The 72,089-nt window shown below is 38.5% G+C and overlaps 1 protein-coding gene across 1 annotated transcript; it reads left to right on the top strand.

Moving 5' to 3' along the window:
• Positions 1–12,513: 12,513 nt before the first annotated feature.
• Positions 12,514–47,060, top strand: LOC104227832 (actin-related protein 4-like). The gene is made up of 20 exons (XM_070160669.1): positions 12,514–12,555; positions 12,683–12,774; positions 27,389–27,533; positions 27,615–27,690; positions 29,550–29,630; positions 30,953–31,013; positions 31,199–31,248; positions 40,729–40,783; positions 41,720–41,813; positions 41,907–41,959; positions 42,137–42,190; positions 42,265–42,325; positions 43,280–43,331; positions 43,864–43,930; positions 44,674–44,736; positions 44,856–44,918; positions 45,384–45,446; positions 45,582–45,646; positions 46,103–46,171; positions 46,326–47,060. Exons 1-20 carry the CDS (start codon positions 12,543–12,545, stop codon positions 46,369–46,371), a joined length of 1,323 nt encoding a protein of 440 aa, XP_070016770.1. The 5' UTR covers positions 12,514–12,542; the 3' UTR covers positions 46,372–47,060.
• The last annotated feature ends 25,029 nt before the right edge of the window (positions 47,061–72,089 follow it).

Raw genomic sequence — 72,089 nt, 5'->3', positions numbered from 1 at the left:
TTCTCGTCTGGACCCTCTAAAGTAAAATGTTTAGAAGCCTATGCCCACTGGAAGACTTGCAAAGTGGCTGATTTTGCTCATAGAGTTTGACATTATCTATGTGACTCCGACCGCGATGAAAGCCCAAGCATTGGCCGATCATTTGGCTGACAATCCAGTGGATGAAGAGTATGAACCATTAAGAACATATTTTCCTAATGAAGAGGTGATGCATATTAATGAGTTGGATCAGGTTGAAAAACCGGGTTGGAAACTCTTCTTCGATGGAGCCGCTAACATGAAAGGTGTCGGAATAGGGTTCCTGCTTATTTCTGAAACATGACATCACTTCCTTGTTACGGCCCAGCTTCGTTTCTATTGTACCAACAACATGGCTGAGTACGAGGCATGCATTTTGGGATTGAGACTAGCTGTATATATGGGAGTTCTGGAAGTCTTAGTCTTGGGAGACTCGGATCTTTTGGTGCACCAGATTCAAGGAGAATGGGAGACTCGGGATTTAAAGTTCATACCGTATCGGCAATGTTTACATGATCTTTGTCAACGGTTCCAATCAATAGAATTCAGGCATATTCCAAGGATCCATAATGAGGTTGCCGATGCTTTAGCTACCTTGGCATCAATGTTGCACCATCCGGACAAAGCTTATGTTGACCCTCTGCATATACAAGTTCGTGATCAGCATGCCTATTGTAATGTGGTTGAGGAAGAACTTGATGATGAACCTTGGTCCCATGATATCAGGGAATACATCAGGATGGGGGTATATCTGGTACAAGCCACAGGTGATCAAAAGAGAACAATTCGACGTTTGGCTAGTGGATTTTTTTTGAGTATGAGAGTTTTGTACAAAAGAACTCTAGATCTTGGGCAACTGAGGTGCATAGATGCTAAACAAGCCACGACTATCATGACAGAAGTGCATTTCGGGGTTTGCGAGTCACATATGAGTGGTTATGTTCTGGCAAAGAAAGTTCTTCGTATAGGGTATTATTGGCTCACCATGGAACGAGATTACATTATCTTTGTGCGCAAGTGTCATCAATGCCAGGTACACGGAGACTTGATTCATTCTCCGCCATCTGAGTTGCATACAATGTCCGCACAATGGCCCTTTGTTGCTTGGGGCATGGATGTCATTGGACCAATCGAGCCCGTGGCATCAAACTAGCACAGGTTCATTCTGGTGGCCATCGATTATTTCACTAAGTGGGTTGAAGCTAAGACTTTCAAATCTGTAACCAAGAAGGCGATGGTCGATTTTGTTCATTCAAATATCATTTGTCGGTTCGGAATCCCAGAGGTGATCATCACAGATAATGGTGCTAATCTTAACAGTCATCTGATGAAAGAAGTATGCCAACAATTTAAGATTAAACATCAAAATTCTACCCCGTACCGCCCCAAGGCGAACGGAGCAGTCGAGGCAGCCAACAAGAACATAAAGAAGATACTTCGGAAAATGGTGCAAGGTTCCATGCAATGGCATGAAAAGCTGCCTTTTGCTTTGCTGGGTTATCGCACTATTGTTCGCACTTCAGTAGGTGCAACTACTTATTTGTTGGTATATGGCACTGAAGCAGTGATACCCGCGGAAGTTGAAATTCCATCCCTTCGGATTGTTGCTGAAGCCGAAATTGATGATGATGAGTGGGTCAAAACCCGTTTGGAGCAATTGAGTCTGATTGACGAGAAAAGACTGGCAGCAGTGTGCATGACCAGTTGTATCAAAATAGAATGGCAAGAGCATACAACAAGAAGGTGCGTCCCATAAATTTAAAGTGGATCAACAAGTATTGAAATGCATCCTTCCACATTAGGCTGAAGCAAAAGGCAAGTTCGCCCCAAATTGGCAAGGGTCGTTCATCGTGACGAGATGTTGTCCAATGGTGCTTTGTATTTAATAGATATAGAAAGCAAATGTGTAGATATGGCTATCAATTCTGATGCAGTCAAAAGATATTACGTATGATTTCTTTGGTTTAAATTGTGTTGTTTGTACTTGGCATGTTTTGAAGATTGTAATGACGAAGGCATTTTATTCTGCTACTTTATCCTTTGTTACCCCTTTGAGCCTTATTTATTTTCTTTCATACCCCTCTTTTGGAATCAGTAGCAAAGTTCAGAAACACGGACAAAAAAGGTAAATAAAGAAGGAAAAGAGGAAAAGAGGAAAAGATAAGAGGAAAAGATAAGAGAAAAAGAGAAAGAAAAAAATGAAAAGAGTGAAAAGAATGAAAAAAAGGAAAAAAAAGAAAGAAAGAGAAAAGTAACAACAACAAAGCAATTCCTATGACATGAACTACGTTCGACCTGATTCCTTTTAAGGATACGTAGGCAGCCTCACGGTTCGGTCCCATCAAAATAAAAATTCAAAAGTCCCCAGGCAAAGAAATTGGGGCAGAAGTTGTGGTTACGCAAAAGATTTGATTTCAAAAGTTGTAATTGTGAACCCACTCAAGTTGTTTTGAGCCTTTATCCTTTCTTTCTAACTCCATCCAAAAGCCCACATTACAGTCCAAAGAAAGACCTTCCGACCAATATTTGAGGGTGCCAAGTTGAGCGACATAGAGGTATGATTCGCATCAGAGGCAACACTCCGTGCTGCACAAGGGAAAATGAATAAATGAGAGAGTCCTATTGGTGAAAACCTCCACGGGCACCGTAGGGCAATGGAAAGATGAGAGAAATTAAAATGAGAGAGTCTTATAGGTGAAAACCTTCACGGGCACCGTAAGGTGACAATGGGTTTAGAGATGAACAAATGAGAGAGGTTTGTTGGTGAAAACCCTCTAGGGCACCGCAAGCCAAACAAGGTTAGTGACTTGGCAAAGAAATTGGGTTATGGAGATCCCGGGGCACAAAGTATGACAACTGAGAGGTGTTTGGTCGAATAGGTTAGGCTGATTAATCCGAAATGCATGTCATGATCATTGGCACCAGCTGGCCTCACTTAGATAAGTTTCTTTTCCTTTTCTCCCTCTAACAGTCATCTTGTTTCAAGTTTTATTCTTTATTTCTTTACCCTCGAAGTCATTGCATTTCATTTCTTTTGGGTTTATTTCTCTAAGGTTTTTCCAATGTCAACCTTGTTAAGCAAGTAAGAAGGGATTTCAAAGCTTAATACCAACTTCTAAATTGCACAAAGCAAAGTGCGGCCAAAACATACCAGAAATAGCATGATACAAAGTGGAAAATAAGGTGTTAGTAAAAGTTCCATTGGTCGAGTGGTTTGGGAATTTTGTGGAGGATATAGAGGTTCAAGTATGAAGGACAAAAATGTAAAATAGCGGGTTGAGTGTAGAGAACTCGGGTCATTCAAGGTTCTGTGGTTGAAATTCAGTCAGAAAGGCAAACAATTTTTGGCCAGTTCAAGGCAGCCAGTCAGAGCAAAGCACGGCAGTGAAAAGGTCACCTTTAGCAAGAATGCCGCAAACTAACCACCACATTTTTAAAATTGATAAAATTTTCTTTGATTAAAACAGGGGCAGGAAGTTTCGTTTATTGCGGAGAAATCCTCCGTGGGGAAAGCATGCACCAGACAGGTTCAACCGTAAATCTTCAGGACCCTCATAGATAATGAGATTTAGTTTAAAATTTCCAGGACCCTCCTAGATAATGGATGTAGTTTAAAAATTTTCAGGGCCCTCCTGGATAATGGGATTTAATCTAAAAGTTCTCAGGACCTTCCTGGATAATGGGACTTAGTTGAACTCCATGGCCTTCATAGATAACAAGATTTAGCGTAAGTTCTACCTTAAGGAAATGTAGTTTAGCTTTAAAGTTGTCACTCTTAAGATGATATTTAATTTGAAGTTTTCAGGGCCCGCCTGGATATTGAGATTTAACTTTTGAGTTCTTATAGCTCTTTTGATAACAAGATTCGATTAACACTCACAGATGTTCCCAGTACCAAACTAGGGCAGAAAAGTTTATTTTGTTTTGTTTGTTTTGTTGTAATGGCAGACGCCCTCATGGAGAACAAGGGAATACAGTTCAAGTTTTGGCAATCAGGCGCCCACCTGGAGAACAAGGGAATACAGTTCGAGTTTTGGCAATCAGGCGCCCACCTGGAGAACAAGGGAATACAGTTCAAGTTTTGGCAATCAGGCGCCCACCTGGAGAACAAGGGAATAAAGTTCGTGTTTTGGCAATCAGGCGCCCACCTGGAGAACAAGGGAATACAATTCAAGTTTTGGTAATAAGGTGCCCACCTGGAGAACAAGGGGATACAGTTCAAGTTTTGGTAATCAGGCGCCCACCTGGAGAACAAGGGAATACAGTTTAAGTTTTGGCAACCAAGCGCCCACCTGGAGAACAAGGGTATCCAAGTTTTGGCAATCAGGCGCCCACCTGGAGAATAAGGGAATACAATTCGAGTTTTGGCAATCATGCGCCCACCTGGAGAACAAGGGAATATAGTTCAAGTTTTAGCAATCAGGCGCCCACCTGGAGAATAAGGGAATACAGTTCGAGTTTTGGCAATCAGGCGCCCACCTGGAGAGCAAGGGTATACAGCTCAAGTTTTAGCAATCAGGCACCTACCTGGAGAACAAGAGAATACAACTCAAGTTTTGTCAATCAGGCGCCCACCTAGAGAACAAGGGAATACAACTCAAGTTTTGGCAATCAGGCGCCCACCTGGAGAACAAGGGAATACAGTTTCAAGTTTTGGTAATCAGGCGCCCACACGGAGAATAAGGGAATATAATTCAAGTTTTGGTAATCAGGCGCCCACAGAGAGAACAAGGGAATACAACTTCAAGTTTTGGTAATCAGGCGCCCACTTGGAGAACAAGGGAATACAATTCAAGTTTTGGTAATCATGCGCTCACTTGGAGAAAAAGGGAATACAGTTTCAAGTTTTGGTAATTAGGCGCCCACTTGGAGAACAAGAGAATACAATTCAAGTTTTGGTAATCAGGCACCCACCTGGAGAACAAGGGGATACAGTTCAAGTTTTGGCAATCAGGCACCCACCTGGAAAACAAAGGAATACAATTCAAGTTTTGGCAACCAGGCGCCCACCTGGAGAACAAGGGAATACAGTTCAAGTTTCGGCAATCAGGCGCCTCACCTGGAGAATAAGGGAATATAGTTCAAGTTTTTGTAATCAGGCGCCCACCTGGAGAACAAGGGAATATATTCAAGTTTTTAGCAATCAGGCGCCCACCTGGAGAACAAGGGAACTCATTTCAGAATTCAATTCGAGTTAAAAACAACATAAATTCGCCTTGAGAGTGTAGATCAACAGTTCAAGATGCGCAACAGAGCCGCAGAAACTGCAAGATCAAGTTTGAAGATATGTACATAGGATTTTTATAATTCATAGATCATAGTTTAGTCTAGCTTCTTTTATTTTGTCTTGGTGTAATAAGGAGTTTAGCAAGCAGTAGCAGCAGCAGCAGCAGTGAAATCACAGCTTCCCGGTAGTCCCAGCTACCAAAATTTCCCGAACTACACTGACCTGATTCTTTTATATCCAAGGATATGTAGGCAACCTCGGAAGCAAGGTACGGTCAAATCTTTAAAAATTCTTCCCACGGAGTATTCAAACGAGCAAAAAAATCGCTCGTATCCGCTCACTTTATCTTTGCACGAAAACTCTTCATGTTTCCGAGCAAAGAGGGGCAGCTGTCAGCACGTGATTTTTGCCATATGTGAAATACTCCTACAAATTAAAGAAAGAATTCTTTTTTTCAATTATTTGCAATTTTATAGGATATTTGAAGGAATTTGTATTAATTGTTTGTATTTTCTGTGCATATTTACTTTTATTAAAATCATCAAAAATACCATACATTGCATTTAGATTTTATTTTCATGTTGTTAGGATTAATTAATTAATTAATCACTTTATTAAAAAAAATGAAAATCACAAAAAATGGTTCATTTTTGCATTCTTAGCTTTTAATTTTGGATTATTAATTTTTCTTTTTTAATTTAGGATCAATTGAGTTTTTGTAATTTGATAATTAGCTTAATTTCACAATTTAGATTAATGTACGATTTTAATTTAGAATTTTTAATTAAATAAAAAGAAAAGAAAAACAAAAAGGAAACAAAAGAAAAAAAAAATAGAATTGAAAGGAAGCTTTGTCTTGAATATTATTGGGTCAAATAATGCTGGAGCCCAAACATTTTACCCCAAACCTACCCCAAAATCTCCTCCAATCTAAGCCCAAGTCGGAACACCCGGTCCAGCCTTACCTCACACCAAACGACACCGTTTTGGAGCCCTTATCATTACAGTCGTTGATCTTATGTGATCCAACAGTTTCGAACTAGGCACCAGTGTTATATTTAATTGTCCAAACACAATCCCCCCAAACCCTAACTCACAACCCACTTCGTCTCTCTCTCATCTCGTTGAACTCTAGCCGCTCCTAAAACCTCCATCAACCAACCATCGTTCCAACCCCACCAAATGACTTCCAAATCCATTTAAATCCACACCCCATACTATTCACACCCACCTCACTGCCGAGCCACCATTAAACTCCTGAAAAATCAAACCAAGTGCTCTTAATTTCAGATCTAGGGATTCCAGGTTTAGCCCTATTTTTTTCCCTTTTCGATTTTCTTCATAAATCCGATTTGTTTTGACTAAAAACTTACGTTAGTAGATTGCTATCTACAAGAGCAATCGATTGACGGTAGTTGTTAGTCATTTCGAGACTACCGGATTTGGATTAGGCTCGTCAGATTCCGGTCAGAATTCATCATCTGTATTTTCTTGGGGCAGGTTCGGGGTAAGATCTCTCACTGTTCGTCTTTTTATCATCACCTTGGCTTGCATGATTCTGATTTTTAGATTAATTTAAGATTGATTGATTGAAAATCTTCTAACTCCGGATTTGTTCCTTCATGATTTTCGTTAGCTTCCTGGTTAATTTTTCCTTTTCGTATTTGTTTTCTTTATTTAGTTTGCATGTTTAGTGTCTGTATTTATGTTTATTAGATTTCTGTCAGGTCTTTGATCTTAGTAAACAGTTTCAATAAGTTTAAACAATTTTCGTTTGAGACTCATTTTGGTTTTAGGTGAATGTTTCTGTTTTCGTTTCTTTTCTGAGTTGGATTTTGTTAAAATGTATTTAGGGTTAGCTTAAAGGTCCAATGGCTTGATGATTTTGTTCTTTTGATCTATGTTTCGTATTGTTCTTTGCCTGATGTATTAGTCCTGGTTTGGGAATAGCAAAAACTTATGAGGGGTTAATGGAACAATTGGGAAAACTTAAGGGGGTTTGGGAAGGGTATGAAATAAGTTTTAGATAAGGCTAGTATAGGAAGTTTTTAGAACCCGGGGCAGCTATCCCCATTTGGTTAGCACAAAATGCTGAGCAAATAAAGGACAACCAGTTGTCCATATGATTAAAAAAGATGTCTTTTCAAGCTGAGAGAATTATTCCCTAATTCTATTTTCAGCACATGGCCTTAGAGGTCTATAAATAGTGTCTTTCTTTCACTCTAAATTCAGACTTTTCAACATTATTCTCTGCACAAAAATCCTGAAAAATCCATCAGATTGATACCCTAAAAATACAAAAAAGGGTTTTCTGCATCTATCAAGTTGGCTAAAATTGCTTTCTGAGTTGTCTTTTAGAATTGAAAGGTTTTCTTATGAAAAATGGTTGGTTTTCCATGCTGAAAATAGTTGGTCATTGAAGCTGTTTGTTTTTGATTCTCACTGCTGATGTTCATTCTGCTGGTTTAAGTTGCAATTTTGAAGTCCAGGCTGCTCCTGGTTTCCCTGTTGCTATCTTTCTCTACAAGTAGGTGTACTTATCAATCTGGTTAGTCTCTATTTGGTTTATAAATGAAATTAGATTGTTTATGCTATATTCGTGTAATGTTTTATCATCATTTCAACATGCGTTCAATTTGAATATGTTTTGGTTTCATCTTTGTTAATCTGGACAATTGTTGGAGTGTTAAGATTATGTGGATGCTTTGCTGAAGGTCAATAGTTGACTGAACAGTTTTGAGTGCCAGTATGTTCCTTTGTTTTCTTTTGCTTTCTTTCTTTTTTGGAGTATGTGTGAGTTCCCTTAGGTTTACTTCATGGTAAAGTGGTCTGGGAATTTGGTTCATAAAATGGCTTTCGTTTCTGGTTGTGTAATTCTTAAGCTGAAGTTTTTGTAGCAATTCATAGGTTAGCAAAGTTTGATTCAAGTTTGCCTACATGCTTTGTGACTTAACTATGATGTCTTGAATGGTTGTTGGCTATTGATGCTTGTCAATATAGATTCAAGTTCAGTTTCTTTGAAGTAACAATTGAAAGAAGTTTAGAAGGCCTTTTCCTCATGTTTTGAAAGTCATGAAAGGCCGTAATAGTCCTGATTGCTTGTTCTTGTATTTTCAACTGTAACATGTTGGATGCAGATTTGCAAGATAGCTCTGTAGCTATCTGTGTAAATGCAAATGTTGTTCCTTTTATCAAGTTACATAATCTGGAGTCATTACGCCTTTGCAGAAGATGGGAATGCTTTGGAGAAGCTTTCAATGATAGCTAGTTAGACCTTAGGACTGCTGAGTTATTATTAAAATTTCTTGCAAATTCATTTATAATGATCCTATTTGTACAACTTAATTTAATTAATTTTGTTCATAACTAGTCAGAAGTTCATTTCCATGATTTATGTGATTATCATTGAGTACTTTCGTTAAAGTCAGTTGGTTTTAGTAATAACTGGGCCAAATGTGGACCTAAATGAGTGGCCTGGTCAGGAACCACTCCAATGGGTCTGGACCTTCTCCTCATGGGCTGGGTTCGACTTCAGGGTTCAAATAATGCCAGCGTATTTTTGTTTTTTTTTGTTTTTGATAAATGCGATCAATTGGGTTCTTGATCTTTCTGCCTAATTTCTGGAACCAAAAGCATGTTGTATGAAGTTGGGCCTGTTATTGGCCTAGTCAAAGTTGTTGGACCGCCTGCTCTTTGCAATCTCATATGGGCTCCATTTCGAGCCCAGGTTCTATTTTTTCCTAAAAAATGTTTTTCTTTATATAACAATTTGGGTCTGTCGTTGGCCAATCTCTTTTTAAACAGTTAAATGCTTAGTATATTATTCAATGCCTACTTACAAGTTGCAACTAGTAATTTTAGAATTGAGCTTTAAATAGATTAAGCTGGTAAATCCATAGTTCACTTTAATTAAATATAGTGAGGTGAGTCATCCTAATTAAATTACTTATGGCCCTCACTAATGTCATAACTTAGGTGCTAAAGAATGAATTTCGTAGTTGCTTTAGGCACGTTAATTAATTAATTATCATGGCTACGGGTATGGTTCCCATGACGTAGTTGTGAGTTGTAATTACTAAAATCCGGGTGTACATTTCATGTGACCCGATTCTAATCTCCAACAAGGTTAAGTAGAACGTGTCGTGAATTATGAGTGCATTTACGATGTGTTTTAAATAACCTTGAATTTTCCTAAAAACATTAAAAATGGTTAGGAAGTTTAAAATGCACGTAGGTTTTAAAATGTGTAATTAATCAGATAATTAGGCCAATATTATTAGTTAAGCGACCGTGCTAAAACCACGGAACCTGGGAATGTCTAACACCTTCTCCCGGGTTAACAAAATTCCTTACCCGGATTTCTGTGTTCACAGACCATAAATAAGTATCAATTTCCTCGATTCGGAATTTTAAACCGGTAACTTGGGACACCATAAATTATCCCAAGTGGCGACTTTGATTTAATATAAATAATCTCGTTTCGATTGTCACTTAAATTGATAAAAACTCCCTTATATCCTTTTCGAGGGTAGAAAAAGGAGGTGTGACAGGTATTGTATAATAGTTTTTATCTATCTAAATGTTATGTTAAAATATTTTTAAACAAGTATTTTTCATAATTAGTTAGTTTTGGTATATTGAATGAAGACTACTCTTTATAGGGCATGGGGAAATTACCTTGTATTTCTTATTTGAAAGTCTTTTTGATTCTTAGGTAAGCATTTCATTTGTGATTTTAATCTCTTGGCCCTTGATTTGATTTCTAATTGTTGAATTTTAATTAATATGCCTAAGTTTGCTTTTAGGCGAATTAATTGTAGCTTTTATTAGATTCTAGTATTTCTTTTTTTAATTTTTCAATATCTTATTTTATATTTAAAATTTGGTTTTATTGTTTGATTTTTATTTTTGCGGTGGTATCAAATTGGTATCAATCTAGAGGGAAGAAGCATAATGTGAAACGCTGATAAAGATAAGAAATTTAAAATAAAACATTTGGTGATCCTTAACCAATTACCAATTAGAAAAATGTGCACTTGCTAACTATCTCAGTTCTCAAAGTCAACAAAAGAAATAAGTTAGTGGGAGTAATTAATAAGATATTCAACAATCTAATCTTACTAACTATTTGAGTAGCAGATGGACATAATTCACTAGAAAATGGTAAAACCCTAATCTCATAAATGCTAAAGACTCAGTGCAACAAAAAATAATAATTAGAAATACTAAATTTTTTTATCAATTCATTCTTTAAAAGTTTGAAACTACAATTTTGAACAGCAGAATGAAAATAAAATATTCATAATAGTAAAACTTACCCTAAGGAGTAAGGAATAAAGATGAAAGTGAGGACCAAAATAATTAAGAGAATGAGGGAATGAAGCCACAAGATAGCTTTATATACCTAAAGGTAAATTATACTTTTGATAAAGCTTATGGGTTTTACGGTCAAAATCGTTAGTAAAATTGGACAAAATGAGATCCGAATTGATAACCTAATAGTCAAATAACATTAAATTATTATAGAACCATTAACCCAATAATCCGATATCAATAACTCAATAATATGTTTTTGATTCAAATTATTGATTTTAGCCGATATAGCGCAACCCTAGACGAAGGGTAAAAGCTCTCTTAAACAAAATCCATAATTTGTTTACTTATAATTTTTTTAGCTATTCGATAATTGCATTGTCACCCTTATTTTTATAATCTTCTTTGCAAATTTGAAAGCATAATTACATAAATGACGTGGCCGCCTTTATTTACTGTAGGTCCACACAAAGGTCACCCATTTGAATGAGCTTGTTTTAAGTGACTTTTAAGCCAAAAGCCATAAGTTAAAAATTTTAATTTTTGATTTTTGGCTTATTTTTGTCATTTTAGCTTAAAAATAAGTCTTGAAATACTTACACAAATATTCCAAATAAGTCTCAACTTATCAACTTCTAGCCATTAGTCATAGACTTACCAAAACTAGCCAAACACTTATAAAGATTGAAAAAAAAACAAATAAATAGGATTCGTTCTCTCAAAGAATCATATGCACAAATCTCCTTCCATATTTTTAATCGTGATTAGCAACATTAGATGCAAGACGGAAAATAAACTTCATGGATGAGGTAGCAAATAAGGTGATGAAATACAAAAAAAAATACAATATTCCAAAAATCTAAGCAAAAAAGGAACTTTTTCAATGGGTATAGTTAAAATTTACAGAAAACATATAGATAAGTCAATATACAAAATTTGAGAAAGATTGGAGGTGATTTGGACTGGTTTTGTATCAAAATTCATAATTAAATTGAGTTTAAAATATTCTTATGTGGCACATGTATCAAACATGTATCACACATGGATCAAACATGTATCACATGTATCTCATGCACAAGTATACATGGATATACATGTGATACACAATTGATACAAATATGATACATATGTGATACACAAATGATACATAGTGTGATTTACATATTGTTTTTTCAAGTTCAGTTTTTAATTCACACCACCTCAAAACTTTACCAAATCATTCCAAAACTGAGATTCAAGCTCCTTAAGATGTACCTAATCTACTCTAATAACATCCACTTAAAAAAAAGCAAAAATTTAATATTTTTTTTTAAAATAGCTAATTGGCTAATAATAATAGTATTTAGCTAATATTAGTAATATTTTGTGAATTGACCAATTTTTGTAATGAGCTACTTATAAATGTACATAGCTGGTAGTTTCTCATAAGTGCTTAAAAGTACTTTTTGACTTTATCCAAACACTACAAAATGACTTACAAAAATGTTGGCTTAAAAGCACTTAAAATAAGCCAATCCAAAGGGACTCAAACTCAAACTACGAGCCCGTTTGGACATAAAAAAAGTTTACTTTTTTTCGAAAAATTTTCACTTTTTTCGAAATCAGTGTTTGACCATAAAATTTCCAATTTTCACTTGAAGATGGATTTTAAAATTTTTCAAAAATTTGAAAAACTCCAAAAAGTTATTTTTCAAAATTTTCACTCACAAAACTTTAAAAACAACCCAAAATAATATTTATATCCAAACACAACTCTAATTTTCAAAGACCATTTTCACTTGGAATTTCTTTTCGCTTTTTTTTTTTGGAATTTTACAATTCCTATGTCCAAACGCCCACTACAATTGTATAGGGCCAAATTAACAATTTGACCCGACACACAACCCGGTTTCCCGTCAAAAGCCCAGCTAAAGCCCTCGCGACTTGTATAGAGAATTTCACTGAAGCAGCAAACAATCAATGTCCGAATTCGAATCACTGAATCATGTACGGCGGTGGCGAGTACCAGTTACTTCCTTTCTCGAGTGTTAAATACTTCTATTTACGGCTTTAACATTTTTCTTAGTATAGGCACAAGAATTCAGCGCGTTTTTTTGTTTGCATTTTTATTTTTTGGGTCTACAGATGAAGTATCAGCAATTGTGATAGATTTGGGTAGCCATACTTGCAAAGCTGGTTACGCTGGTGAAGATGCTCCCAAAGCCGTTTTCCCTTCTGTAAGTTATAAAGTTTTTGTCCTTTTTAGGTTGCAAATTAATAATGCAGCTTTCAGTAAGATGTTCCAAATCGTTCTTTCGGTCCAAAGTTCAAATTTTTTGAAAGCATAATTACAAAACAGTAGCTTTTTATAGTTACGTGTACCAGCATTTTAAACGTTATATACATTATCAGGTTATTTAATAGACAATTACAGGTAACTTTCACCTGTCTATAGCAAGTTTGAGGTGGTAACCTCGAAAAGAAAGTACATAGCTTGTTACAACTGGTGAAATTGTGGAAATAATGTAAAAGAATTTTACACTGATAGAGTGATAGTTTAAATCCATGGAATTTTGGGAAATGCAAGCCTGAACACCAGATTTGACTGCTAAAGATGAAGCTTCTAAAGTTTAGAACTTTGGTCATAGGCAGCAACTTTGAACTTTCATGGCATTTAAGATGCAATTGAGGTGTATAGGGTAGTAGTAAATATGGATTGACATGGCTTTAGCACGCTACTATTTGCCTGGCATTCAATTTTTATTATTATTTTGGGGATTAATGATTTTAATATAGATCATGAACTTTTTTTAATTATTTTTTTATTTTTCTTGAAGAAATTAGAATATTTAGAAATGAAACTCATTAACTAGAATACCAAAAGACTGAAATTGGGAGATTCCACCAACTTTCCCTTCAGCATTTATAAAATTTATCAGGTATAATTTGAGAAAATAGGAAACTTTACATTGTTTTCTCATCTACATGGTGGAGAAACTTGAGGACTATTAGACTCAAAGGCTAGAGAATCCCATAGCCCATGTGATGTTTTTTCCCCTGGAGTGCATCAACGCGTGGATTATTTGTTATCAAATAAATTCTTACGGTAGCTGTATGCTCTTTGTCAGGTCCTCAAGAACAATCCCTTCAAACAAATTTATACCTTCTTTTAGGTTGAATAGTTGTTGAATATGATTTGGGAATGTGATACTTGTAATGGATTTACATGGGAACTTTTACCACATTTAAATGCCAACTCTATGTTATTACCATGAGACCGCTATTATAGATTATCCTGCAAGGTGTTGTAGCTCTAACATCTAAGTAGCTTCTATGCTTGGGGATTTAATACAAGACTTACACATCTCAATCCGTTATGTTTTTTTTTTGGGTCATGGGGAAGCAATCTTGTAATTTGTAAATGCTTGCCCTTAATCTATGTCAAGTGTTTCCTTGGGATAAAAGTCAAGCTGCTACCAGAAGGTTTTGGTTCCTTGACTTGAAATATTTGGCTATCCATTGAAAGAGAGGAATCCATTTGCCATCTATAGCTATTTAATTGCGGCATGTGGTTGATATGAATGTTATGGCCACTTGTGCTGCTATTGTCATATTTTTCCAGCTAAGCGGCTACTAGTAATATTGCAATGTGTTCTATTTACAACAAATGACTTATTATTCTTTTACTAAAAATGGATCTCAGTGTTCTACGTTTTGCTGTATGCATCCCATGTCAAGGTTTCTTTCTTTATTCCAAAGCCTGCTAATGGCTTTCTTCTTTTCAACTCATACACGAACAAATATCAAAGGAACCAAGTACAGGTTGTCCATTCTCTATCAATCTTATTATAAAGAAATGATGCAGTTCATCACATAGTTAATGGAGGTAAAATTAGTTAAGAAAACTAATGGTGCAGTAGATGAATACTGAGAAATACTTTTTTTTTGTTTTTTTGATGAAGTAAGGTGTTCCATTAAAAAAGCATCAAGAAGATGCATAGTTACAGGAGGCCTAGTTACAAAGGCAAAAACAAAAAGGAGAAGTTAGGCCCTATACAAAGTGTCAATCTAGGACAAGAGTACTAACAAAGTCCAAAAAATGAGTAGTACTAATTACAGGGGACAATTTTGTCCAGCAAAAAAGTTCAAATAGGCATTTTGCCTTGAGAGAGTGATTTGAAGTTGAGATGCCATCAAAACATCTTCTATTTCTCTTTGTCCAAAAATAGCTGCAGGAATTATCAACAAGATTTTCTTGATGGCCTTATCAACTTTTCACAAACTCCAACTAATGTGTGCATGTCTCATATTTTGAGGCATAACCCAGCTCAGACCAAAAATACTGTAGAACATATTCCATATATCAGTGGCAACTGGGCAGTGCAGGAACAAATGACTGACAGTTTCCTGATTCCTCCTACAAAGGTAGCATCCGTTGACCAGCTGGAATCCTCTCCTGTTAAGGTTGTAGGTTGTCTTATGTTAAACAAGTTTCATATAATGCAATCCAATTGAAGCATATAACCTTAATAGGTAATTTGGTCCTTTATATCAATTTCCATGGCCAGGCATCAAGCATCTGATTTTGAGTGCAGTTTGCTTGTAACACTCTTTGACTGTGAAGATACCCTTGCTGCCCCAACACATAGTGTTTGAAAGATCTTCATCAATGTTGTAGCTTTCCACTCTTGCTAGCATTTCCATCAAACTTTCCATTTCCCAATCTTGAACAGACCTTCTCAGATGCACATTCCAGTTGTTGTTGCTCCTGTTCTGAGCAATTGAGGAGTTCTTGTCAATGGCAATTTGGAAAATGCTAGGATAATCATCCATAAGGGCCGTGTTATTCAGCCAAATGTCCTTCCAAAATCTGATGTGCTCTCCATTACCCGGTTTGAAGTGGATCTTCTGGAAAAAATCATTGTTCAATTTGCTAATAAACTTCCAGGGACCAACACCATAAGGGGCATTTGCAATTTTAGTGCTCCAGTTGTCTCTTTTCCCATGTTTTGCATAAATCACCTTCTTCCAGAGACTTGGCTCACTTGTACCATACCTCCATAGCCACTTCATCAGCATACTTTTGTTGTGGATTGCTAAATCTTTGACCCCCAGTCCTCCATTGCTTTTCGGTTGTATGACTTTATCCTATTTTATCAAATGAAATTTGTGAGAGCTGTTATTCCCTTCCCAAAGGAAATCTCTTCTGATTTTATCCAATTGCTTTAATACCTTTTTAGGGATAGGGAACAAAGACATATAATAGATAGGTATGCTGTCAAGCACACTGCTGATAAGAGTTAATCTACCTCCCATAGATATATATTACATTTGCCAAGTGGCCAACCTCTTTTCAAATTTTTCTACAACACCATTCCAAATTTCACAATTCTTGAATTTGGCTCTCAATGGGAGGCCCAGGTAGGTGGAAGGAAGTGCCCCAATGTTGCAACCCATCGTTCCTGCCAACTCTACTATGTTGTTCACATTGTTGACCGGATAGATAATGCTTTTCAGCTTGTTGATATGTAATCCTGACAAGGCTTCAAAGAGTAGGAGGTGTGAGATTCAGGTATAGGAGCTGTGCTTTTTCTGCCTCACAAAAAATCAGAGTATCATCAGCATACAGTAAATGAGATATAGTAATTGTATTCCCAGCATTGGTGCCAACTCTGAAGCCTTGAATCCACTACATTTGTCTGGCCTTTTCCAACATCTTACTTAGACCTTCCATAGCTAATACGAACAAAAATGGGGAGAGTGGATCACCTTGTCTGATCCCTTTTTGGGGGGAGAAGAAACCCACAGGGGATCTGTTAATTAAAATTGAATATTTAACCGTAGAGATGCAATACCTTATCCATTTTAACCACTTTTCACCAAAGCCCATCTTCCTCAAGATAGATATTAGGTATGGCCAATTCAATTTATCAAAAGCCTTCTCTATATCCAGCTTGCACATAACTCCAGGTTCTCCAGTTTTAATCCTCCAATCCAAAACCTCATTAGCTATGAGAGCTGCATCAGTTATCTGCCTTTGTTTGATGAAGGCATTTTGATAGCTAGAGACTAGCTTCCCAACAACCAACTTCAATCTCTCTGCTAGAACCTTGGCAACTATCTTGTAAACACTTCCAATAAGGCTAATTAGCCTGAAATCCTTGAGTTCAACAGCACCCTTCTTTTTAGGTACTAAAGCAATGAAAGATGCACTGCAAGACCTCACCATGTAGCAATGCTGGTGGAAGTAGTTGAGGGCCCCCATGACCTCTGCCTTAATGAAACCCCAAGATTTTTGGAAGAATGCCATCGTAAAACCATCTGGCCCTGGGGCCTTATCAGGAGCACATGATTGAATGACGCTAAGCACTTCATCTTCTTCAAACCCTTTTTCTAGCAACTCCCTGTCTGCCTTTGTGAGTTTGGCTACTTCCTCAAAGCTGGCAGTAGGCCTCCACTCTTCACTTTCTTTGTAGAGATTCTGGTAGTAATTCAAGATCTCCTCATTGATCACTTCCTTGTCTTCTGTGATCTTATTATCAATTTTGAGCTTGTCAATTGAGTTGTATCTTCTATGAGAGTTGGCCTTTGTTTGGAGGTATCTTGTATTCCTGTCCCCTTATTTTAGCCATAGACATCTTGATTTTTGTCTCCATGAAGTTTCTTCAGCTTTAGCAATTTCCATTAGCTCCAATTTCATATTAAGTAAACTTTGTTTTTCAGGCTGAGTAGGAGTTCTGTTCTCTGTTGCCTGTTCTAAAGCTAAAAGCTCCTCTAGAACTCTGCTTCTTCTTGTCTCTAGCTTTCCATAGACTACCTTGTTCCATTTAGAGATGTCTTTCTTCAGGTTTCTCAGCTTCTGAACAAGTATAAAATCCGGGCTGTCACTAATCAATAACCTTGCCACCACTCCTTCACCATGTCCATAAACCCCGCTTGCTGGAGCCACATATTTTCAAACTTGAAGTAGGATGGAGCTAAAGACCAGTCACCACTTTCTAGCATTAGAGGCTTGTGATCTGAAATAGGTCTTGTCATTGCCAACTGTTTGATAGACTTAAAGCTCTCATTCCATTCTATAGAGATAAGGAACCTATCAATTCTTGAGGCCTGTGAATTGTTTTCCCCCTTGACCATGTGTATTGTGCCCCGTGTAAAGGTAGGTCGATTAGCTGAAGATCTGAGATTATTTCAGAGAAGTTTCTCATAGCTTTGGTTCTTCTGTTGCAATTGTATCTCTCAGCCTAAAATCTGCACACATTGAAATCCCCTCCTATAACCCATTGATCATTCCAGATACCCCTTAGTGCTCCCAACTCTTGCCAGAAGTCATTCCTGTTTGTGTTGTTGTGTGGGCTGTAAACTCCTGTAAAACCCCACCTGAAATCCTCTTGCAGACTCTCAAGGATGCATGTAATTGAAAAACAACCTTGGTGAGAGTCAATAGACCTCCACAATCTCTTGTCCCATAAGATAATAATACCTCAACTCTTGCCGTTTGCCCCCAACTCTACCCAATCAGCCCACCTATTCCCCCATATCTGAAAAATCATACTTGATGGTATGCCATCCATTTTGGTTTCTTGTAAACATAAGATATCAGCTTTCCACCTTCTGACTAGTGAAGCTAGAGTGCTTCTTTTATTCTTATCATTTAGCCCCCGAATGTTCCAACTGAGAATTTTGACCTTCATCTGGACAGTATCTTGCAATGCCGGCCCCGATCACTTTTCTTCCTCCCATCATAGTTGATGCCGCAAATTAGATTCTGAACTTCAGTTTCCCCTTTCTTTCTCCCCTTTCCTTTCTTACTGGAAGTAGAAGGAGATCCTATTTTTTGTAATTGAACATGTCTCTTCTGGTCCATTCTTAGAATTAAGTCTAGAATTTCATGTTTAAAGCCGGCTATATTGATCCCAAAATCCTTGCATGCCTTTCCCATAACTAGTTTTGTCCATTTAGAAGTCTCTATTGTTGTTGGTTGCTGAATTACTTGGTGAATTTCTTGTAGCTCCAATGCCTCGCCGTCATGCCAAGAGAGGGGAAGAGATTCACTGTGAGAATCAGTGTCAGAATATACCAGAGCAGTAGACGCATATTCTGACCAATTCAACCTCAGTGAAAGACCTTTGAGATTGTTGATGAAAGTTTCAGCTTCATCAGCATCATCATCGGCTTCTGAGAGGGGGATAACTGTTGAGACCTGCGTAGTTGATTCCATAATGACTGGGTTGACATGGGTCTGCTGAAGATCACCAGATGAGAGAGGCACATCGTTACTGTGAAGAAGACGGGGGTCTGGTAAAATTCTGATGGCACGCCAAGACTGTGAGCTAATGGGTTTATTTGTCTTTGACTTAAAATAGGCCTTCTTGTGTGGGCCTTTTAAATAAAAGTTTATATTTTGCTGGTACTCTACTAATGTCTGAGTTGTTGGCTTCATTGGGCCTGATTATAAAATTCCCTTGCTTGGCCCGTGAATTAATGAGACCGGGTAGAGGGCCCGATATTTTTGAATTAAAGTGCCCTATGTCCAGCTGTCTGTCTAATGCAGCTTTTGAATTAATGTGCCCTTCCACGTGCTGTGATTTGACCAGACTGTCGACACCATTACCCAAATTCACCGTTGCTTTGATTGATGAAATCCCCAACCCTTCTTCTCCGGCCTTTCGAACTGGTTTTGGTGTTGCTGCCACATCCTTCAAAATTGAGATTTCATATCTCCAATAGTCCACTTCGAGCTCTATCTTATCTGGGCATTTAGCACCACTGTTGCTAACACAAATTCTTGCCCAAAGATAGTGGCTCCGATGCTTCGTGCCCTCATAAATACCTATGAAACCACCGCAAAGATCTCCAATGATTCTGAATGTATCAAGTTTCCATGCGTGGACGGGGATTCCAAAAGCTTTAATCCATTTTTGGTCAGATTTCTGGCAAGCAATTTCAGTGCAAGCCACCGCCGACCACCACTGTAAAGAGAGACGCCGTCCATTCCAGAACCAATCCCCTGCATGGACTCTCACAACTTCTTGCCTTGAAGGAAGTTCGAACAGGAACTGATTATGAGACATCGGAGTCACTCTCATACCAGCACAGATCCTCCATCTATTCACAAACCATTTCTGGATAACTTCTTGATTTGGACTGTAATTGAACGGATCATTGAAGGTACCCACCAAGCACCTAGCAAGAAAATGATGACTCTCACCACCCGAGTCAACTGAAGTAGCATTGTCCACCTCCCTCGTTGTAGCCTTTGTTAACACCGTCCACTGAGCAATCTTAGCCGTGTCAACATATGACTTTGTCTGTTGAGTATAAGTTGGTCTATATCTGTTTGTGGACTGCTTTCCCAGAAAGTGGATGATTTTATCGGCTATATCTCCCCAACCCATGTTGAAAACAGCTTTAAGGATGATTACAAATTTCTTATTGTCCCCCAACCATGTTTCAATGTGAATGAACCGCCCATAGTAGTTGAAATTAACAAAAACTCTGTAATAGTATGTTGTGATTTCCACCCCCATCGTCTGTAATAATTCCCTGCCCTTTTAGATGCTTGCTTGAGTGCTTCACATACCCTCCGGAGGTTCTCCTCATCTATTCTGATTTTGCATGAAAATATTTTGCCCCTTTCGATCCAATCAAACCACCCCTCGCCCGAGTTGATAAGCTCAAAAGATTTAACGCCTGAAATAAAAAAGATCTTGTCCTCCGTGATGAAAAAGTAAAGAAGCTTGAAAAAAGTGAGAAAGATCTTGTTCTCATTACTGAGAAATACTTCTCTTACGTACTTATTGAAAAAAGAAGAAGAAAAACTTCTCTTACACATCTCAGAACTGGAAAGTATAAATGAAGCTGGCCCGCATATATGTGCTACCATTTCCACTTTTAACCTTAAGAAAAGAGAGAAAACATAGATGCCCCCAAGGATAAGTTCAAGTGACAAATGTTGTAGGACTCGTTGCTTAAGTCAAAGGTTCAAGTTGTTTACTCAATATTTAGAGTTGAAAAACAGAAACCCTAAGATGCTCTCAGGCACTACTCCCGAGGCATCTCTGTACCATGAATCCTAGGATTCTATCACCACCCACAGATAGCCACCCCCATCACGACCAAATCCCAGAAAAATCTCCGACAGACATCCTCCCACGCGCGGCCCACTTCCGGCGACCTTTATGCCATGCGCCGGTGCGTGAGGCAATTTCCGGCCAGATCTCGTCTGGTCGCCTTCGGACAGCCTCCTCACGAGGCTATTCCGAGCCTACCCATCTAAGTTTCTCCAAAATCCGACGACTTTCACTATTTTCCGGTGACGGGGGAGGTTTTTTCCACCAGATTTCAAATTTTCTTCTTCATTCAGCCTTCTAGAAATGATGGACTCTACAGAGAGAAACTCCTACTTCTCTCTAGAATCTAGAAAACTAGAAAAAATGTCTTTTATCAAAGCTTCCTCTTGGCCAACTCTAGAACTTGAGGGAAGATGTCATCGAAAGCTTGACGTAGGGCAGGAACCGCACTTCTCGCTGTTTGAGGAGCACACTCTTAGGCGCAAGGGTTTCTTGAAATCTTGGCTGATTGGATCTTTCTCCAAATGGGTTGGTTCTCCAGAGGCTGTTAGGAATTGAGCAGCAGATGCATGAAACGTCAATGACAGGCTGAAAATAACGCAACTGGGGGATACACAATATCTTTTTCGATTTCTCGACGAGTCTCAAGCTTCAGAAATTCTTGATAGAGGAAACATATGGTTTGATGGAACTTTTTACATCTAGACAGATGGGTGGAGCACGATGGGTGTCTTGACCATCATTTTACCGGCGAAACATTGGTGGTCAACATGGTCGATCTCCCGGTGCATCTTTGGTAGATTGGGAAAATCTGTGGGGGCTTTATTGATGTCACTTGCAACCTACATGATCTATCGCGAGTGAGGATTGTGGTAAGGAAAGGGGGCAGAATCCCTATCTCCACTGTGGTGGAAGATGGCTACTTGAGTTATAGGGTGTGGTTGAGCCCTGAATTTCGCCCTATCTTTATACTTGTGATAGTGGCGGAAGAAAAGGGAAGGTCAAATAGAAGGGTGGGGAGGGGTAATCAGTCTCTGAGGGGAGGGGATGGCTCACCTGATCAGTGGTCTAAGCCAAAATCAGATGTTAGATCGAGAAGAGGCGAGAGGTTTGAATTTGGGAAAAGAAGACAAAACTTCAACAGGAGGGAAAGACATGAATGAGTTAGTGATGCGGGCTGGAAAGGTAGAATGGGCCGGTCATCTTCTAATTATCCTAGGGCCAGACAAGTTTTCAGCAAGTATAGGCCTAGACCTCCTTACATGGGCCCAACAACTTTTCCCAATTCTATTAGAATTGATCCTAAGGGGCCCAAATTATTTCAAGCTGCTTCTGTTAAGGCTCCTAAGCATATGGGAACAATCGTTCTTCCTTCTTCTACCAATGGTGCTACACACAGTGGCATTTCTGCACCAAGCTCTAGTGACCTTCGCCCTTCTTCGATGGCCGCTGCTTCAAGGGCGACACCGGCTATAGATGGTGCTGTTATTCCACGACCTCCCGCCTCTGATGGACCCAGCTCCATCGCCCCCTCATATGCTCTAGGGCTTAGTTGTGTTGAGGCTACACTTCAAGCTTCTTCTACTTCGGGGGAAGATCGTTGAGCATGCCCCATCGGGGGAAGAGCATACTCTCCTCTTTCCTGCTACCCTACTGGTGTTCTTGGTCATTCATGTAGCAGCAGGGTGCTAATTTCAAAGATTGATACCCCTCAAGGAAATGGCGAGATCCTTTCGGCACCTAAAGTTCCTATTGCTAGCAATGCTATGGTTTTGTATTCCTCCAGTAGGGGCAAGGAAAGGGTTCATATAGCAGATGCCTGTCCAATTTCATCACGGATTGGAGGAGGGGATACGTCTTTCTGGATGGAGGATAAACTATTAAACTTTGGGAAGTTCCTTGGTGTTTCTTTTGAAGGGAAGGAAGATAGGGTGTTAGAACTGTTGAGGGAGATTAAGCAACAATCTTGTTATGATAGTGCAAGGAGGAAGTTGGGTCAAGGTGTTAAGCAAAATAATTTAGAGGATGTAGTGGTATACCAGAGAAGGGGTTGGGTGTGTGACAGGGAGGAAGGGAGCTCGGTTAGAGGGGGTGGGGAGAAGGGGGATATCATTTTTTATGGAAGTTAAGATTCTTTTATGGAATGTGAGGGGGATGAATGACCCAAACAAAAGGGCCATCATCAAAGTGGGAGTTAGAGAGTGGGGTACTAACCTAGTTTACTTTCAGGAGACAAAAATGGAAGATTTGTCGGATGTGATTGTGAGGAGTGTCTGGGGAGGTAGTTGGGTAAAATATGACTGGGTTCCAGCAGTGGGAAGTGCCGCGGGCATTCTTCTAATATGGGATGATAGAAGCTTGGAGGTAAAGGAGATTAAGAAGAGAGTTTTTTTTAGCAGCTCTTGTCAAAGATAGAGTGAGTGGGGTGGAATGGGGATTTTGGGGATTGTACGGACTGGTAGGAGAAGGGTCCAAGGTGTTTTTTTGGGAGGAACTGGCCAATATGATGGGGAATGGGATATTCCATGGGTTCTGGGGGAGACTTTAACACTATTAGATTCTCGGAGGAGAGATTAGGGTGTAGTATGATTTCGAGGGTCATGGAGGAGTTTTTTGACTTCATCAATGATCACTTTCTCATTGATCTTCCTCTGTTAGGGGAAAGGTTTACTTGGGCCAGGGCGGAGGATTTCAACTCAAGGTCTAGACTTGATAGATTTCTAATATCGCCCTCCTGGGATGAGCTGGTGCCGAATGTGCTGCAGATTCCTTTACCTAGGTTGACTTCGGATCATTTGCCTATCTTGCTAGATGGATGTTGAGGGAGGGGGTGCGTGCTCCCTTCCGATTCGAGAACATGTGGTTGAAGGTGCTAGGATTTCGATGACAAGGTGAAAGAATGGTGGACAAGCTACGGGGTATCAGGGACACCTTCATTCCATCTTTCGAAGAAACTTAAATTGCTCAAGGGAGATATTATTAGGTGGAATAAGGAGGTTTTTGGGAGGGTAGAGGTTAAAATGAGGGAGCTTATGCATGAATTAGGGGATCTAGAGAGAGGGGAATGGGCGAGGGAGTTAGATGAATCTGAGAAAGAGAGATTGGGGGAGGTTAAGAGGGATATAGTCGAGTTAGCAATAGCTCAGGAGACCAGTTGGTGGCAAAAATCGAGGGCGCTATGGTTAAAGGAAGGGGATTCGAATACCAAATTTTTCCACAGGGTGGCAGTTGCAAATCGAAGGAGAAACTTCATAGAGTCCTTAGTTGTGGATGGGGTGAGGATTGAGCGAGAGGAGGAGGTAAAAGGGGCGATAGTGGGTTTTTATGAGAACTTATACAAAGAGGAAGTTAGTTGGAGGCCGACTTTGGGGGGAATAGAGTTCAACCACATAGGGGAGGGAGACAGTAAGTGGCTAGAAAGGGCTTTCGAGGAGGAGGAAGTGCACGAGGCTGTGTCGAGTTGTGCTGGTGATAAGGTCCCCCGGCCTTGATGGTTTCTCCTTGGCCTTCTTCCAGCTCTGTTGGGACACCATCAAGGGGAAGGGGGAGTTGATGGAAGCCATTGAATACTTTCATGTGAATGGTGTTTTCGAGAGAAGTATCAATGCTTTTTTTATTACTATTGTGCCTAAGAAAGAAGGTGCATCTTCTATCAGTGACTACATGCCTATTAGTCTTGTGGGGAGCATTTACAAGATTATTTCTAAAGTGCTTTCCAATAGACTCAAGAAGGTTCTTGATGTGTCTGTTTCGTCCTCCCAGAATGCGTTTGTGGAAGGTAGACAGATCCTGGATGCCGCTTTGGTGGCAAATGAACTTGTAGACTCCAGAAGGAAAAATAGAGATCCCGGCTTACTATGCAAGTTGGACCTTGAGAAGGCTTTCGACCATGTCAATTGAGAGTTCATGGATTTCATTATGATGCGGATGGGGTTTGGGGCAAGATGCAGGGGATGGATCAAGTTCTGCATTTCCTCAGTCAGATTCTATGTCCTGGTTAATGGTAGCCCGTGTGGTTTCTTTAGTAGCTCTAGGGGTCTCAGGCAAGGAGATCCCCTATCCCCCAGGTTATTCATTCTAGTGATGGATGCTTTGAGTAAAAGGATGGATCGAGTGGCTGGCGGAGGCTTCTTGAGAGGATTCTCTGCTCCGATCGGGGTACCTAGTGCCCGAAGAGTCTCTCATTTGCTTTTTGCGGATGACACCCTAGTTTTCTGTGATGCCGATATGGATTAGTTGACCTACTTGAAGCAGGTCTTGCAGTGGTTTTAGATAGTATCAGGTCTCAAAATTCAACCTCGACAAGTGTGAGATTTTCCCGGTGGGTGAGGTTGCTAACATCGATGCTTTGTCTTATGTTCTCAGATGTAAGGTGGGCTCCCTTCCCACTACTTACCTGGGTCTCCCATTGGGCGCTTCGCATAAGGATACTATGGTTTGTAATCCAGTGATCGAAAATGTTGAAAAAAGATTAGCAGGTTGGCAGAAACGGTACTTGTCAAAAGGCAGAAAGGAAGTGCTCATTAAAAACACTTTATCGAGTATGGCCACCTATTACTTGTCCCTGTTGCAAGCTCCTGTGAGCATCACAGAAAAACTGGAGCGAATTCAAAGGAATTTTCTTTGGGATGTAGCGGATGGAACTAGAAAGTATCATCTAGTGAATTGGCAGACAGTTACTTCCCCCAAACAAGTGGGGTGGACTTGGAGTAAAAGATCTTAGGGTATTCAACAGAGCTTTGTTGGGGAAATGACTGTGGAGATTCGGGGTAGAAGAACATGCTCTATGGAGGGAGGTCATAGTAGAAAAATACGATTCTACGGGAGGGGGTTGGAGGACCAAGGCAATCACAACACCTTTCGGGTGTGGCATGTGGAGGAGCATCATGAAGAATTGGGAATCCTTCGGTGGCAACATCTCTTACAAGGTGGGAGATGGAAGGAGAATCAACTTTTGGAATCATAGGTGGGGTGGAGAGGATACTCTAAGGGTTTCCTTCCCCCACGTCTTCAGAGTTTCAAACTAGAAGGAATTGATGGTCCAACAGATTCGTAAGGAGCATGTAGGGGGGGTAGTATGAGACCTTTCATTTAGAAGGAACATGCAAGATTGGGAGATTGCGGAGCTCCAAGATTTATTGACATTGCTATATGGGCAAGACAGACCTCAACCATCTTGTGATTCTTGGAGATGGGGTTTGCGTGGCGATTGTCTGTTCACCGTAAAGTCCTTTTACCAGAGTATGTTGGTGAGAAAGGAGGCTTCTTTTCTATATTTCTCGATCTGGATTCCTAAGGCGCCCACGAAGGTGTGCTTTTTTGCATGGCTAGCGGCGAGGGGAGTGATTTTGACTGCTGAGAATCTGCGAAAGAGGGGAATTACACTTGTTAGTTGGTGCTATATGTGTAAAAGCTCAGGGGAAGAAGTTGATCATCTTTTGTTGCATTGCCCTGTGTCCTCGGCTTTGTGGAAGGCGATCCTGAACTTTTTTGGTGTGCAATGGGTGATGCCAAGCACGGTAAAGGAAATGCTATATAGCTGGGCCGGTTTTCGTAGAAGAAGAAAGCAAAAGGCGTGGAAGTTCGCCCCGTTAGCTCTCATGTGGATAGTTTCGGGGGAGAGAAATAAGAGAGCTTTTGATGGGATTGAGTCTCCTTTTTCACATATTAAGAATAGTCTTTTATTTTTGATCGTTTTTTGGTGCACTCATATAACCCCTATTTGTATAGAAGATTGGGCGTCTTTTGTAGAGAATCATGTTCTGATGTAAATTCTCTACTTTTTAGTATACTTCTTGTATACGGGAGTTCTCTCCCTTTTGATTAATACAATTTACCTTATCAAAAAAAGTCACAGGTTCAATCTCTGCGCCATGCGAACTAAACCCTAGTATTAAGTGGAGAAGATTAGAGGGGTGGGCCCATTATCTCCGAGTTTCGAAGGCTGCAATTGGTCATGAGAGTTGGCCTCAGACGGATTTCTCGGTCATAAAAAAAAAGACAAAATATAAATGGCTTATCTTATTATATTGCTCATACCCGCTTTTGGAGAATATTGGTTCAATGAGAGAAGTCCCTAATTGCACTCAAGGATGTGGCCTGGTTGTTAATGAAGTTAAAATGAACCATGAGAGCATGGGGTTCAAATCACAGTAGTATGATAGAAGTCCCTGATTGCACTCAAGGATGTAGCATGGCGGATAATGAAAGTTAGGATGAACCATGAGAGACTGGGGTTAATATCACAGTAGAGGCAAAAAAGGTAGGTGATTTCCTTCCATCTGTTTATGCTTCGGTGGATAGTGTTACCCTACACCTTTGTTGGTGGGAGGTAGCAAGTAACCGGTAGATTAGTCGAGTTACATGCAAGATGGTTCCGACACTGCCATTACAAAAAAAGAGATTTCCTACTTAGTCTTGAACAATAAGATTTCTAGTGGAAGCAGCTCAAAATGTCCAGGAAACTTTATACATAAGATAGCTGCTGAGATAATCAGCAAGATCTCTCCTGTTATTTTCTTTTTATATAATCAATTATCTATATCTCTTGTTTTTTCAAGATTAGTTCAAATCTTTTCCTCATTATTGTTGGTGTCCTTTTGAATTCTTGAATATCCTTAGCAGGTTAGCCACTCACAAACTAACCCGCCTGGGTTGTGATGTCTATATCATTATTTATTTCCCTTCATATATGCTCATATTCAGATTCTCTTTCAACTAGTCACCTACATTGTATTATTTCTGTGTAAAGTTGTCTTGATTTTATCATCTTTTAAAGGTTGTTGGATCAGTTGATCAAGTGGAAGTTGATAATCCTGATAATCCGGAGGATAATTCGGGATCTGCTCCTGACTCTAAATCAAAGGGTAAGCGGAGATTGTATGTTGGATCTCAAGCCTTAGGATTTCGCCGATCTCATGGAGGTCAGTTTGCAAGTTTATATAGAATCGCCTTGTGATGCCATTTCCTTATCGCTGTCACTAAGATATTGCATTATCTTGGGCAGGTACTATCGCCCATCAAGGATGGGATGGTTGTGGACTGGGATATTGTAGAGAACATATGGGACCATGCTTTCAGGTAATTGGCCCTTCCTCTCATTGATATGTTGAGACAATTTCCCATGTAACATTAGGGCAACAATGTTACTCTAAATTTTTTCAACTTAGCTAAGTGGGGATTTTCAACTTGAAGCAATATGACACAATTGCATGAGTATGCAGTATTATATTTCTCTGTCTCCAAATCTTATCCAAAAAAAAAAGGCAGAAGAAGTCTACTACCCAGTTGCCATGGATATTTGCAGCACAATATAGTTCGTGGATTTTCTTTCAGACTGCAAAGTGACTGTTTATATACAGCGGCCAGTATGTAGTGGCATACGCTTTGCTTATTGTTGCATGGTCGTTCTGTGTATGTCACATCCTCCCCTCCTAGTCTGGGAGTGCCCTGGAGACCCTCACTGAGGGATCTTACCACCGTAAGGTGATATACCGCTGATCTTGTTGCTCTGGCACGTTTGCTTTTGATTACCGAGTGCTATGAAACATATTGTACAATTATTATGTGAGACAGACAAATTCTAAATAATTTCCTTTTAATCTCATTTAGTTTAGTTGATATTGGCCTATTTCACAATTTTCCTAATAGCTGAAAGGATAGTTTTAGGCAATTAATAATATCTAGGACATTGTAGAGTTTGTTGCAGGGTGGTTTTAAGAAATTATTCCTAATGGCCCCCAGAACACCATTAACTTTCAAGATTGGACTTCATTACTTTTTTCCCCTTCTTTTAGTTTTACTACTTGGATTACTGGCACTGTCCTCTTTTATACTATGCTGCTCGGAGCCTTCAATTATCGACGGCACTGGAGTCGGCACGACAGGACAGACCGGTACAGTTACAGGGTTCGTACTGGGTTCTGTCAACATTCGGTGGATACTTATACAAAGGAAAGGTGAACTGAGAACCAAGAAGACAGAGATGAAGCACCAAGGAGAAGAGGAAAAAAACAGAAAAGAACAGTTGGAGACATCATTTGAAGCCACCATTCAACTCAAACAGAGGAGTGCATGCTAGGGTTACTGTCTGCTGAAGCCGCCACTGAACTCAAAGGAGGAAATGCCCTAGGAGGGTATCTTTGCCAATTACTGGTGGACTGGGCCTTTACAAAAACACCTGGAAAAACGTATTCCACAAAAATACTGTGATTTAACTGGGTCACAAACTCAGTTCATTGTATATTCATAGACAAGATCCATAAGAACAACATTAATTGGGCTAACTTTGATCATTTAACACTACTTACAAATTATTATTCAACATAACTTAAATTTAATTATACAAAAATGGATTTTGGCGAAAATTTATCTAAAAGTTGAGTTATTTTTGTATGTTCTAAATAACTAGTAATTGTTATGCATATTATATTTAAACATTTATTAGCTGTATCCCAGTATATACACCCCTACTGTTATCCATATCCGGAATATTAGAATTTATGAGATGACAATCTGACCTCTAAATCCATACATGTGTCAGACACTTGCACCCGTATCCGGGCAATATAGCTTCTGTATTAATGTAAATAAAGCTGTATTAGTGATTCATCCCCAAAACAGAACATGCTTATTCTACAGACACCGGCACTGTATTTTTGTAGATGGGGCTGCATTGTTTTTCACTTTCTTTGATCACTGAAAATACCTGCTTTATATAAAGATGATGTTGTATTTACTTATCAAAAAAATAAAAATAAAATAAGGATGATGTTATATTACTTGTTCATTTTGTAGAAAGGTAAAAACTGTCTTCTTTATATGCTTTTCCTGCAACATCTTTTTTGCTTTTTCCCGTCCTTTGTCATTTGGTTAAGTTGATGCGGCTCTTAGACTGTTGAAAGAAACCTTTTCCCCTGTCTACTTACATTCACTTACAGGGAATGCTTACTGATCGATCCAAAGGAGCATCCAATGTTACTTGCAGAGCCCTGTTCGAACACTCAGCAGCAGAGGGAAAAGTGAGCAATCCAATCCGTCTTTTAGCAGTCTCATTACCTTACATTATTCTAAGAATCATGCCTTTTGTCTTTTGGGCCTTGTATAATTATTAGGTACAAGATTTCAAGCCTTTATTTTTGCTGAATATGCTGATCATTTTTTTTAATGAAACTCTTGATCTTTTTAAAATATTTTTGCTGGCATATCTATTTTTGCGTCCTATGTTAATTCTGTTTTCCAGTGATAAAGTTTTATTAGGAAGACTAGGAAAATACAAGGGCGAAGCATGCTTTTAAGTAAAAATTACGTATTTATTAATCCTGAGGCCCTACGTCTTTGCTACTTCAAAGGGCAAACAATGAGCACTGCAACAGCTTCCTGTCATATTAAAGTCATAAGCACCAAAAGCTTATTATAATTTAATGAGAAAACAATATATATCCCATGAAACAATCTAATCTTGTCCTCAGCTAAAAACAAAGAGAATAATTTAGCAGTCTGTGACTATACTGCATTTCTACGAGAAGGCACAGCTAGCAGTGAGTGAAGGGAGGAAGAACAGCAAAACACTGTAAGAGGATTAGTTATTAGAAGGTCATGGATATTCAATGGATGAATAAGAACCCGAGCGGCTGATACCAGTGATGTAGCACCAGCAAGGGAGTAAGGTGAAAGAGAAGGGGAAAATATGAGAAAGGAGAGAAGAATAAAGAGAGGAGAGAAAAACTGAAAGAGAGAAAGAAGAATTGAAGAATCCGCAAAAGAGAGATTTTACAAGTAGTTCATCTGTAAAATCTCTTTAGAGTGATTCTTGTGGCGTTGATTGAGCATTTTGACCTCTCAAAATAGCCCTCTGAGCTTTCTGCACAGTTAAAGAACAAATTTGGGTCAAGTTTTTGGTCAAAGCTAGGTCCTTCCACCTTGACCTTTTCTGTGAGGTCATTTTAGTCCTCATAGCGTTGCCTGAAATTCCTATCATGGTTGTCTCTTAAGTGAGGATTGTCAAGTAATGGCTGGTTTACTGATGAACTGCACATTTGCCGCTGAATGGATCCCAAGTCTCAAGATAGAAGCCTTACCTTGTTTAATGTGTAATACCTTGTGAAATTACTCTATTTGAAATGTTTCTTCCCCTTAATGAGAAGAGTCTACTGTGAAAGACGTTGTCCATCGTGAACTGGAATAAAGTAAAGAAGTTATTGTTCAAAGCTAAAAATGAAGTTTAACTATTGAGGGAACATTATCATTTAGATGTTTTCTCTTAAGGCAATCTGGTGCCTGCATTATCATGTCATCTGAATGCAAACTGAAAATTACAGTGGACTGATAATTTAATTGACAGGGCTGCAGAGATAATGTTTGAAAAGTACCAAGTTCCTGCATTGTTTTTGGCCAAAAATGTTGTAAGTGCCTTTCTCAATTCTTGAAATTTTAATTTTTAGCATCTTAACAGAACCTTCATTGTGCTGTTCAGTAATGAAACTTTCACTTTTACCTGATTACGAAAAAGAAAAATACTGTATCTTCATAATGTTACAAGATCATTCCACTCTAGTTGCTAATTATCTCAGGATACTGTTACTGCTAGGTTCTCACATCTTTTGCATCAGGACGTGCGACTTCTTTGGTCGTTGACAGGTAGGAGCTTATTTACTAACTGGCTATCAGCCTTGAATTGCTTCTTTGACTTGTCTTGTCAATAAAGTTCTTTTGCGGAGATATTTAACCTCCCAGCGATAATAGCATTCATATTATCTGCATTGCGTGCTTCTGTACCTTCCCTTTTAGTGAATATAAATTATTGGAAAGATTTCATGATTTCTGGTGCATGATGGCATATTAGTTTCAGTTTCTCTTCATCTTGAATTGTTAAGTTTCTACACATTTACATCAGTAGCAGTCTGGTTTGATTCATAACTGTATGATGAGCGAATGATGAAAAATTAGAGCTCTTCAAGTAGGTTAGCATCTTAACTTTTAAGAATCTTGCAAGAAATATTTTTTCGAATATGGAGATATGATATCAAACTTTATAATTATATTAAGGATATGTGAGAATTGTAGTAATGATATAAAACTTTCGCTTAGATTAGGTAGATGGTATTCTGTATTTTTTATTCTTTTTCAATCTACTATTGCATAGTACACCCGTAGTACTCTTCCATTTCAATCATCCTTATTTAATTTTTTGTTATATCCCAACAACAACAAAAAACCCAGCTTAATCCCATACGTGGGGTCTGGGGAGGGTAGTGTGTACGTAGCCTTACCCGTACCCTATAAAGGCAGAGAGACTGTTTCAAATCGACCCTCGGCTTAAGGAACAATAAAAATAAAACAAGCAATAGAAGCAGTAATGTAATACGGTAATGGAAGCGAGTGACATAACAAGTAATATAGAACCAGGAATAAAAGAATACAAGAATAGTACTAGTACTACTGGTAAACCTAGGAGAAACTCACAACTACCTGTCAACCTACAACCTTAATCCTCGACCTCCACACCTTCCTATTGTGAGTCATGTCCTCGGTAAGGTGAAACAATGACATGTCCTGCCTAATCACCTCTCCCCAATACTTCTTTGGCCTACCCCTGTCCTTACTCAAGCCCACCATGGTCAATCTCTCGCACCTTCTGACTAGAGCATCTGTGTCTCTCCTCTTCACATGCCCAAACCATCACAGCCTCGATTCCCGCAACTTGTCCTCCACAGAGGCCACTCCCACCTTGTCCCTAATAACTTCATTCCTAATCTTGTCTTTCCTGGTATGTCCACACATCCATCTCAACATCCTCATTTCAGCTAGTTTCATCTTCTGGGGACTTCTTGACGGGCCAACGCTAAGCTCCATACAACACAGTCGGTCTAACCACCACCCTGTAGAACTTGCCCTTAAGTCTAGGCGGCACATTCTTATCGCATAAAACCCCCAAAGCTAGCCTCCATCTCATCCACCTCGCTCCAATGCGACGAGTAACATCCTCGTCAATCTCCCCGTTGCCTTGGATTATAGACCCAAGGTACAAACTATCTCTTTTGGGAATGACTTGAGTATCAATCTTCACTTCCACTTCTGCTTAATACATCTTTTCTTAATAGTAACTTTTGCTACACTCACAAAGTTAGATACACAAGAGTATAACAGGAAAGCTATGAGGGTTAGACAGATCTCAATAGAGTTTTGGAAGTGCCTTGTAAGGGTTGTAGAGGTTGGTTTAGTATGATGTATCATTATCAAATTGTCCAATGTTGTATTAAGGAGTAGAAAGATACCAAAATAGACGTCATAAATAAAGAGTTGGAGGAAATTGCAAAAGCTGAAGAGATTTCGTGGAGACAAAAATCTAGGTGTATTTGGCTTAAGCAAGGTGATAGAAATACTAAATTCTTTCATAAACAAGCCAATGCACACAAGAGGTATAATACTATCGATAGAATTCGAATTCATGGTAATTTGGTGGGGGGAGGAAGATGTAATCAGAGATCATATTCTCAATTTTTATAAAGAACTTTTCGCTGAGACAGAAAAGTGGAGATCAAAATGGAGTGATGAAGAGTTGATTAAAATTTCAGAGGAGGAAAAGATCTGGCTTGAAGAACCTTTCACTAGTGAAGAAGTGGAAGCTGTAGTTAAGATGTTTGAAGGAGATAAAGCCCCAGGCCCTGATGGTTTCAACATGTATTTCTTTCAAGAATGTTGGAACACTGTCAAGGAAGATGTGATGAAAACAGTTGAGACATTTTGGCAAGAAGGCACCTTTGTGAGTAGTCTAAATGCCACATTCATTACTCTTATTCCCAAAAAGAAAGGTGCAGAGGAAATCAAAGATTTCAGGCCTATTACTCTTTTGGGTAGTGTATATAACATCATAATTGTTGGCTGAAAGGCTAAAAAAAGGTGATAGGGAAACTGATCTCAGAAAACCAAAATGCCTTTTAAAAGGGAGACAGATTTCAAATGTTGCTTTGGTAGCTAATGATGCATCGACCATCATCTTAGAAAAGGAAAGGTTGGAGTGGTATGTAAACTAGATTTGGAGAAGGCCTATGATCATGTTAACAGGAATTGTTTGTTGAATTTGTTGCAGTTGATGAATTTGGGGAATAAATGGATAGAGTGGATCAAGTCATGCATCTCTACTGCCAGGTTCTTGGTGTGGATTAATGGCAGTCCTAAGGGTTACTTCAAGTCACAGAGGGGCTTAAGGCAAGGAGATCCCCTGTCTCCATATTTGTTTGTAATTGTGATGGAAATTCTTAGTCTAATGATCAAAAGAGCGGAAAGTTTGGGGTGGATTAAAGGTTTTAAGATTGAAGGAAGAAACAATAGGGAGATAGTCATCTCACTCATATTATATGCTGATGACACTTTGATTCTTTGTGAAGCAGATAGAGAGCAACTTCTTCATCTTCGGGGGATTTTCTAGCTTTTGAGGCAGTTTCTGGCCTAAAAGTGAATCTGGCAAAAAGTTGCATATACAATGTTAATTCAGATAGCTCTATAAATGAATTGGCAGAACTAATGGGATGTAATATTGAGGAGTTCCCTACTGTTTATTTAGGGCTTCCTCTGGATGCTAAAGTCAGGGATAAAAGGATCTGGCAATGTGTATTAGATAAATGTACTAAAAAATTGGTCCCTTGGAAAAAAAAAATACCTATCGCTTGGTGGGAGGCTTACTTTAATTAATAGCGTGCTAGATGGAATGCCTACTTATTTGATGTCCCTTTTTCCCATCCCTGGCAGTGTAGAAAAGAAGTTGAATTCCATGAGAAGCAAGTTCCTCTGGGAAGGGAATTCTGAAAAGAAAAAAGTTCACCTGGTGAAGTGGCAGGAGGTTATTAAAGATAGAGAAGTTGGTGGCTTGGGAGTGAAAAATTTAAAAATTCACAATAAAAGTCTGTTGTGCAAATGATTGTGGAGATACAATGACAATAGAGAGGAGTTATGGAAACAATTAGTCGACACTAGATATGGTAGAAATGAGTTCTGGACACCTGGTGCAATTTCTGTGCTTTCACGAATTGGAGTATGGACGCAAATAATCAAGTTGTGGCCTGAATTTCAGAAGTTCATTGCATTGAAAGTTGGTGATGGTAGCAGAATCAGGTTCTGGACAGACGTTTGGCTGGGAGAAGAGAAGCTAATGAATAGATTCCCTACACTGTAAATTGTACAATAGCAGACTGTTATACAGGGCGGGAGTGGAAATTTAATTTCAGAAGAAACTTCAACGATTGGGAGGTTGATGAAATTGGTCAGCTTTTATATTTTTTGGAACCTGTGATCCTCGATGTTAACAACATGGATTCCCAAATTTGGATTGATGGTAAGGATGGCAGATTTTCAGTAAAGAGTTGCTATAGACTACTGCAGAAGCAAATAGGCCACTGGGATTTAAATTGGCCATGAAAAATGTTGTGGAGGTCTTTAGCACCTCTTAAAGTTGCTTGTTTTGGATGGATTGTAGCTAGGCAGGCATGTTTAACTCGAGAGATGTTACAGAGAAGAGGAGTACCTTTGTGCAACAGATGTTTTTTATGTGAAAGGTCCCAAGAATCGTTGGAACATCTTTTTTTGCATTGTGAGCACGTGATTTTTGCTTCACGAGAACTACTCCAAAAGAAATCGAAAAATAAAACAAATTGCCTTTGAGTACAATTTTGAGAATTTTGCGTGACCTTTTGGATAATTATTTTTGTCTGTGAATGTTTATCTTGTTTAATTAATTGGAAAATACCAAAATACATGTTGTATGCATATTTAGGATTTAATTGTGCATTTTTGAATTAATTAAACCATGTCCTATTTTTAAGAATGAAAATCACAAAAATATGAATTTTGGTAGCTTTGTCATTTTTTTGTTTAATTGTGTGATTTTATTTTTGTTTGATCTTGTGTGTTAATTATTGTTAAGGGTTAATTAATATCTTTTTTAAAATAAGCTTGGTTTTACAATTTAATTTAGGAATTTTGGTTTTTAGGAATTAAAAGAAAAGAGTGAAAATTGGTTTTTAGAAAGGAGTGAAAATTGGACCAGATCGGAACTGGGCCGTCTTGATTTTGACCAAAACCAGGCCCAAATTTCACCCCTATACCCGGTCCAGTCAATCTGGCAAAACGACCCTCTCAAACGGCGTCGTTTCTGTCACGTTCAATCTGGACCGGTGATTTGTTTTGATCGAACGGTCCAGACCACTCCTCCCTTACCCATTTTTGACCCAACCCGGACCGCCCCGGTACAACTCCAAACGACACCGTGCCTATTAGCAAAATAATCCAGGCCATTGATCGTGCTTGATCCAACGGCCAGGATTAAACCACCCCTCCGTATATAAATCCAACCTCTCACCTCGCACCCCCTAAGCCATACCCCCTGTTCATCGTCTCTTTCAAAGACAAACCAAACGACCCTCGAAACCCTAGCCGCCCTGAAACCCTTTCGCCTGAAAGCCGGCGGCAACAATGCCGATGACCACGAAACTAACACCCCTAGAGCACCTAACCACCCTCTCCACGAATCCCTTACCCGTTTTGCTCGAATCAGCCTGTAGCTTCTCGAATCTTCAATCGAAGATTCAAGCAAAACTTGAAACCCACCCCAACCAGTCCCAAACTCACACCAAGGTACCCCCTGACCACCCTCGTTACGGATCTGTCGACCGCTTGCCTCGAATCAACCTCCAGCTTCTCGAATCTTCAATCGAAGATTCGAGCAAAACCTAAACCTACCCCAACCGGCCCCAAACTCATACCAGACATCTCCCTGACTTCCCTCGTCACCAAATCACCGTTGGTTTGGTTCGAATCAGACCAGAACCGTTCGAACCCCAAATCGAACCCCCAAGAACCCTAGAAAACCAAAGGTTGAAGTTTGTCCGAAGAAAAGGAATTTGGGTGTCCAGTGGACCTTAGTCGAAGTGTTCTCAGTTGAGAACACTCGATTAAGGTCCGTTCGACCTCAAAAGGGTCCGAGTCAGAGTCCAAGTCAGGATCGTCTAGTGTCCGAGTTCTTGAGGTATTTTTCCTGTCCTGTTGGTTCCGTTTTGTATGTGTTTATATCTGTTTATTTGTTTAGTTTCGTTTTATTGATTTTTCAATTCTTTTTGTCGATTGATTCTGTCCTTCTTCAATGACCTTTTATTTGGTCGAACTTTTTCTGGTCATGGTCAATGTATATGATAAACTATATAATCGATTTGAATGAGTGTCGTCGATTAGTTAAGTTTTATTATGAATCCCTGTTTCTATCAATACGATTCAAATCACCTGTGTGTCTGTTCGATTCTGATTATTTGCTATTGATTGTATGTGTTGTAATTCGTGTAGTCGATTGAATAAGTGTCGTCGATTAGTTTTACATGCTTCAATTCTGATTGAATAACCTGATAATAATTTGATTCGTACTGCTTCAATTCTGATCGAATCATTGTTTGAATTTGATTGTGAATTGGTTATAGCTGTAGTACTTTAGTGATCAGTTAAAAATCAGTTATTAGGTTTGTAACTTAGAAAACAGATCGATGAAGCTTAGGGCATGGCAGTAATACACAGGGGTTAAGGGGGTATTTTGGGATTTAAAAGGCTTGAAATGTTTAGTGTTAGTGGTCTGACCGTAAGGGTACTTAATTGACCATTAAACTAATACTTTGTCTAGTAGTAGTGGCTTGGGAAATATAACAGCATGGGAGATTAATTGAATATTATAAGCTGCTCATGCCTTTGGACACAAGACACTTGATAATGGGCTGTAAGAGAATATTATGGGCAAAAAGATGGTGGTGGTATTAGTTTAAGTGTTTCAAGAGGGCCGGGAAGGGGGCCAGTTTTGGTGGCATAAATAAAAGCATTGAGGACAGATTATGGGGGGGGGGGTTGGAGGTCTTAAAATCAGTTTAAAGATAGAATTAGAAGAACTAACAAATAAAAGAAAAGAGTCTTTCAGGGAGTATTGAGAAAGAGTTGAGGTTCAGTTTTAAAACGATAAACTTCAAGTGATAGCTGTTGGTACTTGTTGTTTGGTATTTGCAGTGGTTGTTTGCTGTATTGTATTGCTACTGCTGCTGCTGATCCTCTTCTTCCTCTTCTTGTATCGTCAATACCAGGTACACTTCGAGACTTTGATGTAGCATCTCGTATCGGATGTGAAATAGAAATGAAGCAAGTTTCCTGCTGCGGAATTATAGTGAAAAACTTCTGTTACATATATGGATAATTTGCTTATGATGCGTGTATTTGTCCACTGTAGTTAAGTATTCTGAACTCCAATGGACTGTGATGGACTGTTTGTTTTAACTTGTGGACTGTGGAGGACTGTTATAATAGATTCTAGAATTTAGAACATCAATCTGATTTAGTTAAACTAATTAGATGTGTATTCCTGGAAGCATAAGAGTTCTATAGCTAACAATCTGATTTAACTTGTGTTGATTAATGGAATCTCAGTTTGCTATCATATATATTCCACTAAATTATTTTTCTAGGATATAGTTGACTTTGAAATCAGTATGACAGCCACTTTAAGTTTGATGGCCCGGAATTCATTGTTATAGTATAAGTGTTGGTAATTCTGGATTAATAGTTCATAGCAGTAGTTAATCGAATTGAACATGCCTTATTACTAAGACTGCTTTGAATCTGCTCGTGGATGTTAGTAGAATCAAATAATTGAGCTGTTTAGTCCAAAACTCGATCCCTCATTAGGAATCGCCATTAGTTAAACAGGTGGAGTAAGCTGAATTTAAATATGAGATTCAAATGATCAATTGTTCCTTAGTTTGAGTAGATAAACGTGATTCTCCCTTCTCATAATTTGTTGAGTGCACGTTAAATAACTTGAAGTTGTTCCAGTGATTCTGCGTTCAACTAGAATTGAAGCTGAGGTTAGTGGTCCACTTTGGACATTTTGGGCTTCGGTACTGTCACAAACGGCCCAGGTCTAGCTCTGATTGCATGTTCATTTGGACCTGGGCCCAGATCTATAGTTGGTTTGCTCTTTGTACACACTTAGATAAGGGTCTATTTATACGGACTGCATTCAGAACCTAAAGCGAATAAAAATTTGATTTCGTATGAGTTCAATAGGCCCAGGTCTTCTAATTCTTAAATAATGCAAAACTAATTAGGATCTTCTTCTTTGTTTTAGAGGCAAATAAAATAGAAAATTATAGATTGCTTTAGGATTGGGCCTTTAAATAAAAATGATGAGACGAGCCTCGCCGAGTAAAAATGCAAGTTGTGGGGCCCTCAATGAATGGTTAAAATAAAACATTTAGAAATCGGGACGGGCTATTTAGCAAATTTTACGGCCTTCCCCAAAATAATAACGCGTTAGTCTCTTTAGGCATGTATTTTAATAACATTACCTCCCTAAACTCGGGTGCACATTTATGTGACCAAAATCCAAATCTCAACGAAAGTCGAAACGTGTCGCTAATCACGGGTACATTGATTGTGACGTGGTTCGAGATGCATTTCCACGACGTTGCAAATTCCTTTTAAAAAATAATGAATGAGACGAGCCTCGACAAGCAAAAGTACACAAGATGCGGAGCCCTCTATACGTGTTGGTAAAATTACTTAGACTTCGGGATGGGCCGTTTAGCAAAATTTCACGGCCCTACCCAAAATAATGATACGCTAGTCGCTTTAGGCGCGCCTTTAATAATTTACTTTCTTAAACTCGGGTGCACACTTATATGACCCAAATCCAAATCTCAACAGAGTTGAAATGTGTCACTAACCACGGGTGCATTGATGTGACGTGGTTCGAGATGTATTTTCACGACGTTGCAATTCTCGTTAAAAATAATAATAATAAAAGCGGTAAACAGTTAAAATTTGCAAAGTTTCAGCATGTATTAAAACCAGATAAATAAGCCGAATATGACAGTTGAGCGACCGTGCTAGAACCACGGAACTCGGGAATGCCTAACACCTTCTCCCGGGTTAACAGAATTCCTTATCCGGATTTCTGATTCACGGACTGTAATACAGAGTCAATCTTTTCCTCGATTCGGGATTCAACCGGTGACTTGGGACACCATAAATCTCCCAAGTGGCGACTCTGAATTAAATAATAAATCCCGTTTCGATTGTCCTTTAATTGGAAAAACTCCCTTTGCGCCTTTGCGGGGCGCGGGTAAAAAGGAGGTGTGACATGCATTGTAACCAAATACAACAAATTTGGAATCTTTTCTGAACATGAGTGGAGTTCATTGAGTGATGCCAAGGAATGTGAAAGACCTACTGCTATGTTGGCAATACCAGAAAGTCAGGAAAGATCTGAAGAAAATCTGGAAGACTATACCCCTCCGCATCTTTTGGACCATTTGGTTGGAATGGAATAAGAGATGTTTTGAGAATCAAAGAAATCACCTAGCTTTTGTAAAGAATAGTTGCCTTCAAAATTTGTATTTCTGGTGTAAAGGAAATATAGTTGAAAACTTAGATCAGTTTATAGATTTTATAGGTATTTTGGGAATGTAACTGATGTAGATATGTTGTAACTTGTAATTTTTTGGGTACCTTCTTGGTACTCCTTTAATGAAACCTTTACCTTATCAAAAAAAAAAAAGATACCAAAATAGTGTTGAAGTTAAATTGGCTATTGGTTAGACACCAAGAGCACAAATGAAATTCTTCAATAATTAAGAAGCTAAATTCGCTATTATTGTTGAAATGTGTGCACCACCTTATCTAAGAGTGTATGGTGTTAAAGAAGGCACACTCTATTTGTTTATCTCTACAACTATTTTCCCAAGCAAAGAGAGCTATACAAAGATGTTCTCTGGAATGCTCATCCATGCAATCAACTATACATCAAAAGTCATCCAATCATTTATACAAAATTGAAGCTCAAGTTACCAGTTCTGGAGTATTTTGTTTTATCTTATTGAAGTTGGTGAAGGAGTGGTTTGCATTTTTCTCTGTCCTCGGATCTGCTGACTATTTTCTTTTCAAGTTATAGCTGTTTCTATTTAGGAGACTGAATGCATGTGTGCTCTTTTTGTTACTCTACCTTTTTAACTGTTATGAATCTAGCAGTTTCTGCTTGCATCTTTTCTCTATTGCTCATTGGATATTGCTGAAAGAGCTGTTCTTGAACTAATACAGTGGTGGAGGATCGACTACTGTTGCTCCTGTTCATGATGGATATGTTCTTCAAAAGGTATCCCTCAACAAAGAACAACTGCCTAGTTTTTTCCGTTTTTTTTCCCTGATGACTGTAGTGTCTTCACTTAATTAAGAGTTTAACATATGATCACTTTTACCTATTTAGTTGAGCTATCTATTGTAAAATATACTACTTCCAGTTTGAAATATGACCTCTTTTCCTTTTCTTTCTTATGGAATTCTTTTGTTCAATTCCTAGCATTAGCAGAGCTCCTACTTAACAAACAGAGATCTCCATTAATGTTTGTACTTCTGACATGCGTCTGGGAATTGTTTAATTGCACTGAAGCAAATGAATTTGTTCCCGAATCTGCTAACCTCCTCTTCTCACTCTCAAAAATAAAATTAAAATAAAAAAGAAGTAATATCTATTATCTTGTTGTACTTCCCTCATGGTAAACTGAGGGCCTCAAATTGTATCTCGCTAGAATTTCTTTAAGAAAAATCATATAATGGTTTGGCTGGCATGTTTCCGTCGAGTAGATGTGTTAACTGACTATTCATTCATAGAATATTCCTTGCTGTTTTCTAAATTGTAAGCCAGAGTGAAGAAGAAATCAAGTCCAGGATATGGATTTTAAGGTGGAAAAGCTAATTAATCAATGCAGGATTGATCATGTACTTTAGATGTTGAAGATGGCAGGCACTCAAGATGAAAATTTTAGATGTTTATTTTGTCTATGGGAGGTGGAAGGAGGAAAAGGATTTCATGTTTAGTTGCATCATCCCTCCTCGTTGCATGGGGAGACAGGGTCTAAGTTGCTGGCGCACTTGTACAATCTTTCTTTTATATTTTGAAGGATGGGAAAATATTAGTGGCTATGGATGTTAAATCTTCAACACATGGTCTGTGCATTGTTGTCCAACTTCTCAAAGTTCTGTTTTTGGTTTCGTTGAACATATATTCTATGTTTCTTTATTTTGATAACAGGCGGTTGCTACATCTCCTATTGGGGGAGAAATTCTTACCGATTGCTTGATAAAAAGTTTGGAACAGAAAGGCATTACGGTTATTTATTTATTGTCAGTTTCCCCCCTTAAGACATGATTTCATACACAATGATCTGCCTTATCTTGAAACAAACTTTTTTCCCCCCTTTTTCTCATTATTCTTCTAGATAAACCTCGGTACTCATTCAAGCGGAAGGAGATCCGTCCAGGAGAATTTCAGGTAACACACCCTTGTTTTTTAGTGCCATAACCAATCTGATTGTTTAATCCTCACCTAAATATAATTTTAAGTATCTTGGTTTATATTTCTTCATTACTATCTTTTTAAGCTTTGTTCACCATTAATCTTCTGATGTTTTGTCGAATTTCTTGATCACATTTATGCTTTGTTTCACAGACAGTAGACCTTGACTTCCCTGATACAACAGAGAGTTACAAACTGTATTGCCAGGTTAATCATTATTAGCATTTCCTTTCTTCAGTTGTTATTTCTCTTAGCTGCTCAGTCTTGTTCTGTTTTTGCAGAGAGCGATTGCAAGTGACATAAAAGAATGCGTCTCGCGAGCCCCAGATACTCCATATGATGGTTTGTTTCTCCTCTTAACTATTATATTCTTATACTCCTTTTGACTCATGGACTCTGTTGTTTATTATCCCTAAAAGATACAAATGTATCTAAATATGAGAAGGCAGTTCTCCAAATAACTTGCTTCCACTCCCAATTGAATGCCCACTTTTATTTTTTGAGGTTCAATTTTGGAAACAGTTACTTTGTCCTGCGAAATTTAATTGAGATACTATAAAAACTTATCATAAACTTTTAAAATGCAATTGGTAAAAAAAAAACTGTTTTGACTCTGAAACAGGAAAATGAGTTACTTTAGTTGGGTCAAGGTACTATTATGAACCAAAGCAGCTTCTATCATAGATCCTTATCTAGCATAGGTATTAAATATATGTTGTTTCCTCTTCCCTCATCCAACTCTGCCCTGAAAAACTATGAATCATCTAAAATCCAATGCAGGAGATATTTACAGGGAATTGAATCTTGACCTAAGTGTAGTGAAAGGATATTAACTCTGAAGATATTGCCAACATTCTATTATGTCTTGACAGAAATGACAGTTGTTTCTTTTGTATTCCCTCAGCTATAATGTACCCTTATCTAAAAGGAAACAGAAGAAGGGAAAGGGAGCAAAAGTAACTATCCTCATCCAACAAAATGTCACTGATATATTTTGGCCATAGTCTTCGACCTTTTAGTATATATTGCTGCTTACGTTGGCAGTTGACAGAAGAAGGAAAAAGGAAAAAATTAATCTTCCTCATCTAACAAAATGTCACCGATATCTTTGGCAATAGTCTTAGACCTTTTATTATATATACTATGCTCATTATGGCAGTTTTGATTGCTTCAAGTTCCAGTGATACTATATTCTTGTATGTTTTCATATGCTTTTTTTCTTTGGTGTTTTTCTGTATGTAGTATTTTCCTTTTTTGAAGTTTGAAAGTAATATGCTGCTACTCTATTTCTTGCAGATAGTTCATATTCAAACATTCCAACGACGTCTTATGAGCTACCTGACGGGCAGTAAGTGTTGTAGTCTTCCTCTGTTTCATTGGAGAATGAGTGATTGAGTTTCCTTAGATCTTTGGTTGAAGATCTAAATGCAAAAATCGGACCCCTTTTATTTCTTGGTTTGTAGTTTTACTCTTTCTTGGTATAACTAGAAGCCCCATGGTAGTGGTTTTCGGTCCCAGATTATTAGGCTTCAGCCGTTCAGAGTTGCTGCCTATAACCTATTTTGATTAACCTATGCCTTCTCAAAAACATGCGAGTCTCTTTCCTTAATTGGCTGAGTCCATCATTTAAACAATGTCAAGCTGAAGATAACATTCTGTATAAGTTTATATTAATTGAATTTGATGTGACATCTTTATACTTTTTCATACGACTCAAATATCTAGCGATGTCAAATATAGTAACTCATTCAATTCTCTCTCTCTCTCTCTCTGCAAAAAATCAATTAAGTCAATTAGATTGGAATTGGGGAATATTCCTTTGTATGGTTAAAATTAAGTTTCATATGCCTTCTATTTTTTTGTTTTGCATGATGAAACAGAACGATAGAAGTCGGAGCGGATAGATTCAAGATTCCTGATATTATTTTCAATCCATCATTAGTTCAGGTTGGTATTGCTTACCGTCCTAATTTTCGGGTTTCTTGTGTTGTTCTCTTATCTTGTGGGAGGCATGGTCTCATGGATGTATGTGAGCAGTTGTTTGTGCGCGACTTTCATCTTCTTCTGTGCATGATTCTGTATTTTAATAATCTTAAGATGTTGAATCTGTAATGCTTCTTGCCCTGCCTCCCCGCTGTCGTATTTTTCACTTTTTATGTATTGATCCTTCAGAAGTGGGGTATACTTATAGCTGAAGCACTCCTTGGTATGATCTGCAAGGTCCTATCTTTGCATTGCAATGATTAGAACTATATTTCAAGAATTATTTTGATGGTTAATGAGGATAGTGGACCTGGCTGTGCTAATTTACACACCTCCAGTACTGCTCACACAATTTGGTTCGATATTACCTTTTTAACTTTGCATCTCATTTCCTTGCATTTGAAGGTTCAACAAAGTTTATAGTATTTCAGGTCACAAAATAGTGGGATGTTTCTGGGGTGACAGTTTATTGTGCCATGATCTCTACCTTTGAGATTCAGATTTAGTTGTTGAATTGTCAAAGATATGTATTATTTGAGATATCAGTCTCTAATGATTTTTAATAAAGTATTTTTTCGGTGTTGTTTCTGTATAAGCATACCTATTATCTGGAGAATCTGTCATCTTGCCTTCTCAATCTAGCCGCTTCAGATTTTCTGGTTTATCTAGTCTTTTACTTTGGTGTTTTTCTTTCTGGTGCGTCACAGACTATCCCCGGTATGGAAAGTTTTGCTGAGACTGTTGCTTCTCTTCGCGGTCTACCACAAATGGTTGGTCCTTTCTCCCTTTGCTCAAATAGATAATATCAGTTGAAATTCGTCCTTCAAATTTTGTTCCTCTTTCGCATTTCCTTTGTCGTTTGGTGTAGTAATTTACTCAAAACTTTCAGGTTATCGAGAGCATTAACAAGTGCGATGTGGATATCCGAAGAGAACTTTTTAGTAGTATATTGGTAAAGCCATCAATGCTTCTTGTAATCTCTTTAAATATGAGGCTGAAGTTTCCTTTTTGCGCACTTCCCCTAATTTTTGTAGTTGCTTTTAACATTTAAATACTTGTGAAGATCATTTTATAAAAGTCAATTCTTTTAAATTCCCATTTTCACATTGTAAGCACTAAAACTGAGAGGACGCTTTCCTTCTGGAGAAAAAAAAAAAATAGAAATTGCATGACAAAATAATTATAATTTTTCTAACTGGATGATACTCTTTATGACTTTGTAGATAAAAATTAGTATATAAAGAACAATATGAAAATTCAATGGCAGATTAGAGCCAGTGCTTTTCAAATTTATCATTGGATTAAGTCCCACACCTACGTACCACAAGCATATGGATTTCCGAAGACTGCTTTTATTTTGCTTGTTTGAATATGAAACTTTGGATGAGATTTTAGTTTGATTCACTGCTTAATACAGCTTGCTTGGGGAACAGCATCGATGCAGCAACTCAAAGAACGTCTGGAAAAGGATTTGCTAGAGGTGCCATTTCCCATTTAACTCTAACTATGCCCCTCTCACCTTTTATGCACTTGTTCAAATTCAAGGATAGCAGTCTTATCTTATCTCCTTAGCTTGAATACCTAATTTCATATCTCTGTCTGCGCTTTCTTCCAGGAGTCTCCTCAAGCAGCGAGAGTCAAAGTACTGGCCAGTGGAAATGCTACAGAAAGGAGATTCAGGTTAAACTATTACTCTGTAGTTCTCATTTCAGTCTTTCTCAGCCTCTCTTCATGGTAATAGTTCCTTTAGGTGTTGAGTGTATAAAGTAAAGGTTGAAGCTTTCAACTGTCTAGTTTGTTTTCTGGACTTTTTTCGTCTGGATGCAACATTCACGGATTGGTTTGGATTTCTCCCGATATTTGCTACTTCTAAGTTTAAAGCTGACAGCATATAACTGAAGCATTTTGCTTAGTAAAATTTCAAGTACTATTGGCATATCCTTTTTCCCCTTTCCCTTACCGTATATGTGCAGATTTGAGAAAACGGTAAACACACTCTTTTTTATTACTGCTTTTAGTAAAATCTTGAAATGCTAGTTTGAAGAGGATATATCTGTTGTTCCATAAATAATGGTTTGCACTTAGCAATTGGAGGCTTTCTTCACACAGTTCTGATCTAACAAAGGCGTTGTGCAGTGTTTGGATAGGGGGCAGCATATTGGCATCTCTTGGTTCCTTTCAACAAATGTGGTTTTCAAAGTCCGAGTAAGTTCTGCATGTTTCTTTGAAACCAATGCTACTTTTCAGTTTTGACAAGCAACAGTACTCCTAATTTTTGTTTCCTTTAAAACAGCTCTTCCTACGCCGCATAATTACAGTGGGTTTTAATGAGTACACCTTTTCATTATGCTGATGACAGGTACGAAGAGCATGGGGCATCTTACGTTCAAAGAAAATGTCCGTAAGATGATTTCTTGCCGTTCTGTTATATTTTGGTGGAAAGCACTGTATTTATTTGACTAGCATCAAGCAAAGATATTTTTCCAAGTGGACTTGCTCTGCTCAAGTCTTGTACCATTAGGAATCTGTATCACTTTATACCATTGTTCTGTAATGCACTGGTAGTACCAAGCTACATCCATATCGGACTTGCACCGATGACTGACATAGTAGGAATCTGAGTGACTTGCTATTTGTGTTAGGCTGTTAGCTGTACCACTACTGCAGCTGTTCAATGGAAATGCTAGATTAAACACCTTGTGCTAATTGCTAAGACCTTGTTCGACAACTAAGTGGACAAAGACCCCTTTGTAACAATTGGAAGTTTACCGAGGCAACACTGGCGATGGGTCAATCACGCTGCATTCCATGTCTAAAGGTTGAAAACTGGCAACCTCAAGTGATGAAGCAAGAAGTTCTAGCAAATCCAATCGAGTGGTGAAATGATTGTATGATATCTCAGACAAAAGTTGGTCTCATTCGCTTTTCGAGGATGCAATGTGTATTGTGATAACTTGTTGGGTCGAACCTTCTCTAGAGGAAGAAACAGAAAACGTTAGGTGGTTTAGGCATGAGAGATCCCATAGCTAATATGATCATTATCTTGCTTAAAGACAATAAAAAAATTGGTTAAAAAGATTTTCGTTTATTCTCATTTTACTGTGTTGGGTGGGTCACAATCCAATTGATGCTGGGCTAAGATCACTTTTAATCAGCGTTCGAAATTATTTATTTCTAATAGCCGCAAGTGTCTAAATTTATATATATATATTGTATGTATATGTATTAGTTATTATTTGAGAGCGACTATGCAATATCATTATCTTGTTGAGCTTGTAGCATCTCCATTGATATGAAAATATTTCGCTAATATTCAACAAATTAAAAAGGATAACTTTGTTATATTACCAACCTTTATCGTTATTTGTGATCATTCGTCATTACTTAGGGAAAATCACAAACAAGAATCTCTTATATTAAACATATTTGTCATTTGTAGCCTTATGCTCATGCACTTCCAATCAATTTCAACATATAATTCTTTTTTCATACAGTTAAAGCGATAACTAGAAAAACTTACATGGCTAATGGTCTAAAAAATTGTACTCTGATTTGACTTATAATCTAGAGGAGCTTAGATGGTCAAATGAGCCGACTATTTTCCGGATTGTAATAGTGTAATTTAGTAGAAATAACACCATGTAGTCGCTTTGAGCAACACCATGTAGTAGCTTTGAGCTCCTATATATAAATCATATTCAGTAAAGATTACTCAATTTTGACAAATTTCATATCGGTAATGCTTCTCTTCTTTTTCTTTTTCTTCAATGCTTCGGTCAATATGAAGTTTCAATATTTAAGATTTATTCAATTTTGATAAACGTCAAATCATTACTCTCTTTTTTTCTCCTTAAAACCTTCACGTCAACTTTAAACTATCGAGTTTAAAGTTCATATAGTTAATTCTGAGGCGGTTAAAATTTAAAATATTTATAAACATGGAATTGTTATAAAATAAAGACTATAAAGTAAAGACAAGTATAGAGAGAAACTGATATATTATTCGAATTCAAACTGATGTACATAATGAACTGAAATCTCTTCTATTTATAGAAGAAAGGAAGCTGTTGTGTAAGCTGCTACTATACCAGATATGGATAATCTTCTACTGAGAGCAATGTTTATCCATAACGGAGTACTGAAAGGATAAGCTTATTATACCCGATATGGATAATCTTCTACCGGGGATAATGTTTATCCATAGCTGGGTACTGAAAGGATAAGCTTATTATACCCGGTATGGATAATCTTCTACCAGGGATAATATTTATCCATAACTGGGTACTGAAAGGATAAGCTTATTATACCCGGTATGGTTAATCTTCTACCGGAGGTAATGTTTATCCATAACTGGGTACTGAAAGGATAAGCTTATTATATTCGGTATGGATAATCTTCTACCGGGGGTAATGTTTATCCATAACCGGGTATCGAAGTGATAAGCTTCTTCAGGAAGCTTATTTCCAATAGAGTACTTAAATAGATAAACATATTTACGGTGGAGTCTCATATGGATAAGCTTCTTCAGGAAGTTTATTTACAACGGAGTACTAAATGAACATCCATAATATAATATATTTATAACACTCCCCTTGGATGTTCATTAAAAGATAATGTGCCTCATTAAAACCTTACTAGGAAAAACCACGTGAAAAAAATCTCAGTGAAGGAAAAAGAGTACACATATTTAGTAATACGCATATCTGGCTGCCTCATTAAAAACCTTATAAGGAAAACCGTGTGGGAAAAACTTTAGTAAGGGAAAAAGAGTACAGCGCACATTTTACTCCCCCTGAAGAAAACCTTATTTCAAATATTTGAGTCTCCGCATTCCAATCTTGTATACCATATTCTCAAAAATTGATGTTGGTAAAGACAATCTGCTGGATTGTCACTTGAACTAATTTGATGCACATCAATATCACAATTTTCCTGAAGATCATGTATGTAGAATAATTCTGGTGAAATGTTCTTCGTTCTATCTCCTTTTATAAATCCTCCCTTTAATAGTGCTATGCATGAAACATTGTCTCCGTATAATATTGTGGGTCTTTTATCACATTCCAACCCACATGTTTCTCGAATGAATCACTGATCTCAATCATATGCACTCCCTGCTTGCCGGTTTGAAATCGAGCTTTATGGGTATCGGATAAATAACCTGCATCTGCATTACCAATACGATCTGCACCACTTTTGTTAGCATTAGCAAGATAAATAAGTGCACCATCTACACCGAGATAGAGTATTTCAGGACCAAGGAGCTCCTCATCCTCTTCTAGAGGTTGGAACGGATCCTTATTCACTTCAAGTGATTGAATATTCATTGGTGTACTTAATGGGTACACTTTGTCCATGTAAAAGTATTTTTAAGACCCTCTTGGAGCTCTTCCGGAGTTCCAATAAGATTTATGTCACCAACATAAACAGCAAGTGTAACAAATTTTGATGACATTTTCTTTATAAAAATACATGGACAAATAACATAATTTATGTAACTTTCTTTCAGCAAATATTTACTGAGGCGATTATACCACACGCGCACAGATTGCTTTAAACCGTACAAAGATCTTTATAATTTGATCGAGTACATTTCTCAAGACTTTGAATTATATGCTTCGGGCATTTTCAATCCTTCAAGGATCTTCATAGATTTAGCCAAATAAGTCATATAGGTTAAGACTTGTATCTAAATGGTATGACATCTTCAACTGTCTGGACTACTAGTCCGATCCTCACAATCTTTTACAATATTGTGCACTATATTGTATTAAATATCGTTGACGATCATTTTGTGTCAGTTCCGAAGCGACATAACTTGTGGAGATCTCATCACTTTCTATATTTTCAGGTACCTAAACTTTTTCGGGAGTTTCATGAAATGTTATGTCGTGGGCTCTTCTAGAGCTTATTTCCTCCTCATTATGATCATTTTGATCATTAGTGTCACACCTCCTTTTTACCCGCGCCCGCAAGGGCGCAGAGGAGTTTTTTCCAATTAAAGGACAATCGAAACGGGATTTTATTTAAAGATTCAGAGTCGCCACTTGAGAGATTAATGATGTCCCAAGTCACCGGTTGAATCCCGAATTGAGGAAATGATTGACTCTGTATTACAGTTCGCGAACCAGAAATCCGAGTAAGGAATTCTGTTAACCCGGGAGAAGGTGTTAGGCATTCCCGAGTTCCGTGGTTCTAGCACGGTCGCTCAACTGTCATATTCGGCTTATTTATCTGATTTTAATACATGTTGAACCTATGTGCAAATTTTAACTGTTTACCGCTTTTATTATTATTATTTTTAACGAGAATTGCAACGTCGTGAAAATACATCTCGAACCACGTCACATCAATGCACCCGTGAATATTGACACATTTCAACTCTATTGAGATTTGGATTTGGATCACATAAATGTGCACCCGAGTTTAAGAAAGTAAATTATTAAAGGCGCGCCTAAAGCGACTAGCGCATCATTATTTTGGGTAAGGCCGTAAAATTTTGCTAAACGGCCCATCCCGAAGTCTAAGTAATTTTACCAACACGTATAGAGGGCCCCACAGCATGTGTATTTTCGTTTGTCGAGGCTCGTCTCATTCATTATTTAAAAAAAAAAAGAATTTGCAACGTCGTGGAAATGCATCTCGCACCACGTCACAATCGATGTACCTGTGATTAGCGACACATTTCGACTTCGTTGAGATTTGGATTTGGGTCACATAAATGCGCACCCGAGTTTAGGGAGGTAATGTTATTAAAATACGCGCCTAAAGAGACTAACACGTTATTATTTTGAGGAAAGCCGTGAAATTCATTAGACGGTCCGTCCTGCAATCTAAGTGTTTTAATATATACATTTAACGGGGGCCCTGCGATCTTTGTATTTTTTATTTGGCGAGGCTCGTCTCGTTTTTATTATTTTAAAGGTCCATCCTAAAACAATCTATAATTTTCTATTTAATTCGTCTCTAAAATGAAAGCAGTCCTAGTTAATTAATGTACGTGAAAGATCCGAAATTACCTAACTCGATTTCAAACAGTTAAGCCCCAGAGTTGAACAAAGAGAGCGGGACATTTCCAGTACACGACCAAAGTTTCATTTCACAGAAAATGGGCCGCCTGAGCCCGCAATGGTTCATACGCCTAGTATCCTATCAATTGAACTTCCATAGTCAGGGCAAGAATTATTTAGGCCTCAGGGATCATGACAGTCCAACTTGATCAAATGGTGTAGGGGGAAGCTAATTTACAGAATTAATCATACTCATAATTTCTAATTTTTTGCACTCGGGATTGACATTATTTCTAAGCTATTGTAGCACTGATTTTAACACATAGCTCAATTCTCATTTGGTTTAGCACATAACTCACAATTGTTTGCTCATCCCTATTAGAGTAGGAATGGTCTTACCTATAACTCACTCTAACGAATCACTTATCCAATAATGACTTAAATCACACATGGAGTCATGGATAATTTCCAATTCGAAACTAAGCATACGTGACCTGGACCAACGTGAATATGCACCTATTTGCTGTGATTTGCCTTTGATTTTTGGTGTGGCGAGCATAACCCGAACAGTAAAACTATTTGACACTATGGACTTGATTTCATCTAGAAATGAGTTACATATTAGAGTTCACAGTCCCTCACAATTCAAAACAACTCAAATCGGTTTAACAATCATCCTAATTATACAAATACCTATTGTCCACAAGTTACAAAACAGTACATAGCATGTTAATAATCCAACTAGTCCCTTACAGGCGCATTAATGCACAATCTATCATACAAATCTTAAAGCTAACTGTATCATAATAAACTAAAAAAATAGTAAAGCTTTAATGAATGTCAAACAACAATTGCCTTTCCATTCCACTGGAGAAATTACACCAAAACAGGTTCAAATGTGTACCTGGTATGTAAAACAGAAAAATGGGATAAGCAATAAGCAATAGCAAACAGCAAAATACAGCAGCAGAAAGCCCAACACAGTAGCTTCAACACCTCAATCCAGAAATCCCAGCAACACGGAGAAAACTAGTAAAAATGGAGAAGAAAAATAGTCCGGAAATCTCTCTTTGTTTTATCTTTCTAGATTTGAACTCTCTCTGGTGTTCTTTCGCTCTCAATATTTCAGAAAATTTGGTTCTATCTTTTTACTCTCTCCAAAATGAATTCTGCCCCTGTATATACATTGTATCCAGAGTGTATATCGAGTGTATACCTCTCTCTCCGCCCCTTCTTTTTTTCTTACCCTCTATTTTTTCCTCTTTTTTTGAACCCCATTCTTTCTAAATTTTCTGTTCTATTTATAGCAAAATTTTCGAAATTTTTCAGATTTTTTTTTAATTAAAAGAAATCTCACTTACAAATTGCTTTTATTTTTTTAGAAAAAGAAATCTCACCTTTATTTACTTTTATTTTTAAAATTCCAAATTTGATTACTTTTATCTTATTTAAAATCCCACTTTTTATTTTTTTAAAAGAGAATCTCACTTTATTTAACTTTTCTATAAAAAAACAAACCACTTTCTTTTAAAAATGCTACTTTCATTTACGTTAAATTCTTTATAATTTGATCGAGTACATTTCTCAAGACTTTGAATTATATGCTTCGGGCATTTTCAATCCTTCAAGGATCTTCATATAGATTTAGCCAAATAAGTCATATAGGTTAAGACTTGTATCTAAATGGTATGACATCTTCAAGTGTCTGGACTGCTAGTCCGATCCTCACAATCTTTTACAATATTGTGCACTATATTGTATTAAATATATCGTCGACGATCATTTTGTGTCAGTTCCGAAGCGACATAACTTGTGGAGATCTCATCACTTTCTTTATTTTCAGGTACCTGAACTTTTTCGGGAGTTTCATGAAATGTTATGTCGTGGGCTCTTCTAGAGCTTATTTCCTCCTCATTATGATCATTTTGATCATTAGCTCCTACTATTTTTCAAGGATTGTTACCTTTGGAACCGATTGGTCTACCACGCTTCATGCGTACAGTAAACTCTATCCTTCAGGGACTTTAATTTTAATAGGAGCATTTGCAGCTGAAATATGATATTTAATTTTGGATCAGCAAATGCTTCTGGCATTCGACTTGAATTATCTTCTAAGTGAGGATCATGATAATTCGATTCATATAGCATATTTTTCAACTGTTTATTCCATCCCCCAAATGTTAGAAAAACTAACATATATCCCCAATCATCTTTGGGAAACATATCTTTGTGTATTATGGTAGAGAAATTAATCATATACCACACAACAAAAGATAGTAAAAATATTTGGTTTCTGATCCTAAACCAATTGTGAAGGGAGGACTTATCATATATTGTTGATCTGATGCATACAAGTGCTGCTATATGCAATTTAGAAAATCTTAGACCAACACATGAAGCTTTGTTCTCATAAGCAATGGTTTAGCCATTAATAGGAGGTATTCAATGCTAAACCAGCTTGGATATAAACCAGCATTATCAAGATGAACTGTCTTGATTTCATAATCTGAAAATTATGCTCTTAATCGAGAAAAGCAATTCCAAATGCCAAACTGCAGGTTGACAATAATTACACATGTAACCATCTCATATATGCACCTATAAGTGGTTCACATGATAGGTGAACGGGCCCATATTCACCTTTTATATATTTCAGAATCAGGGGTCTTAGTCCCAACTTTAGCTGGTATAATCAATTCATTATGAGAACAAGCAACACATGAGAATTCCTGAAGAATCTTCTAGTTCTTTAGTATATGCTTATCTGAATTCTCAAATAGCTCATTTAAAAATGGCAAATGAAAACTTCAAGTTTATCATGTCATGTGCTATCTCTTAGTAAACTTCTGGTTTACTATGGCATAAACTTTTGCTTTAGTAAACTTCTGGTTTACTGTGATACATGATATAGTACAAATTAAAGAATAAGGCGGGTAACTTCTCACATACATATTATTTTACCCCCTATGATTGTGGAAACATGAAGATTATCAATCTTCCAATCATTTGTAGTCTCAATATGATAGCCATTTGTATTAGTAAACTTCAGGTTTACTACAACATATGTTTTGACCATAATCATATAATATGAATGACATATTTGTATATAAGCTCTTCGAGAGCCTTCATTTATTATCCACAATCTAATATTTATCTGGCACTACTGGTGTCATGTATTCTTTAGGCAAACATTTAGCTCTTCAGGAGTTGTTGATACATTTTGTACTATCAAATATTGCTCAGACACTGCTGGTGTCATGAGAGAAAATCACAATCAAATAAACAATTGTTTAAGCACACAAAAACTCCTTTTCATAATATTTTTCCACTTCAGGAGGCAATTTCAATTGTGTTACTTCTTCAGAAGCAAATTTAAAATATGAAATATTGAGTATATATTCTCTCAATTATATTAACTCTTCTGGAGGTGAATTGTAATGTATTCACATCAAGAGCGCGTTCATATTTACCCGACTTATTAGTATTGTCACATTTACTTCAGGGAATGGATTAATATTATCAAAAGTTCTCATCCTTCAGGAAATCGAACATAATTATCTGAATGCGCATTAATCACATCAAATTGTGATGCCTCAACCTCTTTTAAAATATTTACTACTTCAGGAGCAAATCGAGGCGTGCATTTAATATAGAGAATATTTATGTAGCTTATCTTCAATTGTAACCATAGAAAGCCTAAATTATCACTTCTGGTGATCATAGGCATATACCACTTCTGGTAGTTAACAAAATATAATTACAATGAGATATACGAAATATAACCACTTCTTGTGGTTGTATATTTCTTGCAAACTCTGCTAGAGTTTAAGTTGATCTAATAATGTTATCCATATTCTTCAAAATGACATAAACAAGATATATTATAGTAAACATCATTATCAAATCATAATTTTTCTTTATGTACAACAATTACATAACCATACTATCTATTACAAATAACAAAAATTAAAATATTTACATTTCTACAGATTCACCACCGATTACATGACTTGTTTCTCCTTCTGGGAGTGCAAGGTAATCAGTTACATCCAAATGCATGAAGTCTAAATTATCTTCAGAAATAAAATTTGCTTCAGCATTTTTCTCTGTCTTCTTTAGGGAGGCTTGATAAAGCTCAACCAGGTGCTTTGGCGTACGACAGGTACGTGACAAGTGCCCTTTTTCTCCACATCTATTGCATGCATTTTTTGCATTTGGTGCTTGCACCGCTTTATGCTTTTGTTCCTTCCTTTTCCACTACTGGTGGTGAGGAGTGTTCTTTGGTGCATTATTATTACCATGATTAGAGTTTCTTTCCCGACCACGACCATGACCACGACTGGGGACACGACCTTTTCCACGTTTAGCCTGGTGGAAGTTCGTCTCATTCACTTCATGGAATGGACAAGAACCAGTAGGTCGACATTCATGATTTTTCATTAATAGCCCATTATATTGCTCGGCTATAAGAAGATGTGAGATAAGTTCAGAATACTTTTTAAATCCCATCTCTCGATATTGCTGCTGCAGGAGCATATTCGAGGCATGAAAAGTGGTGAAAGTTTTCTCCAACATATCATGATCAGTAATATTATCACCACATAACTTCAATTGGGAAATAATTCTGAACATAGCAGAATTATACTCACTGATAGATTTAAAATCTTGTAGCCTTAGATGAGTCCAATCATATCGTGCCTGTGGAAGAACGACCATCTTCAGGTGGTCATATCTATCTTTCAAATTATTCCACAGTATGACTGGATCTTTAACAGTAAGATATTCCATTTTCAGGCCCTCATCAAGGTGATGGCGTAGGAATATCATTGCTTTGGCACGGTCTTGGTTTGATGCCTGATTTTTGTCTTTGATGGTGTCTGCCAGACCCATCGCATCAAGATGAATTTCAGCATCAAGCACCCAAGACATGTAGCTTTTGCCCGATATATCCAGGGCTACAAATTCAAGTTTAGAAAGATTTGACATTATTTAGGAAAAGAAAGTTCTTACCTCAGATACTTTCAAAATATTTGCTCGAGATGACAGAGTCTCGTGCTGATAACGTGTTATAAAATAAAGACTATAAAGTAAAGACAAGTATAGAGAGAAACTAATATATTATTCGAATTCAAACTGATGTACATAATGAACTGAAATCTCTTCTATTTTTAGAAGAAAGGAAGCTGCTGTGTAAGCTGCTACTATATTAGATATGGATAATCTTCTACTGAGAGCAATGTTTATCCACAACGGAGTACTGAAAGGATAAGCTTATTATACCCGATATTGATAATCTTCTACCGGAGGTAATGTTTATCCATAACCACGGGTGCATTGATTGCGACGTGGTTCGAGATGCATTTTCACGACGTTGCAATTCTATTAAAAAATAATAATAGTAAAAGCGGTTTAAAGTTGATAAAAGCACATAAATTATAATATGTATTAAAATCAAATATTTAGCCATTACAACAATTTAAGCGACCGTGCTAGAACCACGGGATTCAGGGGTGCCTAACACCTTCCCTCGGGTCAACAGAATTTCTTACTTAGAATTTCTGGTTCGCAGACTTCATTTGGAAAGTCGAATATTTTCCTCGAATTGGGATTCAAGATGAACCGGTGACTTGGGACACCAAAAGCCAAACCTTTCCCAAGTGGCGACTCTGAATTAAATAAATAATTCCATTTCGAATATTATCACTTAAATTGGAAAAACTCGCTCACGCATTTTACCCTTCGGGGCGGGCGCGCAAAAAGGAGGTGTGACAGCTTTGGCGACTCCGCTGGGGAGGAGAACCCAGAATGTTAGTTCAGGGTTCAGAATTCGAGCTTAGAATAATTGTTATATTTGGCTTTATTATCTGATTTTTATTACATGTTTGGGCATAACGTGCTAAATGTTGTCTTTTACCGCTTTGATATTATCTGAACTGTATATAAACTGTGCCGAAACCCTTCTCTTCTTACCTCCAGGGAGGAGCTTGCTGGTCAAGACTCCCTATTCTGTTAGTGTCATACCCTGAAATAAGAAAGAGGTCGGACAAGTTACAAAGCCGGACGATCTCGCGGGTTCCCGATACGTAGCCCCCTCCTCGACTCGAGTTGTCCGCTCGGGTACATAGTCTAGAACATATACCCAGGATGAACCTAGTATAACAAAACCTCATGCCGGATCCCTAGTAGGAACGCTTATTTGCATCATGTTGCATTTGACATAGGAGACTCAACACAGGGGTTGGGTCCGTCTAGGACAAGCAACCTGAAATGAAAAGACCATCCTGCTGCATCCCGTTTGTTTTGCGCATTTATTTGCTTCAGATCTCCATGCTGACCGGTTTCTGAAATAAAAAAAAACAAAAAAAAAAATTTAAGAAGAAAAGAAAATAGCAGCGTAGGGAGATAACTACTTATTTTTAGAAGAATAAAACCAATGTCCAAGTAGTGTCACAACCTCGCCGAAATTTTCTTTAAAAAAAAATGAAAACAAAATTGGTCTTTTAGTTAGAAAAAAAACATATATAATACAAAAAAAATATTTCCTTTAAATTACTCTCAAAATCCAAAAATATTTGTTTAAAAAATAATAATAAAAAAAAGAAAATTCAAAATCCAAAAATATTTTTCTTTTGTAGTATCTCTTTCATAAATTCAGACTAATAGTCCAAATGCTTCCTTAGAAGATTTTTCGAAATTTCAAAAAATTGAAAAGGAGTTAAAATTCAAAGGAAAATATTTCTTTAGTCGTCTTTTCTTCTCAAAAAATAATTAAAAAAAAAAAATCGAAATCAAAAAAAATATTTTCTCTTTTTCTTTGTAAGTGTTTTATTCAAAAAAAGGGTTTAGTTTATTTCCTCTATTCCTGATCAGACCGAACTACGCGGGTCTGATTCTCACCGGATGTGAGATACGTAGGCAAACCTCATCGGTTCCGACCCCGATTTTAAAAAAATCCAATTTTTTTTTTTAAGTTCCTTCTTTAGAAATCTTTCCTTAGAAAATGCAAATAAAAGGTTTTCTTAAAACTCAAGAAATAAGGGGGGTAGTTTCTTTCTTTCAAAAGTCTTTCATACGGAAAGATGAAATAATGAAAAACCAAGGTCCAAAATACGGGCTTCCTCCATTTTCAAGTATTCTTCCCAAAAAATCCAAAAAATCAAAATCAGAAACTAAAATCCCAAAAAGATACTCTTTTGAAGTCTTTCTTTTGTAAATGTCCATAAAAGTTTTTGAAAAGTCCAAAAATATTTTGCTTTCTTTATAAGTACTTTTGTAAATAAAAAACAATAAAAAATAAAAAACTTTGAAATCCAAAATGTTTTCTTAAAAGTCCCTCTTTCGTAAATTAAGAGGCAACTTCCAAAACCCAAAATATTTTTTCTTTCTTCTTTAGAAAAACAGAAAACCAATGAAAATTCAAAAAAAAATATTGTCCTTGTACTTTTAAAAATTCCCAGAGTTCAAATCAAAAGCAAATGAATTTTTTTTTTTAAAAATATTTCTTTCAAAAAGCAAAACAAAATCAAAATCAAAATAAAAAATCAAAACTATTCCGTTTCTTATTTTAAAGCATTTCTTTCAAAAATTACAAAAAAAAGAGTTAGCTTATTTACTCCATTCTCAGTCTTCACGAACTACGCTTGGTCTGATTCGTGCGGGGTCGCGATACGTAGGCAATCCTTATCGGATTCGACCGTAACCTTAAGAGAAAAGCAAAAAAAAAGGGAAGCAAATAAAGGAAAAACAAAAGAAACAAAAGAGCGGAAGAAAATCAAAGAAAAAAAAAAGAAAAGCAGAAAATGAGAAAAAATAGAGGGAAAAAGAAAATGAAAAATAAAGCAAGGAAAACAAAAGAAAAGCCAGGATGACTCATGTAACCGTAGCACTTGTCTCAAACTAACTGTTTGTTGCTGTCAAATTCCAGCTTAAATTTTAGAAACGGTGGTTGGTTGTGGTACACTGGCATCGCATCAATACTTCACTAGATCGAAAGGCAGTTTGGAAATGTCTACAGAAATGACTTTGCCCGCAGTTACTACATCTGAAGATAGCCCCATCTCAGGGATCCCGGCCTCGGAGTCCTCTACAGCGGAAGAGAATAGAATCTTGCGTCTGAGGGTGATGGAGATGTGGGATGCATGGACAAACGGAAAAGAACCCTCGAGCGCCATCCTTGAATTTCCTGAGTTATTCCCAAGGTCAACGGGTACTTCTAACGTTCCAATCAGTCACCCGAACGTCCCGTTGGGGAAGCCTACTATATCTGCTCACTATGTGGGAGGCACTTCTGAGGTTCGCCCCCAGACATTCATACCTGGGACTGCTCCAAACATCTTCACTGCTCCACCATCTACTGCTACAACATAGCCCGCAGTCCCGAGGCCTGTGTTTGATCCATCGGCCTTCACTTACCAAACTCCTACTTACCAGCCAGAACTTCCGCAATACCCCACATATGCCTACCCTCATCCACCAACATATGAGTTTACACCAGGACAAGACAAAACCCCTAAAGTCACAGAGCAAGATGAGATGGGCAAGAAAATGAGAAGCCTTGAACAGAGCTTAAAGAACATGCAAGGTTTGAGCGGGAAAAAGAGTGTCTCCTATACAAATCTGTGTATGTTCCCACATGTACACTTGCTGTCAGGGTTCAAAACACCAAAGTTTGAAAAGTATGACGGGCACGGCGACCCCATTGCTCATCTGAAGAAGTATTGCAATCAGTTACGGGGGGTCGGTGGCAAAGAAGAATTGTTGATGACATATTTTTGGGAGAGACTAATCGGCATCGCCTCAGAGTGGTATATGGATCAAGACATCTCACGTTGGCATATCTGGGATGATCTTGCCCAATACTTTGTTCGACAGTTTCAATACAACATAGACATTGCGCCAAATAGGAACTCTTTAACAAATCTAAAGAAGAAACCCTCAGAAAATTTCAGAGAATATGCAATTAAGTGGCGCAAACAAGCTTCAAGAGTGAAACCTCCAATGGATGATATAGAAATGGTCACTGTCTTCCTGCAAGCCCAAGAGCCCGATTACTTTCAGAATATGATGTCGGCCATGGGAAAACCTTTTGCAGAGGCCATCAAAATTGGTGACATGGTAGAACACGGTTTGAAAACAGGTAGGATTTTGAGTCAGGCAGCCATCAGAGCAACCTCCCAAGCCATCCAAGGCGGGTCTGGAGGAATGGCAAATAATAGGACAAGAGAAGAAAAAACCATGGCAGCATCAGGGGGAAGAAGATACCGGGCCCGTAGACCTGTGTTCTCTGAAATAACCCCTCAACACTACTATCCTCATTCTGATATGGTCTATGCTCCACCACTTTATGCGGTTATGAATGCTCAACCTTTCAGTCGACCACAACCACAGGCTAACAGAAATCAGCCTCTATTCCAAAGAAACCAGCCTCCTCACCAAAACCACTATAATCCTCGACCTTCCCAGAATAACTTCCGTCCTCGGGAACCACCCAGGAGACCCAACTATACACCAATCGGTGAACCCTACTCCACCCTGTTCCCTAAGCTTGTCCAGATGAATTTGCTGCAGCCCATACCCCCAAACAGGCAAAACCCGGAATCACCATCATATCAGCGGGGTGTCAGGTGTGCATACCATTCAGAGGTAGAAGGGCACGATACAAGTAACTATTGGACATTGAAACAAGCGGTAGAGAACTTGTTAGAGCAAGGGAAAATTGTGTTGAAAGATGAGGATGTCCCAAATGTGACCAATAATCCGCTGCCCGCTCACAACAATGGGCCGATAATCGGGATGATTTGTGAAGACAAAGAATTTGATCCGGCGCTTAAGGCCATAATTGCTATTGCTAATGCAGAAAGGAAGCCCAAGGCAACCCCGAAGCAAGAGAAAGGGGAAAAGAAGAGTAAAATCACCGAGACTGAACCAGAAAAGAAAATTGATGTATCCAAGCAGGCATATGTGGTATGGGGGACGATCAAACCACATCGGCTGAATGAGCCAGTGGTTATTGGACGCATACCACAGAAGCCAAAGTACAGTAAAGAGGAAGATGATGAGGTGTTCACGGCTGAAGAGAGTGAGGGAATACGTGAGGCAATGAGGAAAATGCTATGCGAAAAACACATGGTCCAGCCAGGAGAGGGAACTAGAACCGTTGAGGTATCATACATGGGACCAAGCACCAAGCTTCAAAATTGGAAGGCTACGCCATTCCTGATCGAGCGGGAGTCCTAGTAGACCTGTCCTGCCACTTTTTCTGCATCGCGAGCTATCCCAGGGTGTAACTCAGATGTTTTATTTAGTTTCCTATTTTTAATTTCCTGAATGTCAACCCTGTTATCTTCCCAATTCCAAGAAATGAAATCTTTCATCGTTCACTTTCTTTATTTTTCAGAGTTTTGCTATGTTTTCTTTTAGTTCTCTTCAATTCTAATAATGCAGCTTTAAATAACATGACATGCTTGCGGACTTCATGCCAAAATCCCAAGAAATCTGTCAGACTTCGAAATAATGAATCAAAAATTGAAATATAGAGAAGTTAAGAAAATTAAAAGAAAAGAATAGGAACAACTGAAGACAATTGGTTCATGGTTTGGGAAATGTCCGTCACTGAATCAGAGTTTGAGGATAGTGAGTAGGTCTAGACTCGTATAGAACGTTGACCTTAATTGAAATGGATGACTGCAGTTTGTCACGGGCAATTGTACCAACAAAGAATGGCCCGCGCCTATAAATTTTGAAGTAGGGCAACTGGTGTTAAGGCGTATTCTTCCTCATCACCAGGAAGCAAAAGGAAAGTTTGCTCCTAATCGGAAGGGTCCATACATCATTGGAAAATATTGCCAAGAGGAGCATTGTATCTGGGTGACATCGAAAGAAATGACCCCGACACAGCTATGAATGCAGATGCAGTACTATGTCTAAATCGCTCCGGCGATGTCTTTGCACATTTGAGATGACGAAGACTTTCATTCCCGCTATCCAAACACCATCAATCCTTCGCAAACCCTTTGAGCCGATTACCTTTCTTTGATTATCCTCTTTGGAACCCGGAAGTACAAAAAGAGAAAGAAAAGAAAGAAAAGAAAAAGAAAAAGAAAAAAAGAAAAAAGAAAGGAAAAGAAAAAGAAAAAGAAAAGAAAAAAGAAAAGAAAAAGAAAAGGAGAAGAAAAGAAAAGAAAAACAAAACGGAAACAAAAACAAAACAAAAATTATTGCCTGAACTACGTTTGACTTGATTCCGAAAGGATACATAGGAAGCCTCTCTCTGAGGTTCAGTCACACCAAAAGAAAAATCCAAATTCCTCCAAAGATTGAAACTGGAGCAGATGATATAATGGTTCGGCCATGAGACCGCCGAAAAGGTTCCAAAGTTGTAGTTCCGCCCAAAATCATTTTACCCCAAAGACCTTGTCCAAGTCCTTCTGATTAATTGGCAAAGACAAGAAAGTGGAAAACGTCATTGTTGGAATATGATACAAGTCAAATTGAGAGAAATAAAATGAGAGAGTCTTATCGGTGAAAACCTTCGGGCACCATGAGGCGACGGGAGTAGAGAAATCAAAAATGAGAGAGTCCGCTTGGTGAAAACTCGTAAAGAGCACTATCGGGTGACGGTAAGAAGAGAAATGAGGGAGGTCAATTAGCAAAAACCCGCAAAGGGAGTTCTCGGCCGAAAAGAGGATACTTCATCACTAAAAGTCCTGGCAAGGTTCTCTGGTTTGGAAACGCGGATCAATAGGTTCATGAGAAGCTGGAGTTTGGTGCGGGTTGGGCATCCAGTCCAAGAAGCATGTCATGTCAGTTTGAAGCCAACATGCACCCCAGATAAGTCCTTCTTTTCCCCCGAAAGGGACGCTTCTCTTTAAACTCATATGCTTGCCTTTTGCATAGTTTTCTTTGAATCCCTTTCGGTTTAAACTCTGATTCCGTAACAATTACAAAGAAAAGGTGGCAGGACCGGTTTCACAGGGCCCCGCCTGGCAAGAGTCAAAGAAAATACCCAGCCTCAGTGGTGCGTCAGTCCAATCCCGACTGACCATGGTGGTTGATTGCTTCCAAAGTAAAGACGTTCGAAAGGAAAGAAAGTCAAAGGCAAAGTTCCTAAGGGCAGAATAAAGCAAAAGGACAGAGCCCACACGGGAGAGTCATCATGTAATCCTAAGGCTGAACCCGGTCAGTGTGAAAGAGATTCACCCTCAAGGCCAACAAGCAGCACAATTCTCAATGGAAATGGGGACGGGATCAAGCGATGGAGATGATCAAGGCCACAAAACCAACCACCGTTTCAACTAATAAATTGTTCTTTGTTGAAAACAGGTCTTACTCAAAGCAACCGTGCAATAAGCAGGTATAGCCCAAAAAGAAATGAAATGCGCGAGCGTTGAAACAGCTTTGCAGCAGGAAAACGACCAAAAAGGAAGTTTCCCCAAAATTCTTTCATGCATTTTGATAAATAAAAGGAAATATAAAAGGAAAACCAAAGAAAAGAAAGAAGACAAGAAATAAAAATGAAAATCCCAAAAGAAAAACAAATCATGGTAGCATAGGACCTCATTCCTCAACTATCCCAGTATAAACCGCGGATCTCCCTGGCATAACCCAAGGAGCTTTTTCTATCCAAATCCCGGCCAAAAATCGAGGATCTCCCGGCCAAAAGACTGCAGATCTTTTTCTGTCTAAATATCCCGGCCAAAAAACTGAGGATCTCCCGGCCAAATAACCGCAGAGCTTTTTCTGTCAAAATCCCGGCCAAAAACCGTGGACTTTTCCCGGCATAACCCGTGGACCTTTTCCGGCATAACCCGATGATTTTTCCCAGCATAACCCATGGACATTTTCCGGCATAACCCGATTATCTCCCCGGCATAACCCGATGATTTCCCCGGCATAACCCATGGACCTTTTTCGGCATAACCCGATGATTTTTCCCGGCATAATCTGTGGACCTTTTCCGGCATATCCCGATGATTTTTCCCGGCATAACCAGTTGACCTTTTCCGGCATAACCCGATGATATCCCTGGCATAACCCGTGGACGTTTTCCTGCATAACCCGAGGGCTCTTTCCCTTTTCCGACATAACCCTAGGGCTCTTTCCCTTTTCCGGCATAACCCGATGACTTCCCTGGCATAACCCGAGGACTCTTGCCCTTTTCCGGCATAACCCGATGACTTTTCCGGCATAACCCGAGGACTCTTTCCCTTTTTTTTCCGGCATAACCCATGGATCTCCCTGGCATAACCCAGGGCCCCTTTTTCTTTCCTCCCCGGCATAACCCGAGGACCTCTTTTCTTCACGGCATAACCCGTGAACCTCCCTGGCATAACCCAGGAGCCCTTTTTCCTTTTCTCCCAGCATAACCCGGTCAGTTTTCCGGCATAACCTGACAATCCTCCCAATTTAGGGCTCCAATCCCTAAGTTGAGCGAGTTTCCTTTAGCCGACATTAGGGCTCCAATCCCTGAGTTGAGCAATTTTCTTTTAGCCGGCATTAGGGCTCCAATCCTTGAGTTGAGCAATTTTTCTTTAGCCGACATTAGGGCTCCAATCCCTGAGTTGAGCGAGTCTCCTTTAGCCGACATTAGGGCTCCAATCCCTGAGTTGAGCAAGTTTCCTTTAGCCAACATTAGGGCTCCAATCCCTGAGTTGAGCGATTTTCTTTTAGCCGACATTAGGGCTCCAATCCCTGAGTTGAGCAAGTTTTCTTTAGCCGACATTAGGGCTCCAATCCCAGAGTCGAGCGATTTTCCCTTTTTAGCCAATATTAGGGTTCCAATCCCTGATTTGAGCATTTTGCCTTTTGCACACATTAGGGCCCCAATCCCTGAGTTACGCCTTTTAGGCTTGAGGTTTCCAATCCCCTCATCAATTATGTAGATTTTTATGGCAATTAACTCACGAAATTTTCCTAGTGAAAACTGGGGCAGAAAATTTTGTTTGTTTGTTTGTTTGTTTGTTTGTTTTGATGTTTGAGCAGGTTGCCCTCGAAACACAAGGTACAAGATGACTGACGGAATGAATCTCAGTCCAGAATAAAGAAAAGAAGAAAAGAACAAAAAAAAGTGAATTCATAATATTGAAGTGGAGAAAGATGCGGACTGCTCAAGATACGTTTGAAGTTACAAGTTTTCGCATGTCCCGCCTTGATCCAAGCTGAGGAAAGAATCAACACCTACAGCTAACAAATATCAAGATTCAGATCGGAGTCTGCAACAAGACCTAGCCAAGACTCAAGATCAAGCTTCAAGAGATTTATAGATAGGAATCTTGTAACTCGTAGCTGATAGGCTTAGTTAGTCTTTTTAATTTTGATTTTATGTAATAAACAGGACATCAGACCGGAACTTCGACGGAACCTCGCACGGCTCTCAACCTCGGCACTCCATCGCCCCATTCACTTCTGAACTACACCTGACCTGATTCCCTTATAACCCGGGATATGTAGGCCGTCCAAAACCAGGACTCGGTTGCGCCTTTCCTTTATTTTTCTTACTCTTTTGAATAACGATATGGTCAAAAATTAGTCACATGGTTCACTTTATCTTTTCCCGAAAACTCTTCGTGTTTCCGAGCAAAGAGGGGCATCTGTTGACACCTAATTTTTACCCTATTTGAATTTATTCCCACTTTTCCCACTTATCTCGTCAATACCTCACTTTCACTTTCCCTCGCCCCCACACCGGTCCCTCATCCCACTATTCCCATATTTCCATCCCACCTTCTTTTGTCCCCCATTTTTCCTTGTCCCCTCTCACTTTATCCATTTCCAACTCACCCATGTTACACTCCAACAACAAGACAACTTTTACCTCTCCCCCTTTTCTTCATTTCTTAAGCTTCTTCAACACACACACCGTCATAGGAAGCACCCAACTCTCTCCTCTACCCATTTTTTCTCCAAATACACTCACCCTCCCAAAAATGCGGACAGAGTATACCTTCGATATACACTCGATATACCATGGGTATACACGGGCAGAACACCCCCTCCCCAACAGATCTCCTTCCTTCTATCTTCTCAAACCAGAAACAATGACCTTTTCACCATCAAGACCAGCCTCGAAGCTCCAGTAATTCAGCCATCAAAAATCCGTTCAAAACACATCAAAATAAGCTTGAAAATAGCTCCGTTTATTTTAGTCAAAACGACCTCTAAAATAGAAGCAAAAACCTGTTGCAAACAACCATAAAATCCACCCCTAACACCACCCAAAATGAGCCAAAAGATCTGCTGAAATCGGCTAAAAGAAATCGGAACAGACGCGTTTGGATTTTCGTCGCCGGTCGAAGTCGCTAGTCCGGGTTTCCATTTGAGTCTCCTTCTAGTCCGTATGGTTTTGCTTGGCTTTGTTTCGTTTTGGAGTAACGATTGTTGAGTTGTATCCATTTCATGAAGAAGGTTGTCTGCTCAGGCTATTGATAGAATATTCATATCAAATGTTCATTTCCTCTAAATTCTTGTTTGCATTAGATGCATGTTTCAGTTTTGATTTAGATCTGTTTAAGTGTTTCATTATTATTTCTTTTGTTTCTGTTTTGATTTTTGTGTGTTTGATTAGAATTAGTTTCTCAAGTCACTAAATAATTAGTTTCTCACCTATGTTGTTAGATTAATATGATTTGAGAAATCCATGTTAGACTTGAACGTAAATAAGTCATTATTTTAAAGGAAGTTCTTTTTTTTTAAAAAAAAAAAACAATTTTTATGTTAGCATTTTATTCCTTAGTTGATGTTATGTTTCTAGTGTTCAATTATTTTAATTTCTTGTTTCATGAAACAATATATGGCTTTAAGTTCAAAATTATTATAGTTATCTAATAAAAACTAAAAAATGGAGCCTTACGCTAAAGAAACTATGGTATATTAGAGCCATTGGATCTTTTAAATTTAAAGTGAGATGAATGAGATTTTGGGCTTTTAGATTTAATAAGTCATAGCAAGGATTATGATCCGGGCTCAAATACAAACTGGGTAAAGAATAAAAATCTACACTATATCACTTTTACCACAATAATTCCATAACTCTCGGCTTTGCAATAATCTCAAAGTAGTTTAGAAAAAATAATTGTATATTCGTAGTTTGCTTTAGGCGCGATTAATAAATTATCATGGCTATGGGAACGGTTCCCGTGACATAGTTGCGATACCAAATCTCCTCAATTTGGGTGTGCAATTATGTGACCCAAATCCAAATCTCAACGGAGTCGGAATGTATTAACAACCACGGGTGCATTGATTGCGACGTGGTTCGAGATGCATTTTCACGACGTTGCAATTCTATTAAAAAATAATAATAATAAAAGCGGTTTAAACTTAATAAAAGCACATAAGTCATAACATGTATTTAAATCAGATATTTAGCCATTATAACAATTTAAGCGACCGTGCTAGAACCACGGGATTCGAGGGTGCCTAACACCTTCCCTCGGGTCAACAGAATTCCTTACTTAGAATTTCTGGTTCGCAGACTTCATTTGGAAAAGTCGAAAATTTCCTCGATTTGGGATTCAAGATAAACCGGTGACTTGGGACACCAAAAGCCAAACCTTTCCCAAGTGGCGACTCTAAATTAAATAAATAATCCCATTTCGAATATTGTCACTTAAATTGGAAAAACTCCCTCACGCATTTTACCCTTCGGGGCGGGCGCGCAAAAAGGAGGTGTGACACTAGCTCCTATTAGAGCACCTCTTATTCAAAGCTATCATCATGGTCAGCCGGACCTCCAGGGTCAATCTTAGTTTCCTCAGCCGCAACACTCAGGTGGATGCTTTGAGTGCGGTGAGTATGGTCATATCCGAAGGGCTTGCTCGAGATTAGTGGGTGTTTAGTCGCAGCATTAGGGTTCTCGTGCGATGGTTCAGGCACCGGGTGTTCCACCTCCCGCTCAGCCAGCTAAAGGTGGAGGTGGAGGTAGAGGTATTAGAGGTAGAGGTCAGGCCGCTAGAGGTAGGGGCCAACTAGCAGGAGGCCGTCCTAGAGATGTAGTTCAGAGTGGTGGAGCCCAACCCTGATGTTATGCTCTTTCAGCCAGACCCGAGGCTGAGGCCTGCGATGTAGTTATCACAGGTACTGTTCTGGTTTGTAGTAGAGATACTTCAGTTCTATTTGATCCAGGGTCTACATACTTCTATGTGTCATCTTATTTTGCCCCGTATTTGGTCATGCCTAGTAATTCTTTGAGTGCTCATGTATATGTGTCTACACCGGTGGGTGATTCTATTGTGGTGGACCGTGTCCATCGTTCATGTATAGTTGTGATTGGGGGTCTTGAGACCCGAGTAGATCTGTTACTTTTGAATATGGTTGATTTTGATGTCATATTGGGGATGGACTGGTTATCACCTTACCACGCTATCTTGGACTGTCATGCCAAGACTGTGACCTTAGCCTTGTCGGGTTTACCTCATTTAGAGTGGATAGGGACTCCTGGTCATTCCACCAGTAGGGTTATCTCATATATGAAGGCTCGACGTATGGTTGAGAAGGGATGTTTGACCTATTTGGCATATGTTCGTGATTCTAGTGTCGAGGTTCCTTCTATGGATTCTGTGCTTGTTGTTCGTGAGTTTCCAGAGGTATTTCCTTCAGACCTGCCGGGGATGCCACCCGACAAGGATATTGACTTTTGCATTGTTCTGGCTCCGGGCACTCAGCCCATTTCTATTCCTTCATATCTCATGGCTCCGCCAAAGTTGAATGAATTGAAGGAGCAGCTGCATGACCTGCTTGATAAAGGCTTTATTAGACCTAGTGTCTCGCCTTGGGGTGCGCCGGTATTGTTTGTTAAGAAGAAGGACGGATCGATGAGGATGTGTATAGATTGTCGGCAGTTGAACAAGGTCACAATCAAGAATAAGTATCCATTGCCGAGGATTGATGATTTGTTTGACCAACTTCAGGGTGCCCAAGTGTTTTCTAAGATCGATTTGAGATCGGGCTACCATCAGTTGAGGATTAGGGCATTCGATGCCCCTAAAACAGCTTTCCGCACTCGGTACAAGCATTATGAGTTCTTAGTGATGTCATTCCGGTTAACATATGCCCCAGCAACTTTCATGGACTTGATGAACTGAGTGTTCAAGCCTTATTTTGATTCCTTTGTGATAGCCTTCATTGATGATATTTTGATCTATTCCCACAGCCGAGGGGAGCATGAGCAGCATCTTCGCGCCGTTCTCCAGACTTTGAGGGACAGTCAGTTAAATGCTAAGTTTTCAAACTGTGAGTTCTAGTTGAGTTAAGTTGCATTCTTAGGTCACGTTGTATCAATATAGGGTATTTAGGTGGATCCGATGAAGATAGAGACAATCAAGGACTGGTCTAGACCCACATCAGCTACAGAGATCCAGAGTTTTTTAGGTTTGGCGTGCTATTACCATCGGTTTGTGGAGGGGTTTTCATCTATTGCAGCCCCGATGACCAGGTTGACCCAGAAGGGTGGCCAGTTTAGGTGGTCGGATGAGTGTGAGGCGAGCTTTCAGAAGCTCAAGACAGTCTTGACTACGGCGCCAGTGTTGGTTTTACCCACAGGTGCAGGGCTATATATAGTTTATTGTGACGCATCTCATATTGGAATTGGTGCGGTATTGATGCAGGATGGCAAGGTCATTGCGTATACTTCGCGACAGTTGAAGATCCATGAGAAAAATTATCCAGTTCATGATTTGGAGTTAGCAGCCATTGTTCACACGCTGAAGAATTTGAGGAACAATTTATATGGCGTGTCATGTGAGGTGTTCACGGATCACAAGAGTCTGCAGTACTTGTTCAAGCAGAAGGAGCTAAATTTGAGGCAGAGAAGGTGGTTGGAACTTATATCATCCGGGAAGGCCAATATAGTGACCGATGCTTTGAGTAGAAAGTCAGTTAGCATGGGCAGTCTTGCGTATATTCCACTAAGTGAGAGATCACTTGCTTTAGATGTTCAAGCTTTAGCCAATCCGTTTGTGAGGTTGGATGTTTCTGAGCCCAACCGTGTGTTAGCTTGTGCAGTCGCTCGTTCTTCATTATTTGAGCGTATCGGAGATCATTAGTATGAGGACCCTCATTTGTATGTCTTTAGAGACACAGTGCGGCACGAAGGTGCCAAGCCGGTTATAGTTGGAGATGATGGAGTTTTGAGGATGCAGGGTCGTATTTGTGTGCCTGATAGGTTTTCAATATCTTTGCCTTGTGTTTTGATGATCTAACAAACTTAATGTCAAGAACCAGATAGGGAACCTGACTCACTTGGATTACACTGCATCTAACGAATTCTATCCAAATGTGAACTTGCTACAGCTTTAGGAGGTAGGAATCCAAACAAGGACAGATACTCTTGTGGGTTCCTCATGGTAGTACAAAGTCAATTGGACATAGCTGGAAACGAAGATTCTGCCGCACTGCATTGTTTCCAACGCCCACTCATTCTCTGACCTACCAAAGAAGTGATGTGATCAAGGTGTACCTACAATGAGCTTATTGTGATGATCCAAAATGTCATCTTTAAATTAAATAATCATCTCAGTATTTTTAAGACCTTGAAAAACGGTATCAATAATTTCTCAACTTGCGTGCATAGTCCGTATAATTTTCCGGAAGGTTTTTCTATGAAAAAAAGATTAAATTGTGAACTAGAGCTTTAAAACTCAACTAAGTTGACTTCGGTCAACATTTTGAGCAAACGAACCCGGATAAAAGTTTTGACCATTACGGTAGTTCTGTATCGTGATTTGGGACTTGGTCATATGCCCGAAATCGAATTTGGAGGTCCCTAGATTAAATTATCGCCATTTAATGGAATCTAGAAATCTAAGGTTAAAGATTTCTTAGGTTTGACCGGAGAGTTGACCTTTTGATATCGGGATCGGAATCTAGTTCTAAAAATTGTTCTAGCTTTGTTATGTCATTTATGATTTGTGTGCAAAATTTGAAGTCAATCGGACTTGATTTGATAAGTTTTTGCATCGAATATAGAAGTTGTATGTTCTTAGTTTCATTAGGCTTGAATGAGGGTGTGATTCACGATTTTAGCATTATTTGATGCGATTTGAGATTTCGACTAAGTCTGTATTATGTTTTAGGACTTGTTGGTGTATTTTGTTGAGGTCACGAGGACCTCGGGTGGAGTTCGAAAGGTTAACGGATATAAAAAGGTTGCTGAATTTTCTTTTAAGTACCGTGTACAGTACCCCATGAACAATACCGTGTATAGTACCTCCATGAACAGTACCGTATACAGTACCCCGTGAACAATACCCAGTGAGTAAAAACACGTGAATAGTAACCCCGAATTCTGGACAGAATGTTTATTTCTAAAAATGGGACTTTGTCCCATTTTCCATTTTTGTCAAATTGGTGCTCGGGAAGAGGCGATTTCGGGAGATTTTCAGAGAAAACAACAGGGTAAGTGTTCTTAACTTAATTTTGGTTAGATTACCCGAATCTATTACTAGTTTTGGTATTAAATCTATGAATTTAGTTGGAAGAGTTTGAAAACTCTCTCGGATAGATTTGAGGATTTGAGGGTCAAAACATTATTGAAATTTAGTAATTTTAGCATGGTTAGACTCGTGGTTGGATGAGGTTTCATATTCCGTAATTTTTGTCGGGTTCCGAGATGTGGGCCCCACAGGCGAATTTTTAGTGCAATTTCAGATTTTTAATGGAAAATGTAGAATTTCATATGGAATTAATTCCTATAATTTTTATTGACTGAATCGAATTGTTTATGACTAGATTTGAGAATTTCGGGCACGAATTCGCGAGGCAAAGGCTTGTTGGAATTTTGAATTGGTTGCAAAGCGAGGTAAGTGTTTGGTCTAACCTTAGCTTGAGGGATTAGGAGTTGTGTCTTAATTGCTACATGTTAATTGTAGAGTACGACGTATAGGCATGGTGACGAGTATCTATACGTTGGTGTCAAGCATGTCCGTGAGTCTTATACTTTGATTAATCTGACTCCGTTTCGTAGTGTATATGCTATATATTATAATTTCTATTGAGGAATATGACTTGTAGAAGTATTATTGTTTTGATGTTGTTTCCCTTGCCGGGATGTTATTGTTTTGATGTTGTTTCCCTTGCCGGGATTTGATTGTTGTACTATTGTTCCCTTACCGGGATTT

The sequence above is a fragment of the Nicotiana sylvestris genome, chromosome 10 (genome assembly GCF_000393655.2).
Source record: "Nicotiana sylvestris chromosome 10, ASM39365v2, whole genome shotgun sequence".
Taxonomy (NCBI): Eukaryota; Viridiplantae; Streptophyta; class Magnoliopsida; order Solanales; family Solanaceae; genus Nicotiana; species Nicotiana sylvestris.
This window is presented reverse-complemented; position numbering and strand designations above follow the sequence as displayed.

What these genes read in the sequence shown, in the direction of transcription:
- LOC104227832 (XM_070160669.1), top strand. An exon ending in ATTTCGCCGATCTCATGGAG is followed by an intron (nt 27,534 to 27,614) that starts GTCAGTTTGCAA and finishes ATTATCTTGGGC; the next exon opens with AGGTACTATCGCCCATCAAG. An exon ending in ACTTCTTTGGTCGTTGACAG is followed by an intron (nt 31,249 to 40,728) that starts GTAGGAGCTTAT and finishes GAACTAATACAG; the next exon opens with TGGTGGAGGATCGACTACTG.